Below are 72089 nucleotides of genomic sequence, written 5' to 3'. Positions count from 1 at the left end.
ATTAGACTGATTTTCCCAAATCCGTCTAACTGTAATACGTCTAATTCTCTATTCAAGCGAATGCTCTGTTCAAGCAGTACGCTTGAATTTAGCATTTCTCCTACCCACGTGCTATAGTTGTACCCTACTTCTGCTCCAATTTCCTGTGAAGATTAGTACAACAGCTATATGCATCCAATCAAGGAATGCCACGCAAGAGAATTTTCCTCACATTACCCATTTTGCAGGTACATCCCTGATGGAATATTCGGCGCACTACCAGTTCGGTACGGCCACGATCCTTGTGCTCAGAACCTGCTGTGTACAATGGAGGCTTTCCTATAGAAGGGCGCCACGTATCATTCTTGAAGATTCGACCGTTAGCTCCTGCTCAGTATTTAATCAATCCTTAGAGCAACGGACGAAGCATCGGATTTTGCCTTAACCAATCTTACGAACAAGCATTCTGATTTTGCAGAGAGAGAGACTACTCAATCATCTTGCTTACTGAAGTTATTTTGTGAAGCTTCTTTCTAATTGTACTGTGTGTGAATCGAGAGAGAAAGCTATAATCAAAACACCATTAGCTGAGTGATATTCTTCATCTTCTTGTAATTGAATAGAAAGTGTTCTGTTCAATAGTGAGCTAAGTGTGTGTGTAAACTGTATTTGATTCTCATCATATAGTGAATCCTTCCGGTGGTTGGAAGAAGGGGTGACGTAGGAGAGTTTCTCCGAACATCCATAAACAAACTGTTGTGTTCTTTATTTTCTGTCATCTTTCCATATTTCATCTTGTGCTTTAAACCCAAGTAAACAATTCCGTCTTGAATCGGTTTCAAATGTTTACACAAGTTTGCGTAGAATAGAATTAGATATTAATCCCTAACAGGATTTCTATCAAACCGTTTTTTATAAGCCTTCATCATTAGCCAGACCCCCGTCTCTATTGATAAAGCCGATCCTATCAGAACCTGACACGGAATGGATCGGGTAACGATGTCATGGAGTATTTGGATGTGGGGGCAAGGTAGGCTTTGAGACCGTTGTTCCGAACCGGATTACGATCCATGGAGAACTGTTCAACATAGTCATTAAAAGTTTCGTTCACTCGAGGAGGAAAATCTGAGAATCCTTTAGTGGGCAGGTTGAACATCTCAGCAATTGTTTCTTCTGAGATCTGAATGATAGTGTCATCGTTTATGATGGAAACTATGAGATCTTCGATCATAGAGGCATTGGCGAAAAATTCCAATACCTCAGGGAATAGGATAGGTTCGGATTCTTCCAGTAATCCGCGGAGGCTGGTATCGACTAATGATTCAAAGAGGAGTTCCTTTGTTTCAATGTCATCAGATGAGAGCACTGAATCAAAGTTAACACATAGGTAATTTCTAAGTGTGGGATGAGACATTGTTCGAAAGAGTTTTTAGAGAGATGGAAGTTATAATTTTTTCAAGATGCCAAGGTGTGTTGTGGTGTTTGAGAAAGGAATGAGAGGTCTCTTAAATAGTTTGTAAAGAGAGAGTAACCCAGAAACATTAATTGTAAGACATTGTCATTTATGATGTGTCTTGTTAATGCTTATAAGGTATGAGGAATCTTTATATTTTCAAGACAATTTTTCTTGGAAAGTGGTGATTTTATTTTGTCCGAGGTAAAGAATCTGGTTGGAAACTAACTGAATTAAATGTTTTGTAGTTTCCATACGATCAGAGTTTAATAATGCCAAAAGTAGACAGGATTTTTATTAAACCGATGTGGACCAGAGGTCAAGTAGGACATACAAAAGACAAACATAGTTAAAATATATAAATCGGTTCATGCAATAAAACGATCGGTTGTCCGACAGGGTAGTTCTTTAGCGGCTAGAGGAAGAACCGCCTCTCTGCTTCTTCTTCCAAGCTTTCTCAAAGAGGTCAAAGAATGAGTCGGCTGTGTCTCCAGTCATGATTTGAAGTGGACTTAATCCTATGCCCGGACAAAGAGGAACACCGAGATCGAAGAGGAGAGTGCTAATTTGGGGAATGAAGCCGGTGTGGCGATTGGAGATCATCCAGATTGGGTTGTCAAAAAGCAACCTTGACCAGTTAACCGGAACTTCATTGACGATGGCGGTCATGATGTCGAAGGACTTGGTACAAAAAGTGTTGGTAACATCCTTTCCAGGGATTGATTTTAGTTGAGCAGCTGATATTCAGCCCTCAACGATGATCTTTCCTCGTGATCATCAATAGGAAGAGGAGAGCGAGAAAAATGCTGAAACATTTTAGTTATCTACTCAGTCGATGGAGTCAGATCGGTGAAACCTTCTCTTGGAAGGTCATAACACCGAGCGAAATCTTTCTCGGTGAATTCGAAAACGGTATCTCTTACCTTGGACTGAATAAGAGTGCCGAAAAAGGGAGTACCACGAAAAACTCTTGCGTTACGGAAGAACTCCATAACGGTATCGGGAGATATGATATGTCGGTCATCCAGAAAGTTTCTTAGGCCGGAGTTCTCAATTGATTTGATCATTTTGTAGATCTCAAAATGATTTGTTCCTAGGGCGGAATCAAACTCAATTTGAAGGACATTTTGGAAGGGAATGTGAGACATTTTTCTCGAGTAGGATAAGAGATTTTAGAGAGGTGTTGAGTATGTTAGATGTGTGATTATGGTTGATGTACATCTAACTTATATATTAGGCAGTTGATGATGTTAACTAGTGGATAATGCACGTTGTATTCTTGTAATCGTTGGATAAAAAATATCTTTCCAAAATATGGGGTGGTTGCTACCCTATGAATGTGAGTCATAGGCCTAGACGGTGAGATATATCATATCTTCACGTCTTTTGAGGCATGACTGCTTTGTTTTGAAAAGGAATCTTTTCAGAACAGATACGTCCAAACACAATCAGTTATTCAAAAATTTGTTGGAAATCCAAATGTTCTAGAGCATAGTATATCCAAACCGGTTGGTTTCAGTTATTAGTTCCGATGTAGTTATTTGGTGAGGCAATAAATAACTGGTCAGTTTACCGCAACCGATAAGCAATGCGGTTTTTCAATAAGTACAATAGAAATTTAATTTTCCAACATTCTGAGAAGAACTGATGGTTTTGTCTGTCCGAGCCGATGTTTCTTTTTATGAAGGTAAAGTTTCGATTTTAATATATGAGCTGATTAATATCGGCAAGACCAAGGATAGTTCTGAAGAAAGAAAACTTAGCTTCCTGCAAAAGTTTTGTGAATATATCGGCTACTTGTTGATCGGTTGATACATATTCCAATCGGATGTGCTTTTGTTGAACATGTTCCTGGATGAAATGGTGTCTTATGTCAATGTGCTTAGTTTCTGAGTGTAGAACCGAATTGTATGTGATGACTATGGCACTTGTATTGTAGCAGAATATTGGAGATTCTTCGGCAGTGACACCGAAATCTCTTAGTTGCTGTTAAATCCATAGAAGTTGAGCACAACAACTTCCGGCTGCTAGATATTCAGCCTCTGCGGTTGACGTAGCAACCGATGTTTGCTTCTTGCTATACCATGAAACGAGCCGATCTCCTAAGAATTGGCATGTTCCACTGGTACTTTTTCTATCAACTTTACATCCTGCATAGTCTGCATCAGAATAGCTAGTTAGGTTAAAACTTGAGTCCTTTGGATACCACAATCCGACTTCAGGTGTTCCCTTTAGGTATTTTAGGATTCGTTTGGCGGCTGTATAGTGAGATTGTTTAGGATTGGCCTGGAATCTTCCACACACTCCTACTACAAATAATATATCCGGTCGACTTGCTGTTAGGTAGAGAAGTGAGTCGATGATTCCACGATAGGCTGTCAGGTCTACTCCTTGACCGTCATCATCTTTATCCAGCTTGATTGAGGAGTTCATTGGAGTGGAGACAGAAGAACATGTCTCCATTCCAAATTTCTTTAGTAATTCCTTTGCATATTTAGATTGGTTAATGAATGTTCTCCCTTCCAATTGTCTAACCTGAAGACCTAGGAAGAAACTTAATTCTCCCATCATAGTCATTTCAAACTTGTTAGTCATTAGTGATGAAAATTTATCACACAGCTTTGAATCAATAGAGCCGAAAATTATGTCATCCACATATATCTGAACAAGTAGGATATGTTCCTTCTTCTCGAATTTGAATAGGGTTTTATCTACTGAACTTATAGTAAAGTCATGCCTGATCAGGAAATCTATTAAGTTATCATACCAAGCTCTAAGAGCTTGTTTCAGACCGTAAAGAGCTTTGTTTAGTCGATATACATGATCGGTCAGGTCAACATTTTTAAAACCGGGTGGTTGTTCAACATATACTTCTTCACGTAAGTCACCGTTTAGGAAAGCACTTTTAACATCCATTTGAAAAACCTTAAAAAATTTTAAAGCAGCAAAGGCTAGGAAAATTCTAATGGCTTCTATTCTAGCTATGGGAGCAAATGATTCTTCAATATCAATGTCTTCTTCCTGTTTGTAACCTTGTGCCACTAATCTAGCTTTGTTCCTCGTAACCAAACCGTCTTCATTGAGTTTATTTCTGAATACCAATCTTGTTTCGATAACCGGTTGATCTTTCGGTCTGGGAACTAAGTATCAGACTTTATTACTCTCAAATTGATTCAACTCTTATTGCATTGCTAAAATCCAGTCCGGATTCACCAATGCTTCATCCACCTTTTTTGGCTCAATCTGGGATATGAAAGCGGAGTTTTCATACTGTTCTAGTATTTGTTGCCTAGTTCGGATGGGTAGTGAAGGGCTACCTATAATAAGCTCAGGAGGATGACTTTTATTCCTTTTGAAATTTCGTTGTTTAGGGATGTCTACCAAATGACCGGTTACTTGATCAAGGCTAGACATATCAGTAGGCTGAGCAATAATGTCAGACCGACCGATGTCCTCAGTTGATATTGAGGTGTCTGCTTCCTGCTATTTGGCAGCTTGATCTACTTGATCCGGCTGGGTTTCAATAATACTCGTTTGGTCCTGGACATACCGTCTAAAGACTGGAACTTCATCCTCACTATCAGAATGGATATTTTGGTTTTCTAATCTGTTGTGTAGATCAAAGGATGATGCGGTGTTACTTTCAACCGATTCATCAAATACAACATGAAGAGATTCTTCTACAGTTAAGGTTCTAGTATTGTATACTCTATATGCTTTACTTACTACTGAATATCCTAGCATTATCCCAACATCGGATTTTACATCAAAAGCATTTAAATAGGTTTTACCATTCATGTGGATGTAACACTTACAACCGAAAATTCGAAAATACCGAATGTTTGGAATTCTATCAAAATATACTTCGTATGGTGTTCTATTGCGATGCTTGTTAATCATAGATCGGTTTTGTGTATAGCATGCAGTGTTGATAGCTTCGGCCCAAAATTTTTTAGCAACACCCGAATCGGCTATCATAGACCTTGCGGCTTCCTTGAGAGTTTGATTTCTTCTCTCGGTCAGGCCATTTTGTTGAGGAGTTCTAGCATTGGACAACTCGTGTCTAATGTCGGATTCCTCAAGAAATGCATTTAAAGTGTTGTTTGTAAATTCGGTTCCTCTATCGCTTCTAATGGTTTTTATACGTGTTGATTTCTCATTTTGTAGACGTTTAATCAGGGTAATCAAATTAGATGCGGTGTCACTTTTAGATGTTAGAAATATGACCCATGTATATCTAGAATAATCATCAATAACAACCATAGTGTAGTGCATACCGCCTAAGCTAGTGACTCTAATCGGTCCAAATAAATCCATGTGAAGAAGTTCAAGACATCGGTTAGACTAAATATATCCCTTACTTTTAAAAGATGACTTGGTTTGTTTTCCCATTTGATAGGCTGAACATACTTTTTCTTTGTTGAATCTTATATCAGGAATTCCATCAACTAATTGATTAGTACGAATATAGTTTATAGTTTTGAAGTTTAGATGGTTTAATCTTTTATGCCACAACCAGGTTTGATCACCTCTAGCTACCATACAGACAGGATGTTCAATTTCATTCCTCTAGTCTACCTTGTAGATATTTCCTAACCTATTTCAGGTTAGTAGTGTGTTACCCTGAGAATTCTTAACCAAGCATGCATGTTTATGAAATTCTACCGTATATCCAGCGTCACACATTTGACTTATACTTAACAAATTAAAGTGTAGGTTTTCAACAAGAAGTACATTATTGATTGTTATGTTACCATGGACAATCTTACCCTTGCCCACAGTTTTACCTCTCGAGTTGTCACCGAAAACTATCATTGAACCGGCTTCTACTTTGATGTCAGTCAGAAGGTTGATGTTTCCAGTCATATGTCTGGAGCAACCATTGTCCAGATACCACTCAGAGTTTCCAAGCCGCTTCTTCATAACCTATAAAATATACATATTTACAACTATTTGGTACCCACATTTACTTGGGTCCGTGGTTGATTAGTCCCTTGGGTATCCATACTTTGATTATTCGCAGAATTTTCCCGGATATGGTTTTGATGGTCCTACATGCGCTCGGTTTAGTGTGTTTCTTTCTACTTAGTGTTACCTTGTGATGTTGAGGTGAGGTTTGATTGGTGTGGTATGGGCTCCTATCATAGGGTTGAGTAGTTTTCCTCTTAGTCAGAGACCATTTGACTGTATCGGGTGGACCTACATAGGTTAGCTCCTTAGCCAATTTAGAATCATGAGATGATTCGGTATAGGCTGAAGAGCTCTTGACAAAGCTTATGAATGGAAGCTTGTCTTTAGTGAGATTCAATCCTCTGGAGGATTTGTGTTGAATGGGTGTGTTAATAAAATAACCGAGACCAAATTTACACTTATAAGGTCTCTTATAACTTGCTAACTTGCTAACTACTTCACTAGATCTTTCCCATGCTGCCATCAGATACTTGGTTCCCTCATCTTCTTCTTCGGTCAACTCTTGAACTGACTCCTCGAGTTGTTCACTATCGGAGAATAGTTTAGGTGTTGCTTCGATTTCGATGATCTCATCGGATTGAGCATTATCGGTTTCAGGGTTGGGCTAGACTGATGCTACGGGGTCGGTTTTAAAGTTAAGCCGGGTTGGTACTAAGGTTGATAAGTGTTTGTACTCTACTACCATGTCATTTAATGCAGTAATTAAGTCTTCTCTAGTGAATTCATCACAGGAAAAATCAAATATATGTTCTTCTTCATTTGCCATGAGACAGGAGATTTCATCATCGCTATCACTGTGAGCCCATAGACTTCCTCCATCATCGGCTATCATTGCTTTCTGAATCTCCTTTCCTTCACCGGTTTGTGAGTAATTGTTTTGTTGGTTCTAATCATCCGGTTTCCGGTCGTCCCTTCGTGGCTTTCTGCATTCCCACCTGTAATGTCTCAAACCATCACAGTTATAACACCTAACGTTAGATTTATCACCGTAGTTGTAGTTTTGCATCCTCAGAAAATTGTTCTGCTGATTTTATCGGTGCAGTGGTTGCTGGTACTATTGATGTAACTAGTGCCTTGGTAGCGGTTGATGATGATGCTTCATTTTCAATCCTAGATTTCATTTCAAATTCATATGCCTTTAGACCTTCAAACACATCATGTAACTTCATCTTGTCTAGGCAGTTTGATTCCCTCATCACCATAGTTTTTATGTCCCATGCACTAGGAAGAGATCTTAAAACTTTGATGATTGTTTCCTTGTTATCATACTTCTTTCCAAGAACCGACAGCTCATTTACCACATTTGTAAAACGATCACTAAACTCCTTCATAGTTTCACCTGGCCTCATCTTGATGTTTTCAAACTTCTGAGTGGCCACCATTATCTTATTTTCCTTGGTTCTTTCATTTCCTTCGTGGAGTTGAATCACGGTTTCCCATGCCTCCTTTGTAGTTTTACATTCTCTGACTTTACTAAAAGTGTTTCTATCCAGAGACTTGAAGATGTGATTTCTGCAATGATAATCCAGATTATTTCTCCTTTTATCTTCGGCTGTCCATTCCTTTGTCTTTCTCAATCTTGATCGGTCCTTCAGATAGAATAAATGTCATCTCATCATCCATAGTGATCAGGTGCAAGTGCATGCATATTTTCTAGTTAGTGAAATCGTCTTCTTCTAGCATTGGAGGTTTCTCGCCGAAAGTCATGCTTGCTTGCTTCGTGTTGCTTGAGTATTGAAACAGACTTCTCTGATACCAATTGTTAGGATCTAGATCAGCGATGGCGGACCGGGGTCCAGCCGGATAGTACTTTCTGAAAACACTCAACGGTTGGTGTTAATCCGGTTAAGAATTAACACCGGTTTCAAAACTACATAAACTGTCACAAACTCTTGAACCGAGTTCAAGTGCGGAAGTGGTTTGTTTCAGGTTGAAGCAACACACACACAGGATGAATAGAGATGCGGTTTGGAGAATGTAGGTTAGGGATTAGTGAAGCGGTTGGAATAGTGGAGGTCGATTAGAAATATATGAGTCTGCTAGAAAATGGAAACGGCAAAAATTAAAGCACAAGATAGGTTTTTATGGATGTTCGGAGATAAAACTCCTACGTCACCCCTTCTTCTCAAACCACGAGAAGGATATTCACTAAGGAATACACAAACACAATACACGATCGAGTCTTATTGACTGCTCGATAATCACTTTTACAATTCTCACAGAAATTGTAACACAAACACACTCAAGCTTTGAATCTTAGAGAGATGAACACCTTGTAACTTGCTCTTTCTTAGCTCTTGTTCACTTGTTGTTCAAAGACTTGTTTTTCACACTTACTTGTTCTGAAAACTTGTATGTTTCAGCTTCCTCAGCTTCTCCTTTTATAGGTGTAAATGTGCCAACGGTCACATTTCTTCAACGGATAGCTTCAGAGGTTCAGCATAACATTAAATGCAGTTTAGGCTTTCGAGGCATGGAGCAGACCGGCTCTGATTTGTCTTTGCTTGATTATGGCAATTGTCGGTTGGACAGTTGCCTGCACCTGGGAGATTGCTCCTTTGACTTGTACCAAAATGGTAACTATTTTTTTAGGCAATCTTCTGCAGCCTGCAGCATATCATCAGACTTGTACAAAAATAGTAATGTCACAGTCTGATCATTTGATGTCATCTTCTGCATATACCCCCAAAGTGTCTGTTTGCACCAATTTGTAAACTGCTCTTTATTTGATATCTTTGACTTCTTTCTTTAAGTAGTCTTCTCGTTGGATTTGTTCTTTGGATTTGGATTGAGTACTTCATTCCAACTTATCAGGTTAGCCGGTTGTGCAATTCAACCGAACAACTTTCGGTTCTGGATTTTGTCTCTTCTGGTCGGTTTGAGATCTTTGTCGTTCATGTTGTTCTGTTCAACCGGATAGCTTTAGTTTGTTTATCTGTTTCTTTTAGCCGGTTTTGATTACTTGACCAGTTGAAAATCCTGACCGTTCCTGCACAATAAGTTTATTAAGTTAAGCTTTTTATTTAACCGATCAATTTTATCTAACACAAAAGTAGTATTATATTGAATGAATATTTGGTGATTTACAAAGGAATACCTCAAAGGTATTTATAGGGCTATCCTCAACTACTACATTAATTACATAATACCCAACTACCTCATTAATGGTGTGCTAGTCAACTACCACATTGATGGCTTACTACCCAACTACCACCTTAATAGCTTACTAACTAACCACCACATTAAATGGCCCATTAATGTAAGGAATACTTTCTTACAAGGCTTCTAGAATGTTCATTGGGTTGGGCCTTTATAGATGATTGAGCCTCTTGAGTTAGGAAGACAAGGGAGTCGTGACATACTCCCCCACTTTTGAGCGACATTCTAGCTTTCCAACCAGTTTCTTCTTTAAGAAAGGGCCTTCGTATCGCCTTGTGAACTTTGGAAAATCGTTTCCCTTGATGGAGGAGAATTTTAACTATCACTCGGTTTCCTCCGAACTCCAAGTGTCTTCTCTTCTTGTCCTCCCATTTATTCATTCTCTTGTCAGCCTTGGCAATTTCGCACTTCTCTTCCTTGAAGAGCAACTCTTCCGGTTGTCTCTTCAATTCCTCCAATTTTGTAGGTTCCATGCGATAAAGGACCGTCGCTGATGGTTTAGTGCCTTTAACTAACTCTTTTTTGTGATCCACCTCTCTCTTATGGTTGGGTTTCATTGGTAATCCAGCGGGCATTACATCCTGACCTTTCTTTAGGACAATTGTAACTTCAGGAGGTGTCTTCTCTTGGACTAGAGTTTTCTCATCTTCTTTCAAAATGACAAAAGTTGATGGGTGGGCCTTCTTCACACCTTTTGAGAGTTAGGAACTCTATGTCAAAAACCATTTTGTAGTTGTCCATGTCAATAATGGAGAAATCCAGAACGTCATTCCACTCCCCCAAGTTGACATTTACATTACGAGCAACACCATAAGTTGCATTTGGTGCCGAGTTGACTGCTTTAAGCCACTCATTCTCTTTGGTGTACCTGATACCCGGTCTTCCCTCCTCTTTTACCTATAAAAAGTTGTTGTTGGCTCCCGTATCCAACAAATATTTAGCCATGTGGTTTCTCACTTTTGTCTCACGAATAGTCATCCTTTCTTCGTAGACTTTGGATCCTCAAACATTTCTGTTAGATAAATTCAGACCGGTTCAAATAAACCTAACTTAAACAAACTTCCCATGCAGGAACAAGGAACCGGACCGGATGAACAAAAGAAAACCGACTGAAGAAACCGAACCGGTCAAGTTACCATACCGATCAAAAGCATTCTGAACGTGACCGCACAAAGGATCGGCCAAAGCATAAAACCAGAACCATCAAACAACCGATCATCCACAAGACAAGAATAACCGGAAGAAGTTCGGTTACTTCACTACCAAAAGATATTCGGCCAAGTCAAGTGGCCGACTAGTACAAGAAGACACTTTGGGTATCTGTTGAGAATGATACCAAAGGAACAGACTGAATACTTCCATATCCATGCAAGTCTGAGGAAAGACTGTAGGCTGCAGAAAACAGTACTACCGGATCCTTCTACTTCGGGATAAGCCAGAAAGGAAATCTTCAAAGTACAGACAACTGTCCAAACAGACAGTGCCTACATTGAGTAAAAGACAAACCCAGCAGGTTTGCCTTACAGACCGGCAGGTCTGAAACAGGATACCAGGTCTGAGATTGACCGTCAGGTCTGAGGAGACGACCGGCAGGTCTGAGACACTGAATCACTGCACCTCTGATCAGCCAATCAGATTCAAGGCTTTGAAATATGACCGTTGGCATATTTCACCTATAAAAGGAGGCAGTTGCAGAAGAGTAAATGCGGGACATTAAGTGACTTAAGCGAGACATCAAGCGAGACAAGTGAAGCGTTGAGAGCATCTACTACAAGTGATAACAGTGTGGTATTGTAAGAAAGCCTAAGTGCTAAATTCCAAGTGTGTGCTACAATTTCGGTGTGAATTGTAAGAGTGTTATCGAGCAGGAAATAAGTCTCGATCGAATTGTACGTGTATTCCTTAGTGAATATCCTTCTCGTGGTTTCGAGAGGAAGGGGTGACGTAGGAGTTTTATCTCCGAACATCCATAAAATCTGTTGTGTTATTTACTTTCTGTTGGCTTCATTACATAACCGACTAACTTAACCATACCGCTCCAAACCGACTCCATACCGACCATACCGAATATCCAGATAACCGAAACCGACCCACCATTCTTCAAATCTCCATCATCCGAAACCGACTCCGCCTATCATACACGTGTACCGCTTCAACTTGAAAGCAAACCTCTTCCGCGCTTGAACCTGGTTCAAGGGTTTGTGACAGGTTGTGTAGTATTGAAACCCCGGTGTTAATCTCTAACCGGATTAACCACCACCCTACGAGTGAGAACCGCTAACCGGTCCAACCCCCGGTCCACCAGCGGCGACCTAGATCCTAACAATTGGTATCAGAGTAGTTAGTTTCAATACTCAAGCAAACATGTATCAGGATAGGCCTCCAATGCTAGAAGGTGATGACTTTGTCAATTGGAAGGCACGCATGCACCTGCACCTAGTCACCTTGGATGATGAAATGGAGTTCATTCTAACCGACGGACCGATATTCATTGATAAAGATAGAAAAGAATGGACGGCTGAAGATAAGAGAAGGAACAATCTGGACAACCATGCAAGAAACCGGATCTCCAACAGCGTAGACAGAAACACATACTGCAAGATCAGAGATTGCAAAACTGCGAAGGAGACATGGAACACGGTCATCCAGATCTTTGAAGGAAATGAAAGGACAAGGGAGAACAAAATAATGATGGCTACACAGAAGTTCGAAAGCATCAAAATGAAACCAGGAGAAACTATGAAGGAATACAGTGACCGGTTCACTGGTGTGCTAGATGAACTAGCAACTCTGGGCAAAAAGTATGAGAACAAAGAGGTAGTTATGAAGGCTTTGAGATCTCTTCCAAGTGCCTGGGATATAAAGACAATGGTAATGAGGGAATCAAAGAGCCTACGTAAGATGAAATTATACGATGTATTCGAAGATCTAAAGGCATACGAGTTCGAAATGAAATCTAGAACCGAAGAGGAAGTCTCGGCCTCAACATCAACCAGAGCATTATTCACATCTACAGAACCGGTTGTACCTGCTCCTGTACCTACACCTGCACCGATACCGGTTCCTGCACCCGCACCTATCAGAACAGCCGAACAGTTTACTAAGGACGCCATGGCCATGCTCGCACAGAAGTTTGGGAGGTTCATGAAAAGGAGCCAACCGACAAACAACTACTATGGTGACAAATCCAATATAAGATGCTATAACTGTAATTGTATGGGACACTTTAAGTGGGAATGCAGGAAACCAAGGAGGGACACCCAGAAACCGGACTATCAAAATGACAGAAACAATTATCAACAAACCGGTGAAGGAAGTGAGGTACCAAAAGCACTGATAGCCGACGATGGAGGAAGTTTGTGGGCTCGCAGTGACAGTGACGATGAACTCACGTGCCTCATGGCCAATGAGGAACAGGTATTTGACTCTCCCTATGATGAATTTACTAAAGATGAGTTATATGAAGCATTAAATGACATGGTAGAAGAATATAAGAACCTATTGACCATGTTACCTAAACACCTCAACATCAAGACCGATCCCATAGTACTTATCCCAATAGAACCAGAGGTACCTATCATCACTGAACCGGAAGTCATACAACCTGATGATACCCACACCCTAGAAACCGAGTTAGATCCCAAGACCGAACAACCTAGTGAACCGACTAGAGAACTAACCGAGGAAGAAAATGCCCGATTTCAATATACGATGGCCGCCTATAAAAGATCTAGCGATATAGTAAAGGATATGAATAAACACTATAGGCATCCACGTTGTAAGCGTGGTCTAGGATACACAGGGAATAGCTCTAAAGACCGAAAATCCATAGAGAAAGCAAGACTCACAAAAGGAAACCTCCCCTTTATAAAATTCCTTAAGAGCACCTGGACAGCCGAAGAAGAGGAAACCGCATATTATAGGGAAGAGAAGCTAAAATATGATTATGTTGGCCCAACCGATTCATGGCTTGACCTTGAGAAAAGAAAAGCCGAAATCCTCAAATATAAGAAAGACTTCCCTGAACCGCGTAGGTCAAACTACAGATCACCGAACCAAAGACGACCACCATTTAGGACATCTGATGGAAAACCGAAATACACCAGACCAAGTGTCAAAAGGACAGTTAAAACCCTAGCAAAGAAAACTGTCCGGTTTATCAAGGTTTGGATACCTAAGGGACTAATCACATGTGGACCCAAGTAAACGTGGGTACCAAACAGTTGTAAATATGTACATTTTGCAGGATCCAAAGAAACGGCTAGGAAACTCCGAATGGTTCTTGGACAGCGGTTGCTCCAGGCACATGACCGGAAATAGCAATTTGCTAATCGACATCAGATCAGTAACCGGTGCGCTAATTACTTTCGGTGACAACTCAAAGGGTAAAACTGTGGGCAAGGGTAAGATTGTCCATGGTAATCTAACTATTGATAATGTACTCTTAGTTGAAAACCTACTTTTTAATCTACTTAGTATCAGTCAGATGTGTGATGCCGGATACACGGTAGAATTTCTTAAACATGCATGCTTAGTTAAGGATTCTCAAGGTATTGTATTACTAACCGGAAATAGGATAGGAAACATTTATAAGGTAGACTGGAAAACAAGAGTAGAACATCCCATATGCATGATAGCTAAGACTGATCAAACCTGGCTATGGCATAAGAGACTAAACCATCTAAACATGAAAACCTTAAACTACATTCGCGGTAAAAAGCTAGTTGAAGGTATTCCTGATATAGTGTTTAACCAGGATAAGGTCTGTTCAGCATGCCAGATGGGTAAACAAACTAGGTCATCCTTTAAGAGTAATGGAAATATTCAATCCAGCCGATGCCTAGATCTTCTTCACATGGATTTATTTGGACCGATTCAGGTCATTAGTCTAGGCGGTATGCTTTACACCATGGTAGTTATTGATGATTATTCTAGATATACATGGGTAATATTTCTACCATCTAAACGTGAAACTGTATCAAACCTGATCACACTTCTTAAGCGGTTGCAAAATGAAAAATCAACTCGTATCAACAGCATTCGAAGTGATCGAGGTACCGAATTTACTAATAGTACATTAACTGCATATCTTGATGAATCCGGCATTAGACACGAGTTGTCTAGTGCTAGGACTCCTTAACAAAATGGCCTGGCCGAGAGAAGAAACCGGACTCTCAAGGAAGCCGCACGGTCAATGATAGCCGATTCCGGCATTGCTCAGAAATTTTGGGCTGAGGCTATCAATACTGCATGCCATACACAAAACCGATCTTTGATTAACAGATTTCACAACAAAACACCGTATGAGGTTTATTTTAACAGAGTTCCTAAACTCAAGTACCTCAGAATTTTCGGTTGTAAATGTTATATTCATATAAATGGTAAAACCCAACTCACCGCTTTTGATGCAAAGACCGATACCGGCATCATGCTTGGATACTCGTTAGTGAGTAAAGCATATAGAGTATATAACAATAGAACTGCAACCATGGAGGAAACAATTCACGTTGTTTTCGATGAATCGGTTGAAAGCAATACTGCTTCATGCTTTGATCTGCACAACAGACTGGAAAATAACGACATTCATTCTGATAGTGAAGATGAGACTCCGGTCTTCAGGCGGTTTGTCCATGACCTAATGGGTAACATTGATACCCAGCCGGATCAAGCTGTTTCACAACAGGAAGCTGACACTTCGGTCCAATCCGAGGGAGTCGGTCGGTCTGACAATCTCGGTCAACCTACCGACATGTCTAGCCTTGGTCAAGTTACCGGTAATTTGGTAGACAACCCTGAACTGAATCTCAGAAGAAACAGTAAACATCCTCCTGAGCAAATTATAGGTGACCCTTCAGAACCTGTTCGAACTAGGGGTCAACTTCTGGAAGGATATTTTAACTCTGCTTTTATATCCCAGATTGAACCGAAAAGAATAGATGAAGCATTGTCATATCCGGATTGGATCTTGGGAATGCAAGAAGAGCTAAACCAGTTCGAGAGTAGTAAAGTCTGGTACTTAGTTCCCAGACCGAAAGATCAATCGGTCATAAGAACAAGATGGGTATTCAGAAACAAACTCAATGAGGACGGTTTGGTCACGAGGAACAAAGCCAGATTAGTGGCTCAAGGTTACAAACAGGAAGAAGGCATTGACTTTGAAGAGTCATTTGCTCCTATAGCCAGAATAGAAGCCATTAGGATTTTTCTAGCTTTTGCGGCTTTCAAAAACTTTAAAGTTTTTCAAATGGATGTTAAAAGTGCATTTCTGAACGGTGATTTACGTGAAGAAGTGTACGTTGAACAACCACCCGGTTTCAAAAATGCTGCATTTCCAAACCATGTATACCGGCTGAACAAAGCTTTATACGGTCTAAAGCAAGCACCTAGAGCCTGGTATGATACGCTAACCGCATTTCTATTAGAGCATGATTTCACCATCGGTTCGGTGGATAAAACTTTGTTTAAGTTTGAAAAGAAGGAACATATCCTACTTGTTCAAATTTAGGTAGATGATATTATTTTCGGCTCCACCGATCCAAAGCTCTGTGACAAGTTCTCAAAAATGATGACTGACAAATTCGAAATGAGTATGATGGGAGAATTAAGTTTCTTCCTAGGTCTTCAGGTTAAACAACTCAAGGAAGGAACATTCATCAGTCAACCGAAATATACCAAGGAGCTGCTAAAGAAATTCGGTATGGACACCTGCTCCTCGGCGGCTACTCCAATGAGCTCATCAATCAAACTGGACAGGGACGATGAAGGTCAATCGGTAGATCAGATTGCATACCGAGGCATGATCGGTTCCCTACTGTACCTGACAGCGAGTAGGCCGGACATCCTGTTTGCAGTTGGTGTGTGTGGGAGATTCCAAGCAAATCCAAAGCAATCCCACTACACAGCCGCAAAGAGGATACTAAAGTATCTGAAAGGCACTCCTGATGTCGGTCTGTGGTATCCAAAGGACTCATCCTTTAATCTAACAAGCTACTCAGACGCAGATTATGCAGGGTGCAAGATCGATAGGAAAAGCACCAGTGGAACATGTCAGTTCCTAGGTGACCGACTGGTGTCATGGCACAGCAAGAAACAGACATCGGTGGCGACATCAACCGCGGAGGCTGAATACTTGGCGGCCGGAAGCTGCTGCTCTCAACTCCTCTGGATCCAACAGCAGCTGAAGGACTTCGGTATTATAGCCGAAGAGTCCCCGATCTTCTGTGACAACACAAGTGCCATTACAATCACCTACAACCCGGTTCTCCACTCCAGAACCAAGCACATCGACATCAGACATCACTTCATCAGAGAGCATGTCACGCTGAAGCATATCCGGCTGGAGTACGTACCGACCGATCAGCAAGTAGCCGATATCTTCACGAAGCCGCTACAGGAAGCTAAGTTTTCTCAATTTAGACTTACTCTCGGCTTAACCGATGTTAGCCAAATCCTTCCAAAGGATACTTAAAGGGAAATCGGTTCAGACAGACAAACCGGTAATTCTTCCTAAGATGTTGAACTTTGAATCTTCGGGGTGTTTGTGGAAGAACCGCCCAGCTTATCAGATAGAGTAAACCGACCGGCTACTTGGTGCATGCACCATGTAACCGCATCGGGATGAACAACTGATAGCTGACCGGTTCGGAAGAAGGCTACCCCAGATTATTTGAAATTCAAACAGAAGAGGAATAGTTATCAGAGGTTAAAGGTCTCTGCTCTGCATCATTGCCTTTTCAGAATAAACCTGGTCGCGCCTAAAAAGACGTGAAGATCTTTTGATATCTTTCACAGTCCAGGCCTATGACCGACACCTAGACCTGCAAAACTGCCTATTTTATGCAAAGATTCTTATCCTGTGGTTATTATACTTCATCTTATTTAATGCCCGGATAATAGGTTAGCCCCAAAACCAGTATTTAAAGGAAGCACTCACTCACCAAAACACTCACAAAACAATACACTTTTTCCATCACTAAGGCAAAAATCTCACAAGAACATCCTCTCTCTAAGGCAACCTAACCATGTCTATCTTCACAAACATTCTCCAAGAAGACTTTGAATCTTGCTCCGATACCGATCATTATGAGCTGTATCGGATGATCAAACAGCTGGAAGATACTGGCCTCCGGTATTTTCTGGATGACAAGCAAATCATCTATCCTCAATCTGTCTTGGAATTTTACAACAACGCCAGGGTATACCGGGGGACACCCCACTTTGAGACCCACATCCAATCTAAGGTTGGGGGTATTCTCTTTGACTTCACCGAGCAGGACTTCGCTCGGTGCTTTGATCTGCCCAAACAAGGGCTGACAGACCTAAACCCTCCGGCCGATACTAAGGCTGAGGTCTCTCTCTCCCTTGCCCGGTCGGACGAGCCTGTCGCTGATCATGGCTCTAAATCTCCTTTGAGGGCTGAGTACCAGCTCCTCAATGATATAATAGGAAGGGGCATCCTTGGAAAAGATGTCACCAACACCTACTGCACGGCAACGTTCAACATGATGGCGGCCATCATCACCAGAACGCCGGTCAACTGGTCTAGAGTGATGTTCGACGTCCTTATTTGGATAATCGGCACCCGGTCAGTGGCTTTCGTTCCCCAGATAAGCCGACTTTTTGAGGAGCTTGGGGTCCCAACCTGTCCCGGCGAAGGTTTGAACCATAGTCAGGTGTTCACCCGGGAAGTCATCGACTCATTCTACGATCGAGTTGAGAGAGAGTGGAGGATGAGGAACATCAATCCCCGCGGCCACTAAATTACTCCTTCTTGCATCCGGTCATTTTGCTTCATGCACCGGATGTATTATTGTTCAACTCCAATCTGATCATTTCGGCTCTATCTATGTTTCATTTCGGCTTTGTCTGTGTTGATTTCAAGTTTTCTTTATGCCGATTTCAGCATTGTTTCTATCATCCTCAGCTTTAATATAATCTCGGTTATGTCTAAATGCATACCTAATTAAATGAGATAATCCCAAATTAATGAGATAACTCCCAACCACCCGAACATTTAATATCCAACCGAATCAGTTACTTCTCAACTAACACTTACCTTGGGTTTTGCAATTTGCTCCTTCCCCATGCATCTTGAAAAGGGAAAGATTCTCTTCCTTAATAAAACAAAACTGACCATCAATGCTCAGATTTTCCCTCCAAAACCGATCCTATATAAGGAGCCATACTCCTCTCATTTTATCACATCCAAAAGTACAAAATCACGTGTATTCTTCTTGTATCTCTCTCTCTCAATACCATAATCATGCCGAGTCGAACTTTGGGAAATTTCTTAAGCGTCGATTTCGACTCATGTCTGGCAGAATGGGACTATGACCATCCAAAGAAACACATGTTTGAAAGCCTTATCGTTACCGGTCTTCAAACCTTCCTCGAAGAATCCGGTCCCATACTAATTGAGGATGTCAAGGAATTCTTCAGAAATGCCTGTAACTGGGGCGATCGCATTGTCACCACTGTAAGGAATCATACCTTCTGGCTTGATGAAGCCGAATTTGCCACCCTCTTCAATCTGCCCAAAGAAGGGTTCTCTGATTTCCCAACCATGGAGGGACTTGATGAATACTACTATGGGTTACGCTGCTCTGCCACCCTTGATCCGGTGGAAACCCATGGGTTAAAAACCTGCCTCGGTCGTAGTACTCAGCTACTTCTTGAGATTGTCACTCGGTCCATTCTGTGCCAATCTCCAAATCAGCGGTATTCAAAGAATACCTACAACATCATGACCCACATCTACCACCAAACGCCCATCAATTGGTCAGCGGTCCTCTTTCAAAACTTGAGGAATATGGTGCTGACCAAGAAAAGTCTCGGTTATGCACCTCACATTAGCAAGTTGATTCTCAAGTACCGGCCAGATTTTGGACCGGGCACGCCGGCATCCCCCTCAAACATTCTTGATGCAGATGCGGTGGTGGAAAAGTATTCCAGAATGGTGCTTACTGCTTAAATGTCTATCTTTCGTATCATTCTATCGGTTTTCTCTATGTACTCTTTCGTATCGGTCTCTTGAATAAAATATCGTTTTAGTTTCAATGACCGTGTCTCTCTACTCTTTGCGCATTTATCTAAGTAACCGAAAATTAACTCGTTCTTATCCGGTTTCATAAAATCTGATTACAACTGTTAATCAAAATGTCTGATTAGAAACCGATCATTCATTCGGTCTCAAAGGAAAGCATGCGTCATCCATGACATAGGCTAAGGGTTTTGGAGGGAAATCTCCCGCCTAATGTTGCCGCCCACCTTTTCACACTTAACCGCCCATAGTTTGGCGCACTTTCATCTTGGAGGGAAAATTCCCGCTCTTTCATGATGGGACGGTTGGGCTTCCAAACCGTGACTATAAAAGGGGGCCTTCGGTCATTTCTTTCATTCTCACGCGAATTCACTTTATCTCTCTAACTTTTCTCTTTGAAGCCGTTTTCTCTCATTCTCAAACTCTTCAACATGGGTCGTGATTCGGCGCTGTTCAAACTCTACTCTCAAGTGGATTTCGAAGAAATCCGGCAGAATGGGACGACCGAAGCGAAGGACGTTATTGATAAGCTGATTAAAACCGGTCTGGGATATTTCCTAGACGGTCCTCACGTGATTTATAAGGAAGCGGTCGAAGAATTCTTCAACACCGCAGTCATCTCCTACGACAGGATCATCGCAACGGTTTGCGGTTCCCAAATCGAGATCACCGAAGCTTTGGTGGCCGAAAGCTTGCGTCTCCCAACAACTGGCCAGAATGCAAAGGCAGAAATAGACAATGACACCATTGAGACAGCGTGCCGCTTCTTATCGGCAACCACTGAGCCAATCACGACATCCGGAAGTAAAAATACGCTGAAGCCGGAATATATCCCGGCATGTGACGTTTTCGCCAGGGCGATACTGGCAAGGGGAGGAAACTTCAGCAACCTCACCAACGACAAAATCAAGATGATAATCGGTCTGCTGGAAGGAAAAGAGGTTAATTGGGCAAGAGTAGTTTTCGGCAACCTCATGGACATGGTGAGACCGGATTCAACCCGGTCATGGGGATATGCCGTGCCCCTCGGTAAGATCTTCATTCACTTGAACCTCAACGTCGGTCCCGGTGTTGAGCTAATAAAACGTTGCATCATTCGATCGAGGCAATTTCTTCCAAGAACGCAGTCGGCCTCCAGTTCCACAGGTGGCCGAAAGAAGAAAGCCACGAAGAAAGATGCCCCGGCAATAGCAAAGACCGGAGGTAAGAGGAAAGAAAAGATAATCTTCGCGGACCTGCCACAACAAACAGATGATGAGGAGTGGGCCCCTGAGGAAACCGAAACGGAAAGGACCGAAGATGGAACGGTCCATGACGACGATCATTCGGCTCGAAGTCCGAACGATGCCGAACAAAGCGCTAATCCTGAAACCACCGAGGGTGAAGAAGGGGTTGATACAGGAGCCAATGATGAAGGCTTCAACAAGGAAGAGGCCGACGAAGCCGAGGCCGAAAGACTAGCCCAGAATATCTTTCAAGGCATAAACAAGCGAGACGAGGACGTTATAGACCTATATTTGGAGTGGCATGAGTACCGCTTCAACACAAAATATAAAGACATCCTACCGGACCACCCGCAACAGGATTGCATCGCCAGATTGGAGGAAGTAGAGGACATGATCTTACGCCTCACAAAATCCAATACCATTCAGGAGGTACAATGCCGAACTTGCCTACTGATACCGAGAAGTCATCTTCGGAAACTAAGAAGGCGCATCCGGAAAATTAAAGAGGAATATGCCGAAGGGGGATCGGTGTCTACCATAGCGCCGCGAGTATTATCAAAGCTTGAAAAGGGCAAACTGGAAATACGTCAAGAAATAGAGCGGCTGGAAGCAATATGCAACCAAAAGCAAGTACCGGTCTATACTGCTCCGGTAATCGAAGAATTTCCAGTTGACTGCCCAACACCTTCAAGAGAGGAAGTTGAGACACCAAGGGATATTGAGGCACCGATGCCAGAAGACGTTGAGGTACCGACTTCAAAAATTGTTGAGGTACAAATTTTAGAAGATGTCGAGGTACCAATCTCAGAAATTGCGGCAACGAGCTTGGAGGATGCGGTCACATTAGAACCTCCTAATGAGAATGCTGCACTGATAGACTCCAGTGCAAGAGCCGATCCTGACCCCACCGAGCAATCAATGCCTCCTTCACCACCGGAAGCTACCGCCTCGGTCCCTCCTAAAGAACAGATTGAAGACCGGCTCCAAAAGTTTGAAGCATCTGTTTCGGGGAGGATTGATGACCAACTTAAGAAGTTTGAAATGTCCATATCAGGGCAGATTGAAGACCGGCTTCAGCAGCTTGAAACATCCATTTCAGAGCGGATCGATGACCGCGTGCGAGTACACGAAGTGTCCAAGTTTCAACCGCTCAAGGATTGTTGCAATAAAATATTTGATTCGGCCCTGCAGTTCGCCGATGTGACAAAACAGCTTCTGGATCAACATCAAGCACGCCTAGCAGAACTCAGCACCGGGCTGTGGGAAGAGGCCGGTGAGCGCGAAAATTGTGTTCAACGAACCGCAGCTCTGGAGGCTATGACTTCGGACTTAAAGAAGGATTTCGAACGGGTCGACGCGACAATCGACCGGGTCTCAGACCTCGAAAAGTCGAACGAGAGCCTCGTGGCCGAAGTAAAGGCACTTACTGCACAGATGGCCGAAATCCTAAAAGCTAAGGAGAATGCGGACGCCGCGGCTATAGAGGCTGATGCTCAGGTTGCTAAAAGGGTCCAGGAAGCGCTGGACGCCGAAGCTGGCAAAGACAAAGAGGCGCCGCGATCGTCTCAACTAACCGAAGCAGAATTAGAAGCCGAAAGAATAAGAAGAGCCGAGATCTTATATCCAGGGTATGCTGAGAAAGTGGCCAGTCAGGCTGCGGAGGATGCCGCACGACTGGAAAGGGAATCTCGAAGGCTGGCGGGCTATGCAACGGAAAACGAGAAAAAGAAGAAGGCGACCGCCTCCGCTTCAGCACCGACAAAAAGAAAGAGGCCGGCTCCTAAGAAAGTTCGGATAGTCGAGATGCTAAATGAAATATCTGACCCAGTTGCTACGGGTACTTCGCAGCAAGCCGACCTAGTCGAGGACGAAGTCGAAGAACAGTTGCGGTCCCGATCTAAAAGACCACGACCCTCCCAACAGACCAGGCAACCGCAACCGCAACCGAAGAAAAAGAAGAGCGCCTACGAATTCACGGACTTGGAATAGGTACTATCCTTCCTTTTCTTATTTGCCTTAGTATTTATGCTTTGTCTTTTCCGGTTATCTATAAATATATATAAAGTTATTTTTGAATACCGGCCTTATTTTGCATCTCTACATGATTTTGATAATTTTAAATAAAATAATCAAAAAGGGAGAAATTGTTAGATAAAAGATAAATACTCTTCCAAAACTCCTCCCTCAAAATTTTTCGAAAAATTCTCTAAGTCTTTTTCAAAAACCGGCCAAACAAAACAACCGGCCTACGGTTGCAAACTTACATGATTTTGATAATTTTAAATAAAATAATCAAAAAGGGAGAAATTGTTAGATAAATTCAGACCGGTTCAAATAAACCTAACTTAAACAAACTTCCCATGCAGGAACAATGAACCGGACCGGATGAACAAAAGAAAACCGACTGAAGAAACCGAACCGGTCAAGTCACCATACCGATCAAAAGCATTCTGAACGTGACCGCACAAAGGATCGGCCAAAGCTTAAAACCAGAACCATCAAACAACCGATCATCCACAAGACAAGAATAACCGGAAGAAGTCCGGTTACTTCACTACCAAAAGATATTCGGCCAAGTCAAGTGGCCGACTAGTACAAGAAGACACTTTGGGTATCTGTTGAGAATGATACCAAAGGAACCGACTGAATACTTCCATAGCCATGCAAGTCTGAGGAAAGACTGTAGGCTGCAGAAAACAGTACTACCGGATCCTTCTACTTCGGGATAAGCCAGAAAGGAAATCTTCAAAGTACAGACAACTGTCCAAACAGACAGTGCCTACATTGAGTAAAAGACAAACCCAGCAGGTTTGCCTTACAGACCGGCAGGTCTGAAACAGGATACCAGGTCTGAGATTGACCGTCAGGTCTGAGGAGACGACCGGCAGGTCTGAGACACTGAATCACTGCACCTCTGATCAGCCAATCAGATTCAAGGCTTTGAAATATGACCGTTGGCATATTTCACCTATAAAAGGAGGCAGTTGCAGAAGAGTAAATGCGGGACATTAAGTGACTTAAGCGAGACATCAAGCGAGACAAGTGAAGCGTTGAGAGCATCTACTACAAGTGATAACAGTGTGGTATTGTAAGAAAGCCTAAGTGCTAAATCCAAGTGTGTGCTACAATTTCGGTGTGAATTGTAAGAGTGTTATCGAGCAGGAAATAAGTCTCGATCGAATTGTACGTGTATTCCTTAGTGAATATCCTTCTCGCGGTTTCGAGAGGAAGGGGTGACGTAGGAGTTTTATCTCCGAACATCCATAAAATCTGTTGTGTTATTTACTTTCTGTTGGCTTCATTACATAACCGACTAACTTAACCATACCGCTCCAAACCGACTCCATACCGACCATACCGAATATCCAGATAACCGAAACCGACCCACCATTCTTCAAATCTCCATCATCCGAAACCGACTCCGCCTATCATACACGTGTACCGCTTCAACTTGAAAGCAAACCTCTTCCGCGCTTGAACCTGGTTCAAGGGTTTGTGACAGGTTGTGTAGTATTGAAACCCCGGTATTAATCTCTAACCGGATTAACCACCACCCTACGAGTGAGAACCGCTAACCGGTCCAACCCCCGGTCCACCAGCGGCGACCTAGATCCTAACAATTTCTTTAACGACACTAAGGAGATTTAACGACCCCAATCGAGCTTCATCAAGAAGGCGTTCTTGCTCCTTCATCAAAACGGATAGTTTGTTCTTCATAGGGCACTCTCTTGCTTTATGTGGCCCTTCACAAAAGAAACACTTTATTTGGGGTCTCTCTCCACGTTTCTCATCCCGATCTCCTCTACCATTGGGCTTCGTACACTTAGTTGGGTCTTCATTGTTGTAGAAATGGTCTCCACCATTTTCCCTCTCATCATTCCTCTCATAGGTCTACTTTGGTTTCTCTTGCCTTTTCATTTCGACAAGAAATTCACCCACGGCAATAGCGGTGTTTAGATCTTGGACACCACGCCGTTCTAACTCTAGCTTCGCCCACATTTGTAGACGATCGAAGAATGCAAACAAATCTTCTTCGTCCGAGTAGTTAGGGATCTCAAAGAGAGTGGCAATGAATTCCTTGACATACTCTTTGATACTCCCCCTATGTGAGAGAAACCACAACTTGGCTCTTGCTTCTCGAATAGCATTTTCAGGATAGAACTGCCTCTTAATTTCCTCCTTGAATTCTCCCCAAGTATTAATAGAACACGTACATCTTTCTATGCTGCTACTCCTTCGCCTCCACCATAGCATTGCGGTGTCTTCTAGGTATGTTGTAGTAGTATCTATCTTTCTCGTCTCTTCTACTATGCCGAGTGCTTTAAAGTACTGGTCCAGACCCCATAAAAAGTTGTCAATCTCCTTCGCATTCCTCTCGCTTTAGACCTTGGAACGTTTATCCTTGTCATATTAGGGACTCTTATAGGCGCACGTCCGCACTCTTGCACAACCGCCTTCTTGAGTAACGCCACATCCTCTTCGGTGGCTTGTAATTTAGATGTCATTACCTTAAGTTTCTCGGTCAAGGTACTGATTTCACCAAGGAGGGTCTGCTCCACGATCTGGGTCTGCTCTTGACATTTGGACAAGCCCTCGTTCAAGGCACCTTGCATTCCTTCTCGGAGCTCGTCTCTCTCCTTCTCAAGCATGGCAATGTGTTCCTCTAGGTCCCCGGCATTATCTTATCTGTACTCCATGGTGAGTTCTACCTTCTCCAACTTGACAATAATATCAACGATAACGTCTTTTGATCTCTCTCTCTTTCTTTGGTAACTTTGGATCCACCCGCTTGAACTTTGTGAGAGGTCCTACTATCTTCTCCGGTCCCGTGGGAAAGATTCTATACTTCATCCACAACCTTTGAACTTTCATCCAATCTCTTCGTCATTTCTACTCTGATACCAATTGTCACGGGCTTCGTCTTTCTCCTAACGATCCGTGCGACACTAGTTACAATCTTCGTCTCAAAGTAAATATTCAATGTTTGATTGAATGGACACAAGAATTCTAGAGAGAGAAAGTATCTCTTATAAAAAGTAGTATTATATTGAATGAATACTTGGTGATTTACAAAGGAATACCTCAATGTAGTGTTTGGTATGTAATATTAAGTATATGGTATAAATCGTAGAGGGGTATAAATTGTAATAGGTATTAGAAGGTATAAATTATATAAATTATTAGTGTTTTGTTGAAAATGTAAAATAGGTATAAATTATATATGTTTTATTATTGTGTGTTTGGTTGGTGATATAAAAAATTAGTAAAAAGTATACAAGATTATTTTATCTTTAAATTTATATAAATTATTTTTAATTATTATTTTAATATTTATCTTATAATTAGTTTGTATTATTAATTATATTAAAATTAATAAAAAAAATATTATATATAATTATGCGTATAAATGTATTTTAAAATACATAATATTATTACATGGTTTACCATATTTTATATATAATTTAACTTATATAATTATAAAATATTAATAATAATAATTTCATAAAATAATATTTGAAATTAAAATGTATAATTATAATTAATTTTAAAAATAAATTATATATGTTGTATTAATTAATAATAATAATAATATTTAGTTATAATTTATTATTATTATTATTATTATATTTTAAAATATAATAAAGAAATTAAAATTTTAATAATTTTATATTTTTTATTAACGTTATTAATTATGTAAAATTATCATTTTTATATTTTAATTAAAATTATTAATTATTATATTTAATTATGTAAAATTATAACTTTTAAATTTTTATACTTAAAAATAATATAATTTTTCTATCATATATATATATATATAAATTAAAAAAAATTAAAAAATATGTAATTACATATTTATTATTATTATTTAAATTAAAAAAATGATATACAATTAAATATAAATAAATATATACTTATACATTATTATTATTATTATTATTATTATATTTTAAAATATAATAAAAAGATTAAAATTTTATAAATGTAAAACGAAGAAAAAGAATATTAATTTTTTTTAAAAAAAATTATACTGTCTTTATAATAGGTACTATTTTGTACCATATTCAATGTACAAATAATACTTGAATAATACTGTACATATAAATATTAATAATTCAAACAACTTTTATAATTTTCTGTAAATATAGTTATGTTATATCTATAATTTTCTATATCATAACAAATGTAGTCCAAAAGTATTTATAGAGTTATCCCCAACTACTATATTAATTACATAACACTCAATTATCTCATCAATAATGTGTTAGCCAACTACCACATTAATGACTTATTAATCAACCACCACATTAAATGCCCCATTAATGTAAGGCATGTTTTCTTGCAAGGCTTTTAGAATGTTCTTTGGGTTGGGCCTTCATGGATGATTGAGTTTCTTGAGTTAGGAAGACGAGGGAGTTGTGACATAGGGAACGTGAATCTGTCTTCTAGAATGTTCCTTGAGTTGGGCCTTCATGGATGATTGAGTTTCTTGAGTTAGGAAAACAAAGGAGCCGTGACATAGGGAACGCGAATCTGTGGTCGCGCAAAAATAAAATATTCTCTTTAAACACAGAATATTCTCTCATCTTACTAATTAATTTCTCCATACCTCTACCAATTAATTTATCCTTATTCTCACAATTAATTATTTTATATCTACCAATTAATTTATCCATATTCTTAAAATAACTCACATTAAATATTTTAATAATAAGTTTAAATAAAATATAATATATTGTATTTATTAATTAATTTTTTTGGCTAAATTCTAAACCCTAATTAATACGTTGAATTATGAATTTATCTCTTTTATTTTATTATATTTTTAGCATATTATTTTTTCTGTTGATTTATTTGTCATTTATCATTTAATTATCAAATATTTTTTATTTATTCTTTATGTTTTCTTTTTTCTTTTTCTTATTATTTTTTTCTGTTGATTTATTTGTCATTTATCATTTATTTATCAAATATTTTTTATTTATTCTTTATGTCTTTTTTTTCTTTTTCTTATTATTTTTTTTTGTTGATTTATTTGTCATTTATCATTTATTTATCAAATATTTTTTATTTATTCTTTATGTCTTTTTTTTCTTTTTCTTATTATTTTTTTTGTTGATTTATTTTTTAATTGATGATTGTAAGTATGAATATTTGTTGGTGATCAAATATTGAAAAGGATAACATTCATCATAATTTTGTGTTCATTATTATTTTGTTATTTTTGTATTAGATTACTGATAATTTTATTATATCACATTAATTTTTATTTTAAAAAATATTATTATGATATTTCAATAATAAGATATTATTTTTAAATTTTGAGTTAAATGTAAAATTTTGTTTTTAATTTTTTAGTTAATTTTATTGAAAAGAAAAATGAGTAATAAAAAAGAAAAAAAATACAAAATATAATTAATTAATTAATTAATAAAGAAGAAAGAATATTCGATGTTTTAAAAGGAATATTCTATTATTTGATTTATTCATTTTCTATTATTATTTTGAAAATATATAAATTAATTAATTAATTTAATTAAATGTATAAATATATATTCACAAGTTAATTGAGAAAATTTATTTAGGAGAAGAATTGAGATAAATTATTAATAAAAAAAAATTAATTTTATTGTTAATTAAGTCATAATCTGTCTTCTATATCATTTACTTTGTTTTTATTTTATTTTATTTTAGCTCCCCGATTATTATTCTTAAAATATATGTATAAATTAAATATGTAATTATAATATTCACTATTTAATTTTTTTTATAATATATATAAAAAAATATTAATATAAATGAGAAAAAAAATATTAATTAAATAATTAAAATAATACTATATTTTAAAAAAAAAATAGAAATTTTGGCCCTTAAAAAAGGAGAAATTTGACGAAAACTTAAAATAGGTAGGATAATTTTTGTAAATTAACCTTTTGGTAATGGAAAAAGACACTTATACCCCTCAAATAAAAATTCTCTCTCTTCTCTTCTCTTCACTTCTCTTCTCTTCTCTTCTCTTCTCTTCTCTTCTCTTCTCTTCTCTTCTCTTCTCTTCTCCTTCCCCCTTCATTCCTCTCTTCTCTACGGCCACTCAACCACCCCTCTCTTCCTTCATTCTCCGAACTTCGAGCTCCCGACGCTGAGACGTCCAAGCAAACGCCGTTGAGGCGTCCCCTTCTTCTGCCTCGACTGTAGCATCCCGCCGATGGTTAAGTTTATATTTTTCGTAGGCGACAATTGTATTTTTGTATGCGACAAATACATTTTTCGTCTGCAAAAAAAATAATTCAGACAAAAAATGCATTTGTCGCATACAAAAAATGCATTTGTCGCCTGCAAAAAATGCATTTTCTCCTGTGAGGTCATTTAACTTTCTTAACATTGTTTCACTTGGCTAATCTTGCAGAGATTGTTGGTTAAGTATGTGTCTTCGATTTTGTTGATCTGTTTTGTGGGTTTATCTTTTTTTTCTGTTTGTGTTGTGTTTAGACATTTTGTATGTGTTTTGGTTAAAACTTTTGTTACAACTAGTTACTAAAGAAACACAATTTTACTCATTTTAGATTATTATAACTTACATGATTATGATTACTTTTTTTCGTCATTATAGTTTTATTTCTAGCACAATTGTACAACCGATCGTTCTTTGATTAAGTCATTTGTGCCACTCTAAAGAGATGCATACTTGAATGTAAATGATGAGTACTTGGACTACAAAAGGCATAGAGCATTTTTAGTTTCAAATGAGTTAAGTTTACTTTTACTAAAGGGTTACTAATTTTATAATGGTCGGGGGAGAAACTGAAAGGAACAAGGAGAGGAGAAACTGAAAGGGAACGAGGAGATGGAGGAAAAAAAATGAAAATAACCAAAAATTTTAATTAAGGATAGAAGTATTTTCGCCCATGACAAAAGATTACTTTTACAAAATTTATGATGCCTATGCTAAATTTAGAAATAACCCTAGTCAAAATTTCCTTTAAAAAATTGGGTCATATACAATTACATAGTCTGTCTTAACTTATGATCAGCTGGAGTAGATTCAGGAAGAAAAGGATAGAAGTATTTTCGCCCATGACAAAAGATTACTTTTACAAAATTTATGATGCCTATGCTAAATTTATAAATAACCCTAGTCAAAATTTCCTTTAAAAAATTGGGTCATATACAATTACATAGTCTGTCTTAACTTATGATCAGCTGGAGTAGATTCAGGAAGAAATTGAGAGAATCGTCCAGATAGCGATATATCTTTTCTGGAATTTTGGTCTGATGATTCCATTTCTTGAACTGGCTAGAGTTTAAAACCAGATTTGCCTCAATCAAAATTTATTTCATTTCATATTTGACTTTAGTGATATTATACTTTAAACATAATTATATCAAATGTAATTAATCGAATAATACTTAATTTTAAATCGTAATCAAATTGTTTGATGAAATTATTTGTTTGCATATTTTAGTGAAGAACAATTTTAGAAATGTATGGGAATATTTGTTGCACTACATAGATTAATTAGTTTTCTAAAAGTATTTCAAAAAGTCTGAAATTATTTATAGTGGTCAAGAATATTTTTAAGAGCTTGTAGACATTTATTTTGTGTTTTTAGAGTTATAAAACTCAAGTGAGGAGATCACAAAGTTAGAGAAGAATTTTCCAAACAATTCCTATCTATTGTGGAAAATATTTATTTATGAAGAAAATATTATTTCTACCGAACTGTATTTTGTTTGAAAATTTTTTGAATTAGTTTAGAGGAGTAAATTAATTAGATAAGTCATTTATAAAAATGTGAAACCAAATAGACTTAGAAAAATTAAAATAATTTGATTTTGAGACTTTAAAGGCAAAATTGGATGAATTTGGATTTGAGAGGTTAAAATGCACAAGGCTGGAAGCTAGGAGGATGTGATTGGGCTCTGGAACTCCTTGGACACACGTCACGATGGTCAACATGACATGATTCTCCACTCCTCCTTCGACGCCAAAGACGAGTTAGCCTAGTGGTCAAGGGTTCAGAAGAGCTGACTCGGGTACAAGGATCGTTAGATAATAAGTGTATTATGATAGTTTTATTCATACGATATATAACCTACAAAATCCACCGAAATGTTTTAATTAGTGAAATATGATCAATCATTTTTCTATCTAATCTTAGGCTAGAAGAAGATAAGGGTTAAACAAGCATAATCAAACGTCTAAACACAAATGATCAATAGATATGATATTATAGCAACAAAACAAAAATCAAACCGAGAATCAACTTTCAATCGGTGAATTCTATTTAATATAGATTTGGAAGGCTTACATCTTCTGATAGCCTTATAGTTAAGCTAGAAAGCTAATAGAAGTAGTAGAGAATGAAGGAAGGCGATGTTCTTAGATTTTAAAGAGCACTTACGGTAAGAAATTAGAGAGTTTCTCTTTCTCGATTTCTAGTAATTGGCGACCCGTCCTTTGTTTTGAACTGAAATGCCTAATTTATGTCAATTGGAAGGGTATATTCGTCATTCAAAGTTCTAACAGGCTTTTCGATTTTTTAACGATTTGGCCTCATTTCTTAACCATTTTGGCTGTTCTCGAGCTTTTTGAAAAGCCCGTGATATGGATCATTACTTTTAATTTGTAAACTTCTTGAGTTAGCGAGCACAGCTCATATCATTTATTGATGAAGAAAATTGGTTCAGTTTTGTCTCCTTCATTTCGGCTGAATGGGTAATGACCTTGTTCAGGCTCTCTTGATCGACTTGGGTCGAGTCAGAGGCTGAGGCCAGCTGGATTCGTTCGGTATGAATTTGGGCTACAATTTCGGTAACAAATTCATAGATTAAGGTGGCTTGTAGCTTAACGAATCATCAAATAACCATAGATGACTCTAAAGTGAAACATCGGTTTACAGGCGACCTAAAGTAGGTTGTAAGTTGAATCGCGTGTCATGTTTGGTGTCAAATGAAAGCTAAGACCAAGAACCTTCGATTGGTAAGTCATAGGCTCAGAATGGTCCCGTGTAGCCAAAGTTATGGCCAAGGGAGGAGGAGCTTAGCTTTTGTTGGCATCTAGGACAAATGACTGTCCATGCATCAACTTGTGTCAACATGAAGGGTCCTCTAAATATCTAATGACGACTTGAGATCGGTGCATTTTGTTCGGGATGCGTCTTATCTTGATGCATAAGGTCGAATCATCATGTTTGAAGAACTACAACGTTCAAAAAGAATTTTTGAGTGAGCAAAGGTCACTTTCAAACTTCAAAGTGATAGGTTTGTCTTCTTTCAGAATGTCGTGGAGCACTAGATCATGAATAAAAAATCGGGCTAAGAGGAACCTCTTAGCTTTTCAACCCAACTCAAATCACTAAAAAAATGTTGAGAAATGAGTTCTGGGCAATTTTTGGAAGAAAATGTCGTTAGGCTAAATTTCTTCAAAAAATTGGATAACCAAATGAGGAACACTTTCATGTGTTCTTTGCCAAGCCTAGATCCCGGTTGAAGACATATGAAGACCCACGAATGGAGTTTGACGTCGACGATGACGTAGCCTCCCTCCAAAATTTGAATTTCTTGCCAACCTTGTGTCTTTGACCGAGCAGGCGGGTTGAGCCATGGTTGACCCGCGTTAACTAGGGGCATAACTCGTCTGCTTCGACTCACTTCTAGGGATGCAATGAGACGGTTTGAAACGGGGAATGCACTTATCATTCCTGTTTCATTTTTATTTCGAGGATTTTTTTATTACCATCCTTGTCCCGTTTGGTTTTGGAAAATCCCCGCGGGTAACCGTTTATAAAAAAAATTTAAAAAAAATAATACAATAAAATTATATAAATAGAGTTTTAATATAATATATATTGTAATATATTGAAATTTTATATTAGGATAAAGAAATAAACTTACCACTCTTATAAAATATAATAAATAAATAAATATATTTACGATTTTATATATTGTATTGTGTTTATAGTGTTCAGGGCAGAATTGGGGTGAGATCGGGGCGAGAGCACAAATATCATCATCGCCCCATTCCCATTCGGTTTCGGGGGAAGATACTCCAACTTGTTTGACGTTGTCATTGACCGTTGTTTCTCCTAGTGCGTGAGCACTACTCTCCGATATTGATCGGCCGCGCGTCGTTGTGTATGGTGGTTCTCCAGCCGTCCTTTGGGTGAAAAATATCTTTTTTATTTTCTTTTGGCCTTTAGAGCATTTTCCTAAATAAAATATGCAAAGAGCAAAATTATACTCAAATTCACGATTTACCGAGTAAGTCGTCGTGAAAGTGTCAAATTGTTCAGATTTTGAGTATTTATGAAAAGTCGTGTTTGAATTCGAAGAATAGGCTCAGAAATGTCTTTTTCTTGAAAACGCAAAAAGCAATATTATACCTAAACTACACGATTTTTCGAGTTGGTCGTCGTAGAGGTGTCGGATGGTTCAAATTTTTAGTATTTTTAAAAAGTTGTATTTGGATTAACTTTGGAGAGGTAAAAATGTGTCAGTTTGCGAATTAATTATTTATTTTAAGTCTTCAAGTCTTTCAATCAAGTATGATCTGTTGAAATAAAGAGAGAAAAGCTAGAGTTTTCTTATTAACAAACGTAAAATAAACTGAATGTAATGAAAGAGTTTATATAGTTAGTGATTACAATAGACTGAAATACCCTTAGGTTAAAATACCCTTAAGTGCTAATAAAGATAATAAAACTAATATATCTAACATCCCCTCTCAAACTCACGATGCAACAGTAATATGCATTGAGAGTTTGTCAGTCAGAAAACGAAAGTGCGAAGTCGAATGTCGAATGCGCTTTTGTAAATATATCAGCAATCTGCAAGGAGGAAGGAACGAATGGCAAAGTGATGGTATGAGTCTGTAGACGATGACGAGTGACATGACAATCAATCTTGATATGTTTGGTTCGCTCATGAAAGACAAAATTTCGTGCAATTTGGATAGCACTTTGATTATCGCAATGTAGCGAAGTAGGTTGAGAAAGAAAAATACTCATATCAGTAAGTAATCTGCGTAACCAAATAATTTCACAGGTAGTCGAGGCCATGGCACGATACTCGGCTTCTATAGAAAACCGAGAGATGACATCTTATTTCTTGATCTTCCATGAAATAAGAGAGTCACCAAGGAAAATACAATATATAGTGGTCGACTTGCGGTCCGTAGGATCACCAGCCCAATCCGCATCAGAGTAGGCACGCAACTCTAATGAAGACGTGGAAGGAAATATGAGACTATGAAATTGAGTGCCCCGAAGATACCTGAGAATACAAAGAACAACAGCCCAATGAACTGTAGTAGGGGCAGTGACAAACTGACTAACCACATGAACTGCATGCGCAATGTATGTGCGAGTTATAGTAAGATAAACCGAGATGCCAACAATGGTACGATAAAGACCATAATCCTCCAAAGAAGTGTCATCAGACGGAGAGTATCTAACATTGATCTCAAGGGGTGTATCAACAATTCGGTTGTCAGCTAGTCGAGCACGCTCAAACAAATTAGTAATATACTTAGATTGAGATAAGAGATAACCTTTTGGAGAATAAGTTATCTCAATTCCCAAAAAATAACGTAGCATGCCCAAATCTTTCATAGCGAATGAGTGTGCTAACTCAGACTTCAATGATTCAATACCATCATTATCATCACCTGTAATAATCATATCAACAATATACAAGGATAGAAGAATGCATCTTGCTGTTGTACGCTTGAAAAATAAAGTCGAATCATGGTGACTAGGAAGAATGCCAAGCGAAGTGATCACCATAGAGAATTTTTCAAACCAGGCACGTGGTGCTTATTTAAGACCATAAAGAGCTTTGTGAAGCTTGCGAACTTCACCAAGTTGATGAGGAACACCCAAAGGAGGCATCATGTAAACCTCTTCATGAAGGTCACCATTCAATAAAGCATTTTTCACATCCATTTGATCGATTTTCCATTGACAAACCGAAGCAATGATAATCAAAGTGCGAATAGTTGTCATTTTCGCAACAGGAGCAAATGTTTCCTCATAATTCATGCCATATTTTTATAATAGCCTTTAGCAACAAGTCGAGGCTTGTATCGCTCAATAGAACCATCTGATTTTGTTTTAATCTTGTAGACCCAACGAGAGCCAATGGCATGTTTTCCAGACGGTAATGAAAGCAAATCCCATGTATGAGTCTGATGTAAAGTAGTAAGTTCCTTAGCCATAGTAATCTACCAAAGGGGATCACGAACTGCCTCTTAATAGGATGAAGGCTCAGAAAAACGATAAACAGAAGTGACAAAGGAAGCAAATGAAATAGAATAAGAGGAGTACTTAAAATCGGGAAGTTTAGTAAACTTACGAATACGAGTGGAGTGATGGGGAGGAGGATCTGAAATCTCATCCGGCAATTGGGTGATCGTAGGAGCAGGGACATGGGAGGTGGATCTATCATGAACCAAAATATCAGATAGACTAGGAAGAGGATCCGCAATCTCATCCGGAATTCGGGTGGTCGTAGGAGCACGGACATGGGAAGTGGATGTATTGTGAACCAAAGTATCGTGAACTAAAGTATCAGATATATATTCATCAGGCTCAGTGTCAAAGGAATCAATACGAACTAGATCTTCTTGGGTCATATGATTTGAACTAGTAGGAACAGAGAAGAATGAAATGTGCTCTAAAACACAACATGACGTGAAACATATAATTTTTGACTAACTAGATCAAAACAACGATACCCCTTTTGACCAACACCATAACCTAGAAAGACACATAAAGCAGACCGGGGAGACAACTTATTACGTTCAACATGTGGTCGAAGGACAAAACAAATACAACCGAAAACACACAATGAGAAATAATCAGGTGAATGACCATATAATTTTTCAAAAAGGGGACAAACCTGAATTTTGAGATATTGAAATTCTATTGATTACATGAGCAGCGGTAAGAACTGTTTCCCCCCATAACACACTAGGAATCTCGGTTGATAGCATAAAAGAACGAGCTATTTCAACAAGATGACGATGTTTTCTTTCAGCCACACTATTTTGTTGAGTAGTGTCAGTACATGAGGTTTGGTGAATTGTACCATTAGAGGCAAGTAATAGAGAGAAATCATTAGAAGTGTATTCACCTCCCAAATCATATATAAAACATTCAATGACTGAAGAATGTTGTGTTCTCACAAGAGCTCAAAAATTGGTGACTATAGTAAAAACTCAGACATGTGTTTCATTAGATGAACCCAAGTATCATAGAATTTGTTTCAGGAGATGAAGTTGATTCTTTTACGCTCCGTCTGATCCTCTAAGCCCTCAAGAAATTAAAATAGTTAAGGTCATTATTTTTTTCCACCCCAGTGGACTCAACTATGTTCATTGGCCCTCTTGGTAGGTTCAGCACGGACTTGACAAGGTCTTCATCGATAAGGATCTCATCACCGTTGGCCAATACCAGAGAACTCTTCTCGAGGTCGAAACTTCTGACTATGTGTTTCAAAAAATGAACATGGAAATTGGAGATATCCAATGTAAGTAGAGAACCAAACCCAATTTCCTTCATAGTTTCCTTCTGTTCTACACTCAATTTTGGAATCATGTTAAAAAGGCCATGAGGGGATGATCTTGTTTGAAATACTACTTTACTTTTATTGATGATTTTTGGGGGAAAGTGGTAATTCTTCATTGACAAGTGTAGCTGTAGCAGTAACAGTAGCTTCTACAGCAACAATAGAAACTGATTCATCAGTCGACAACTTCGTCTTCGTCTTCGTATTCCTCTTCCTCTTCCTTTCATATAGATTTGAAATAACCCTACAACACATAATTTTAAGTGAGAAAACAAAAATCAGCATTTTACACGAAATGGAATAAACGTGTGTAATAGTAATGAAAAAACTAGAAACACGATATGAATCAAAATAACCCACCTCACCGATTTATCACCAGCGTTGTCGTTGGATACAGGATTGAGGACGATTTGGTTTATATTGTTACAAACCGCCAAGACGATCTCTCAGGAGTTAGAAGTATCCACTTGCATGTTGTTGCCTTCGTTTTCTGACATTTTTATAATAAATCTTTGTAGAATAGAAGAATACTCTAAGGTTTCAAAGTTCAAAGAAAGTTGATCGCTGAGAGAGAGAGAGTGAGAGAGAGAATGTGAAAAGTTTCTTGAGAAAATGAATAGTGGGATTGTAGCGGGAAAATTTTGTTTTAATCCTTCATTAAGTGATTTTAACTTCATAAAAATTAAAACATAAACGAAGATAGCTTCACTATGTAGCGTTTTTAAATTCATAAACAAAGATAGCTTCACTAGGTTGCGTTTTTAAATTCATAAACAAAGATAGCTTCACTAGGTTGCGTTTTCAAATTCATAATCGAAGACAGCTTCACTAGGTTTCATTTTTAAATTAATAAACGAAGATAGCTCCACTAGGTAGCGTTTTTAAATTCATAATCAAAGACAGCTTCATTAGGTTGTGTTTTTAAATTAATAAACGAAGATAGCTTTACTAGGTTGCGTTTTTAAATTCATAATCGAAGACAGCTTCACTAGGTTGCGCTTGCAAAATTACAAACGAAGATAGCTTCACTAGGTAGCGCGCTTATTTTAATTCCCCAATAGGTTTACATACATGAATGAATACTTTTTTTACATGAACGCTAAAATGTTTTTACATGGATGTGTTGGAGGTTTTACATGAACTGATAGGCATATAAACTAATTGAAGCGAAGTATGTTTCACTGAAAAACGTCTCTATATTCCGTTTTACATACATAAATGAATAAATGTTTTTACATTAACGTTAAAAGGTCTTTACATGGATGTGTTGGAGGTTTTACATGAACCTCTGGGCATATAAATTAATTGAAATGAAGTATGTTTCACTAAAAAGCGTCTCTACATTTCGTTTTACATACATGAATGAATAAATGTGTTTACATGAACGTTAAAAGGTCTGTACATGAATGTGTTGAAGGTTTTACATGAACTTCTAGGCATATAAATTAATTGAAACAAAGTATGCTTCACTGAAAAATATCTCTACATTCTGTTTTACATGACGCCTGGGCGAAGCCGCGAAGGAAACTTTGCTCGATATCGTATCTCTACATTCCGTTTAACATAACGCCTGAGCGAAGGAAGCTTCACTCGATACTGTATCTCTTCATTTCGTTTTACATGGCGCCTGGGAGAAGGAAGTTTCGCTCCATAGCACCTCTCTACATTCCATTTTACATGGCGCCTGGGGGAAGGAAGCTTCGCTCCATACCGCTTCTCTACATTCCGTTTTACATGGCTCCTGGGCGAAGGATGTTTCGCTCGATACTGTATCTTTTCATTTTTTTATATGGCGCATTGTCGAAGGAAGTTTCGCTCGATACCATATCTCTTCATTCCGTTTTACATGGCGTCTGGGCGAAAGAAGCTTCGCTCGATAACGCCTCTCTACATTCCGTTTTACATGGCGTCTAGGGAAAGGAATTGAAGTTTTGCTCCATACTGTATTTCTACATTTCGTTTGACGGCATTTGGGGTGAACCCGGAATGAAATCCGGGTTCCGGATTCTCTCTCTCTTACTTTCAACCCAGTTTTAATTTATTAATATAATAATACTTCTCAATTGTGATTGGTCTGCAATATGGAAACACCTTATTTGGTAGCAGAAGATCTAAATTGCATTAATGTACGAGGGATGTATTGTGCCACGACCTATATATTGTGATTGAGGCATATATATCTTGAGTAACCAGAACGAGGGAGAAGGAAAAGAAATTGAAAAAAAAAAGAGAATAGATCAAGATAGGGAGAGAAGAAAAACGTTTCGGATAATGCCTTGAATTCACTAAGAGAAAGAAACATAGAATTTGGGTGGCTAATATAGCTTCAACCCAACCTCTTCATAACCACCTTATTCTGAACTCCTTTATTACTTAAGATTAAGTACCCAAAAGTTATGTACCCTACTTCTTTTTCTATCATATTATCGGATCCCCTCATATGATTGGGTCACTACATAATATTCGTCTACATATTATTTCTAAAAGAATTCAATGTATATAAGTAAAAGAATGCTAAAACAAAAAAAATACTCATCTTGGGTATCTGTCTTTCAAGCATTGATAACTCACAAGGTATCTTTTTGTTTTGACCCTGTACAAGGTATAAATGTTTTTAGTCAGGTAAATAACAAAACTGAGAACTTAAGATAAGTACAAATAATAATAATGTAATTTAATATTAAATACCTCATAATAAAATATAGTATAAATGATTATAGTTTTTAAATGATTTTATTTATATTATAACTAGTTTTACCATATATATATATATATATATATATATATATATATATATATATATATAATATATATATATATAATAATATTTAAATTTGAAAACAAAAGAGTTTTTGAGAAATTCTCAATATATAAATATAATTGAATAAATAATAGAATATGGTTGATCTAACTAATATTTAATAAATAATGGAATTTATTGGTGGTTGGGGAAGATAAGGTTTAACTGCATAATTAATTGGACTTCTCAGAAAATATGGTTAGAAACATTTGATCAATTAAAGTGTGCTTATATTATGAAGTCAAAATAACTTTATTTTTCAAATTTTAATAAATGGATCAACATTCAAAAATGAATTTAAGAATCTATTTTATTTTTATGAATCTAATATTTATTTGATGGGCTGAACATGTTTTTTTCTAGACCAACTTATTTTCATTAAGGGATGCTAACAAACAATCTTACATATATGAAGACATTTGTTGAACATGTCATTTGAATATTATTTATTTAATAACTCAAGTTAAATTAATTATTTTATAAATATTAAAATTAATGATATTTTTAATTATTTTTGTTTTATTTATTATTTAATATATTTATTGTGGGTTCTATAATTTGTATTATAATAATAATTTTATTATGATAATAATAAAAATGGTAATTATTAATAGTTGTAATAAAATAAAATCTAAATAATTATATTGTTATAATAATAAATATATCTTAGATAATATAATTATGGTTGTCATTGACTATATAATATAATAATTGATAGTCTAAATTTAATTATTGCGATTTATTGTTAAAAAAAATATTTTATTTATAATATATTACATTATAGTAATAAATCATATGTTATTAAATATCAATCTAAATAATTATTAAAGATTAGTATGTGATAATGATTATGATTAAATATGACTTAATAAATAAATTATCGATTGAAGAACACTTATCCTGATAAAAATTCTATATAAATATATTTTTTTTAATATTATTAGTCTAAAAAATATATTATATTAAAAAAAATTTAAATACCAAATATTACATATTTAATTAAAATTTAAAACACCTTTAAGTTGGAGTGGTTGAATCTTGACAATTTGAAGGGATTACAATTTTCAACCATATTTTAGTTTTTTTCTTATTTTTTTTAATATGAGAATCGCAATAATTGAGAAGTCCTCCACTTTTGCCAGAATATCAACAGGAAGAAAAGGAGGGAACGTTTCAGTTGGTGGGAGCAACTCTCGGACGAATTTTCAACTTGCTTGGAAAGCTTATTCCCCTCGTTCTTTTTCTCTTAGGCATCTCCCTTGGAATGCAAAAACATGATTTGAAATCGTGTACTAAAACCCTAACTCCATCTCTGTAATAAAAATAACAAAAGTCTGCTAGTAAAAAGATGAAAAATTTGGTCAGAACTTAATCCGGCTGATTTAAGGGCGGAAATTGTTAATATCTTACGTTAAAAACAAAAAAAAATACTCGATTAAAGTAGAATTTTTAAAAATTAAATAATAATACATTTAAAAATGTTTGTGGGTTAGCAAGACACATATTTATACTTTACCTTTAAAAGATAATATTGTATGATGTAGATTATTTAAATATTTTTGTAACAAAATCATATATCTAAAATTATTGTCATTTCATTTATTCTCTCCTACCAAAATAAAAATAAGAAAAAACTCAAAAGGTTATCAAAATATTCTAAAAAAAACAAATATAATAAGTTAATTAGATCGATAACTTGACATGAAGTATTGTTGATTCAATACCTCCATAGGGCTACACAAATCGAGAATGAATGTATGTTAAATCATTTTACTATAAAAGAAGATAAATATAATACATAAACGACAAAATTATCCTATTACAAGGGTAGAGACCAAACAAATAACATTTAATACAAATGATTAGTCGTAGCTAATGAATGAAATAAAATTCAAAATGAATGAATGAAAAAAAAAATCTAATTCGAACCTCCATTTCAAATTTTTAGGCATTAACAAACTTTTTATTATCAAGATAATATGGTGACGACCATCACATCTTAGTAATATGAAATGAAGCAATATGTCAATATCATACTATTTTTTATTTGTATTTATTTGTTTATATATTTTATTCAAATTTAATTTTTAACCCTCATTACCGTTATCAAAATGTCACCAACACAAACTCGAAACGACAAATTAACCATTTAGAGAAATTACAATGTTTTGATAAACATTTGAGCTATTTTAAGTATTTTTTCTCTTCTATCTATATTTTGGTTGTGGAAATTTAAATCTAAACCCAAAATTATATGTTTGTCCTTGTATGAATGGTCTAATATATAAATAAACTCATATTTTAATAATAATAATAATAAAAAAAGATAAACTTGAATTACTTGTACGGAAGGAAATGATTTGATTACAGCATTTTGATGAGGAAATTTTTGATTCAATGGATTTTCCAATTCAGTCGGTGCCCTAGACTCTATTCTTGAATTTGTCTTCTTCTTTGAAATGAAGATGTTTAAGGTTTTAAGAGTTATAGATTGATTATTGAGTTGGCAAATGGGTTTAAGAAGACGACGCCGTATATACGCTTTTCTTTCTTGTCGGCTTCTTACAGCAACAGTGTACTCGTCCATCCTCTATTTAAACCCCAGACGGAACTCTCCAGGCATTTACTTTCATTTGATCTCTTCACAGTTCGCTCCCTTTGAGCCGCGGCGGAGACCGAAGAGGACAGATACAAAGGTTTGGCCTTTTTCTTCTTGCTTTACTGGGAAACATATACATAAAACAAAACCCATTGATTTGGATACCTCCTGAACCGACCATAGATAAGGACCCTTCTTTATTTCTCTTTGATTTAACCATCCATCCCTCAACATATGTACGTACATTCATTTTTCGCCTCATTTAACGATTTTGAGAACCCTTTTCTTCATCCAAGGAGGCAGATACGGGCAGTTTCCATCGACTCTTTCCCGAGCCGTAACGCCTTTGCTTTTCCTTTCGGTCCATTTTAAAACCTTACTTTCTCTGCTTAATCTTCTCATTTTCTGTTGTCCAGTTTAACCATGGAAGTGTCTATAGCTGACGAAACCATCGAGGAGCTGTTACGATGCATTCGGCCAACTATGGACTCAGAAGAAAAGAGGAGAGACGTCTTTGAGTACATACAAAAACTGGTTAAAACCTCGCTTGGGCACGAGGTGAATTCAATTGGGTCTCTATCAATTTCCAATTCTCCTTTTAGCTTTCCATTTCATATCTGTTCAATCGAATAGATAGAAGAAGGAATAGTATTCAGGATAACCCAAAAGAAGAGAGAATAAAGCTCCAATTCCATTTTCTCTCTCTATATACAGTCTGGGTGCAGAACACATTTCTTTTTCTGGGTTGTTTATGAATAAATTAGCTTGCTTTCATGTCTGTTGAATCGGTGTTTTATGTGATTACTATATTTAGCTTTGTCAAAGGTTAAATCGTTGATTGAATTCATACTGTCTATACTGAGTGTTGAATTAATTTACAAATCCATTAGCAATCAGTATATTTCCTTAAATTATTTTCTTTCTCTGATTTCTTTGAAGGTATTTCCTTATGGCTCTGGGCCTTTGAAAACTTATCTGCCAGATGGGGACATTGACCTGACTGTGGTTTCCAATCCTGATCGTAAAAACACATTGCCAGATGATGTGCATGCGCTTCTTCTAGCTGAAGAAGCGAAGGAGAATTCTGAGTTCAAAGTGAAGTCGATACTCTTCATCGATGCTGAGGTCTGATCTCTTGTTCTTAAAAATGTAATTTGGAATAATTTTCTATAACAGTGATCAAGAATGAATCACCTTAAAACCCTTATTGAACAGTTTTGATGTGTATTTCTTCATTTCTGATAATTTATGTTGTGATGGCAGGTAAAGATTGTGAAATGCATTGTGCAGGACATTTTGGTGGACATTTCTTTCAACCAATTAGGCGGTCTTTCTACACTATGTTTTCTTGAGGAGGTAAGGTGTTCTGGAAAAGACATAAAATGTTATTTTAATTACTGTTTCACGTATTTATCTGAATTACTATTTTGCTCGTCATGCAAAATCTAAGAATTGGAAATTCTTTCAAATTATTAGGTGGATAGTGTTATTGGGAAGGACCACCTCTTCAAACGTAGTATCATTCTCATAAAAGCTTGGTGTCAACATGAGAGCCGTGTTCTTGGTGCAAACTATGGACTAATTTCTACGTATGCTTTAGAGACATTGGTGTTATACATTTTTCACGTGTCCAATCGTTCCTTGAACCAGCCTCTGGAGGTAATTCATCTTGTTTTGTACTGAATACATTTTGAAATTCTTGCATGCATTCGACTTACAACTCTGTAAACCGTTTAGGTGCTTTATCGGTTCTTGGACTACTTCAGCAAATTTAACTGGGATCGTTATGGAGTTAGTTTGGAAGGGCCTATATTAAAAGCAACATTGCCTAGTATAGTTGGTAAGCTTGCTCTTTTTAATCAATTATGATGCAATATATAATTCAGGAAAAGTAAAATGTTAGTTCTTTTTCTTTTTGGCACACAGCTGAGAAACCAGTGGATTGGGGAAATGATTTTTTGTTCCAAGAGGATTTCTTTAAGGATTGTGCGGATTACTTCACATTCACATCAAGTTCACTTGATGTGAATTTGAAAGAATTTCCCCGGAGGTTCCTTAACATTGTTGATCCACTTAAGGAAAGCAACAATATTGGACGCAGCATTAGTAAAGGTTGCCTCTCTAATTCTCGATATAATTTCAATAGTACAATTAGATATTTTATCAAACTGTTTTCTGATTAAGGATATACTATATTTATGTTTCTATAGGCAATTCTCATCGCATACGTAGTGCGTTCATGTTGGGCGCGCAGACGCTCGAAAAGATCCTTGAATTGCCGAGTGACAAAGTTGCACAAAAGTTGAAGAAGTTCTTCTCCACCACATTTCGGAGACATGGGCACAGATTATGCCCATTCTCTACTAGTTCAATCAGTGAGGATATCGATTGGATGGAAGATTTTGATTCAGATGAAGAAGTAATGGAAGTTACATATTTACCTGTACATATGAGTTGCAGGATTTCTAGTGTGCAATACTCTTCTCCATCTGCTGAAAATTCAAAGTCGGAGAGCAGTGCACTATCTGAAGGACAGTCTTCTTCCACTTCTAATGAGAATCTGGGATCAACCCTGTTGATAGAAGATCCATGCGAGGAACAAAGTGACGATGACTTAAGCTCTACAGATTCAGTATTGTCGGACTTGAGCTCTACATATTCAGTAATGTCGGACTTGAGCTCCGCATTATCAGAGACCTACTTAGAAAGTTTGAATCCACTGGTGGACCTAGCTGGAGAATTTGACACCCAAATTAGGAATTTATTGTGTGGTAAGAATCGTCTCGAAAATGGAATGAATCGTCTCGAAAATGGAATGAATCGTCTCGAAAATAGAATCAATCGTCTCGAAAATGGAATGAATCGTCTCGAAAATGGAATGAATCCTCTCGGGTGGGTTCTTCCTCCTTATCCTCTTCAACTACCATTTCAGCAGAATTTCATACCAATGAATTCTGTCTACGGTTTTGAAGGAAGAGTTGGTACTCAGCCTTTCTTCCCTCGTCAGGTATGTCTCAACAAAAAATTCCTTTTCTATTGTTTCTTTATTATATAATAGTGAAATAATCAAGGTTCAAGTCACATGTTTAACACTCTATTCGTATTCATAAAAACGTTTTTGAATACTGAAATAATCAATTCCATTAACATCACATTCCATATTTGCAGAACGTGTCTTCGTACAACAGGTCAGTACATTCTCGATGGAGGAATAGAAAACATAATAACCATTCCCTTGAAACTCCAAGGAAGTTAAAGAATGACAACAACTTTGCTTCAGTACGCCCCCCTGAGAGGCGATATGGGAGTGGGTTTTATCATTCGGAAGGAACAAGCTCCAACACTACTTTCCCCACTGCACCACCCCTTACAAACATAGTATTTGGTTCGCTTGGAAATCCACCAGTGATAAATACTACCAGGAGACCTCCGCCAGCGAAAATAGAAAAGAGGAATCCAAGAGTGCCATTGTCTAGTAATGATCCAAGAAGGTATCTCCAATCTTATTAATTTTTGCAACTGTCTTTATCTATTTGTGTGATTTACTTGAGGTTTGATTCAATGTGCAGGGAAATGGAGAGACCAGCCTTGCTGAACAAAGAAGACTTCCCCCCACTGACCAACTAAAAGAGGATCTTGAGGAGATGCTGGTGAGTTGAAGTGTTGTAGGGGAGATTAGATCCAATCACAAAAGTATTATGATGATCATATTAGGCTAATTGGTAGGGAAGAGGAAGAATGATAAAACTTCATTTCTTTTTTCTGTTTTAAAAAGTTTGGTTTTTTTTTTTTGGAGGCTTTTAGTTTTAACTTGGTTCATTCATATCTCCATAGCAAAAAATTTTAACAAAAAAAAGTTATCAAATGAGTTGCTAATGTAAAGTTGTCAATTCAGTTACAGAATTAGCAATGTTCTATTTGACATCTGAAAAGTTATCAAATGAGAGTTGCTAATGTAAAGTTGTTATTTGACTTATTTCAGTTACAAAATTAGCATTATTCTATTCCATGTGGGCAGGTCTGAAGCTTGTCTAAAGTATCCTTTAATTAATGTTACATTTCTATTAGTTAAAATAGTTGATTTTCAAGCCCAAGTTATTAAAATGGACATCCCAAAAATAAGGAATTTTCCTAATTTGATTTATCATTTTTTATAACATCTGATTTAGGGAATGTTAAATTTGGAACTTGCAAATAAAAGTGGTTTCCTTTGTTGTTGTGACGTCTACAATCCCAATATATACCTGTGGTGGTACAATCTTGTACTTGGTCAGATTATCACAAAAATCTAGACATTGAAAGTGATGTTATATACAAAATTACTATTTTTTTTTATAAATTTGAATCTACATTTGTTAACTTATTCAATAGGACATTATAATTATGGATACATAATAGACAAACTATAATATTTTATATAACATAATATCTCCTTTAAATAATTTTGTTTTTGTTAAAACAAATCTTTTATATGTTTATAGTATTTTAGGATTATTGATAGGATGATAATTCAGTAAATAATGAAGGATATTTAAAACTTGTGATAACTTATTTAGGTCAATAAAAAATGTAATATTCTCAAACTCTATGAGGTTGAGAGTTTGAGCCCGTCAGACGGTAAATTCTGCGCATAATTAAGTGTATTTGCGGGACAAATACTTAACTCGTTGTTCCATTTTCATCTCCTCTTTTAGTCAAACGTCAAAAGGAGGTGGATACCCCAGGTCCTCAGTCTCTCTGAGGTCCTGAGTTTCGCTCGTCAGACGACAAATTCCGCTCATCTGGTTGAATACATTTGCGGGCTCCCGTGGGGATTAGTCACACTCTAAAAGAGTTGTAGAACCCAGCGTTTTAAAAAAAAATTGTGATAACTATGATTTTTGTGATTAGGATAAAACAAATATTATTTATAATAGGATCATTATACCATTATCTCTTATATTTTAAGAAATCATTCATTTAAATTAAATTTTAATTCATTCTGAGATGATATCTAATATTTAAACTATTGTATAGAATGATTTAGAGCTAAAAATTGAAATCATTTGTTATTGTATTCAACTCATGTAATTTTTTTAAGCATTTCACATAACGAAAAATAAATTAACGATAATAACACTATTCATTACAAAAGTTAAATTATAAAAGAGAGGTGTAATAACTTATTTCTACTAACCATTGTAAAAGTTGATTCATTTGACAAATAATACTATTAATGACAAAAGTAAATACCATAATATTTAGCAAAAATGTGAAAGTTCTAAAATAGGCATTATTAGCTTACATAAGACATTAAAAAAAAAATACCAAACTCATTAAAGTCCACCCAACATGCTTTGGATAAGCTTAAATTCCCTTTGCTTAAGGCTCAAAATTAAAGAAAGATTATTATGGTGTCCACCAATAACTCATCAACACTTACTTTCTCTTCTTTAGATCTTATAGTTGTAATGAAGACTTTATCTTTAACATTTAGTATTATCTCCTCTAATGTGACATGTTTGTTATCATTTTTACTTATATGGTACTCAATATCTTTTATATACCACACATATTTAATGTAAATTATAAATCATATCCGAATAATATTATCTCTGTTTATTCTCAATCTTTACTCTCAAGACTCAATATTCTATATTGTAGAGCTTTCTTGGAGCTCTTTCTTAACAGTTTCGTCATTTTAAAAACTGCACTTTATATTACGGTCGATTTGTCCGTCTTATTATCTTGACAAATTTTTTTCGACATAATCTGTCCAAAAATTATTACTTTCGATTTTGTTCAGCGATATTCCGGCGATTCAAAAGCACTCACTGAAGCGAAGTAATGTCATCAACATTTCATTCCCTCGATAACATCCTCTTTGCTCTCATATTTGCCCAATGCTCTTCTTCTTACCCTGTCGTCGCTCCTTCCTTATTGCTGCTCCTGCGACTGATGCTGCAACCATCCCTACTTCCGGCTGACAGCCTGCCTTGTCCAATGTATAGCTAAAAGTGCAACGACAAATTCTCGCCGGTAACCCCAAGCTGCAATGTGCCTCTAAAATTGGCAGTATTAGCCACATTACCGTAACTCACTTGGGTGGCACAATCAACTTCATCTGCTTCAAAGTGTTAAAACGCTCATTTATGTACATCTAACCTAAAAGATTTGATTGTTGATTTAAGTGCATCGGAGTACATGACAGAGAATCTATCTCTATTACATGATTTTCATATATACAAAATCATTTGTCCACCGTTTGCGTAGCTAACGCCGCATCTGTTAGTGTTCTAGAAACCGAATCGACCTACGTAATAACTAATATTTGTTTAAAAAATGTTCTCTTTATTTTAAATTTTGATCGCAATCAATTGTCAATTAGAAAAGTTTGTCGTGATTTAAAATGTTTTACCAAATTCTATTAAAATGGTTGTGAATTTCAGGATATGAGAACGGGGAGGACGAATGAAAATGCTAAGTTGTGTTCGAGACTCTACATCTTGCAACATAATCCACTAAGGTTATTCAACTTCTTTTTCAAACAAACGTGAAAAAATAATGTTCTGGCATCATAAGCTTGGACATCTCAATTTTTTGTATTTTGCTAAACTAATTCCGAACTTATTTATCAATAAAACCACAACTTTTCATTGTGACATTTGTCAATTTGTCAAACACACTCGATCATCTTACCCAAACGTTGCATACAAACCGTCTAAATTATTCTCATTAATTCATAGTGACGTGTGGGGATTCGTCCGAAGTAACACTTGAAATGGTAAACGATGGTTTGTGATATTTATCAACGATCACACTCGCCTCCCTTGGCTCTTTCTAATTAAGGACAAATCTGAAATTTGTCAATTTGTCGAATTTTCAAAGACTTCTTAATCTTAATCTAAAACTAGTTTCAATCTTCCGTCAAAGCCTCCAAAACCGATTACGAACATAATTTTTTTCCTTCCAAAAAAGAATTACCTCTTATATTTTAAAAAAAAAAACCATTCTTTTAAACTAAGTTTCAAATTTATTATATCCGATATACTAACATTCATATGGAATGATTTAGAGCTAAATTTTGAAATTATTCATTATTGTATTCAACTCATGTGAAAATTTTTAAACATTTTACATAACCAAAAATAAATTAGTGACAATAACACTGTTCATCCCGAAAGTTAAATTATGAAATAGAAATATAATAACTCTTTCTACTATTCATTGCAAAAGTTGATACATTTCGCAAATGATACTAGAAATAACAAAAGTAAATACCATGATATTTAGCTAAAATATGTATAGAAATTCTAAAATAGGCATTAATAGCTTACCTAAGACATTCAAAAAAATACCGAAGTTCTTCAAAGTCCACCCAACAACGTTTTGACTAGGCTTAAATTCCCTTTCCGCTCAAGGCGCAAAAACAAAGAATGTTTATTATGGTTGTACACTAATAACTCAGCAACACTTACTTTCTCTTTTTCAGTTAGATCTCCTTTTCAGTTAGATTTGATAGCTCTTTCAAGGTAATTAACACTTTATCTTCAACATTTGGTGTCTTCTCCTCTGATGCGAGGTGATCATATCCATTTTTACTCCAACTAGGTTGCTGATGGCGACAAATATAGTATCATGATATCATCTTCATTCATCGTATCCTTCTTTACTCCAACTAGGTTGCCGATGGCGACAGTTTTAGTATCATGATCATCATCTTCATTCACACACTTTAGTTGCTTATCTTTCGAGTTATCACCTACCCTTGGTTTAGAGGACAGTGTGCGTAACAGTAATTGATTCGACATTCCCTTACACACCCTGAGATGTATAATTACCTCCATCTCCCATGTCTTGCATGACTTCATAATCAAAATTAAAAACATCTTGAACAGCTGTTGCAAATGTCTCTGCATGTTCACCAGTTGCCGGTCACCGAAGTACAATGTGTTAATGTTACAATAGTACGATGTGTTTTCTTCCACACATGCGAGTCATTGTGTTCTACGTCATTTTTGCAACTAATCTCTTCCAATGGTGTATTAAAACACACAACAGTTGATGCAACATCACAAAAGGTAGAACTGTTTAACACCTAACATCTATCTTGCAACGATGCTCAACATATGACAACAAAATCAATTTTAGTACAATAAATAAGACTGTATGCATCAAACCATCACAATTGAACAAAACTAAAGAGAAAAGGACACTAACTCAACTAAAAAGAAGTCAATGAAACTAAAAGAATAAATTATGAACATATGAAAATGAATAGTAATGAGTAATAAATATTTTGGTTTACGTTAGGTGTAAGTGAGAATAATAAATTATATATATTTATTGTAATAATTATAATGAATAAGAATTTGAAAAAACACCTTTTAAAAAAATAAAATAAAATAATATATATATATATATATATAGCAGGGTATCGGGTTTGGCACACTCCCCAACCCGGACCTCAATCGGTAACCTTCTACCCTTCTCATCCCCTACATAAAATACCCGACTCCGACCGTCGGGTACCCACAGGTATCAGGTACCAATTGCCATCCTATTTCGTCTAGTAGTATAACTTTTATTTTGAATGCAGAGTTCCTGAATTCAATTCTACAAATTGTTATCACCATATACAAAAAAAAAGAAAACACTTTTAACAACCCTTCAATTTGCAACTGAGATAAAAAAAAACATTTAACAACATTTACAACACAAACACAAAGTTCCTAAATCAGATGTTAAACTGACCTATGCTAATTCTGTAACTGAGATTGACAACTTTAGATTAACAACTTTTGTGAACTTTGTTAAAAGTTGAACTCTCAAGAATGAAAGAACTAAGTTAAATCTGAAAGCACCGAAAAAACCCAAACTTTTAAAACAGAAAAAGAAATAAAGTTTCATCCTTCTTCCTCCCTACCAATTAGCATAATATGATCATCATAATACTTTTGTTATTGAATCTAATCTCCCCTACAACACTTCTATTCACCATTATCTTCTCAAGACATTTTTAGTTGGTCAGTGGGGACAAGTCTTCTTTTTTAAGCAAGTTTGGTATCTCTATTTCTCTGCACATTGAATCAGATCTCATGTAAATCACACAAATAGATATAGACAGTTGCAAGAATTAGTAAGATTGGACATACCTTCTTGGATCATTACTAGACAATGGCACTCTTCAATGCCTCCTTTCTGTTTTAGCTGGCGGAGGTCTCCTGGTAGTATTCAACACTGATGGATTTCCAAGCGAACCAAATACTATGTTTGTAAGGGGCGGTGCAGTGGGGAAAGTAGTGTTGGAGCTTGATCCTTCCGAATGATAAAACCCACTCCCATATCGCCTCTCAGGCCATACTGAAGCAAAGTTATTGGCATTCCATAACTTCCCTTGAATTTCATGGGAATGGTTGTTCTGCCTTCTATTCCTCCCCCGAGAATGTACAGCCCTGTTGTATGAAGACACATTCTGCAAATTTGGAATGTGATGTTAATGGAATTGATTATTTCAGTACGAAAGTAAAGGATATTTTTGTTGGAACATGCCTGACGAGGAAAGAAAGGCTGAGTACCACCTCTTCCTTCAAAACCATATACAGAATTCATTGGTATGATATTGTTCACTGCCATATTGAAATTCTGCAGGGATGGTACTTGAAGATGATAAGGAGGAGGATTCATTCCATTTTCAAGAAGATTCTTACCCCACAATATATTCCTTATTTGGGTGTCCAATTCTCCAGCTAGGTCTACCAGTGGATTCAAACCTTCTATGTAGGTCTCTGATAATGCGGAACTTAAGTCTGACATTACTGAATCTGTAGAGCTCAAGTCATCGTCACTTTCTTCCTCGCACGGATCTTCTATCAATAGGGTTGATCCCAGATTCTCATTAGAACTGGAAGAAGACTGTCCTTCAGATAGTGCACTGCTCTCCGACTTTGAATTTTCAGCAGATGGAGAAGAATATTGCACACTCGAAATCCTGCACCTCATATTTACAGGTAAATATGTAACTTCCATTACTTCTTCATCTGAATCGAAATCTTCCATCCAATATATATCATCACTGATTGAACTAGTGGAGAATGGGCATAATCTGTGCCCATGTCTCCGAAATGTGGTGGAGAAGAACTTCTTCATTTTTTGTGCAACTTTGTCACTCGGCAATTCAAGGATCTTTTCGAGCGTCTGCGCACCCAACATGAACGCACTACGTATGCGATGAGAATTGCCTATAGAAACATAAATATAATATATCCTTAATCAGAAAACAGTTAGAAAAAAAAATCTAATTGTACTAACTAAATTATATCGAAAATTAGAGTGGCAAACCTTTACTAATGCTGCGTCAAATATTGTTGCTTTCCTTAAGAGGATCAACAATGTTAAGGAATCTCCGGGGAAATTCTTTCAAATTCGCATCAAGTGAACTCGATGGGAAAGTGAAGTAATCCGCACAATCCTTAAAGAAATCTTCTTGGAACAATAAATTATTGCCCCAATCCACCGGTTTCTCAACTGTGTGCCAAAAAAGAAAAAGAACAAACATTTTACTTTTCCTAAATTATATATTGCATCAATAATTGATTAAAAGATCAAGCTAACCAACTATACTAGGCAATGTTGCTTTTAATATAGGCCCTTCCAAACTAACTCCATAACGATCCCAGTTGAATTTGCTTAAGTAGTCCAAGAACCGATAAAGCACCTAAACAGTTTAAGGAGTTGTAAGTCGAATGCATGCAAGAACTTCAAAGTGTATCAGTAAAAAACAAGATTAATTACCTCCAGAGGCTGGTTCAAGGAGAGATTGGACACGTGAAAAATGTATAACACCAATGTCTCTAAAGCATACGTAGAAATTAGTCCATAGTTTGCACCAAGAACACAGCTCTCATGTTGACACCAAGCTTTTATGAGAATAATACTACGTTTGAAGAGGTGGTCCTTCCCAATAACACGATCCACCTAATAATTTGAAAGAATTTCCAATTCTTAGATTTTGCACGACGAGCAAAATAATAATTAAGATACATACGTGAAACAGTAACTAAAATTACAATTTATGTCTTTTCAACAACACCTTACCTTTTCGAGAAAACATAGTGTAGAAAGACCGCCTAATTGGTTAAAAGAAATGTCCACCAAAACTTCCTGCACAATGCATTTCACGATCTTTACCTGCCATCACGAATATAAATTATCAGAAATGAAGAAATACACATCAAAACTGTTCAATAAGGGTTTTAAGGTGATTCATTCTTGATCACTGTTATAGAAAATTATTCCAAATACATTTTTAAGAACACGAGATCAGACCTCAGCATCGATGAAGAGTATCGACTTCACTTTGAACTCAGCATTCTCGTTCGCTTCTTCAACTAGAAGAAGCGCATGCACATCATCTGGCAATCAGGATTGGAAACCACAGTCAGGTCAATGTCCCCGTCTGGCAGATAGGTTTTCAAAGGCCCAGAGCCATATGGAAATACCTTCAAAGAAATCAGAGAAAGAAAATAATTTAAGGAAATATACTGATTGCTAATGGATTTGTAAATTAATTCAACACTCAGTATAGACAGTATGAATTCAATCAACGATTTAACCTTTGACAAGCTAAATATAGTAATCACATAAAACAGCGATTCAACAGACATGAAAGCAAGCTAATTTATGCATAAACAACCCAGAAAAAGAAATGTGTTCTGCACCCAGAATGTATATATAGAGAAAATGGAATTCGAGCTTTATTCTCTCTTCTTTTGGGTTACCCTGAATACTATTCCTTCTTCTATTTATTCGATTGAACAGATATGAAATGGAAAGCTAAAAGGAGAATTATAAATTGATAGAGACACAATTGAATCACCTCGTGTCCAAGCGAGGTTTTAATCAGTTTTTGTATGTACTCAAAGACACATGTCCTCTTTTCTTCTGAGTCCATAGTTGGCCGAATGCATCGTAACAGCTCCTCGATGGTTTCGTCAGCTATAGACACTTCCATAGTTAAACTGGACAACAGAAAATGAGAATATTAAGCAGAGAAAGTAAGGTTTTTTAAATGGACCGAAAGGAAAAACATACCTGTTCAGAGATGTTAAAATCAAAGAGAAAGAAAGAAGGGTTTTTACTAGGTTCAGGAGGTATCCAAATCTAAAGGCAACCCTTTTCTCTGTCCGTCTTCTTCGTCTGTTTCTCCAAAGCTCCCCCTGGACGCGGCGCAAATGGAGCGAACTGTAAGGAGTTTTTAAAAAAAAAAAGAGTGTTCCTGTTGAATTCTGTAAAGGGTTGACGTAGAGGATGGACGAGCCGATAATAAATAAATGCATATATACGGCGTCGTGTTCTTCCTAAACCCATTTGCCAACTCAATCTCTATTTGAAAAGAACACAAATTGAAGAATAGTATTTAGGGCAATTGAATGGATAATCAATTGAATGAAAAATGTATTTACTATTCAGGAGTCCGGAGTAAGTGAGTACCTTCCATCACCCTTTCTTTTTAGGAAAGCAAGAAAATCCCCTAATTAAAAGTTTCACAAGTAAATCCCCAAAACAACTTGATTGTTAAAATATTGTCCTTTCATTACAACTAATGAAGTCCATGAAATCTAAAGGCTGCTCCAGGTCTCAATCACTATATGCATTGTGATCCTACTAGATGGTAATGTGTGACAATGTCTCAAATTTGTAAGTAAGACAAACGTAAATAGAATATACAAATATAGAAGAAATTAATTACGTCCAATAGGACTTAATTAATATTTATCAAAATTTTGATATTATCTATCAGTGAGTTATTTTAAAAATAAGGAACCTTCAGTATTTTCAATAATGATATTGGATAGATATATATCATTCATAACGTTATTATTATTAAACTATTGAGATTCGTTCTAAAAAATGCGTAAAATGAGTTTGAGATTTCATCGTCTTTCTTAAATACATTCATAATAAAATAAAATAAATAATGTCGTGAATATGCCATTTTTAATGTTGTAAATTTGAAAGGTTAGATTAAGAGACAATACCAAAATTTACCTAATTATAGAAACACACTAATATAGAAAAATTGACAATAGTGCAAGATTCAAATTCAAGAAGTATCTCAATATTTAATTGTTAAAATTGAATATGACTTTCAAATTGATAGTGTTAAAAAATATCTAATTTAAACACACAATAACAAAAGATATAAAAATATAGTGGTAAAAAATAATAATAAAGAACAAAAGATATAACGAGGTTTGGCCAACAATGCCTACATTCTCGGTGAGTCGTCTATTCTATTGATATTCCATGGAATAATGGTCCAAGTAACCCTAAGTTACAATGTCTCTATTTATAGGAGTATATCAAAATCCTAAAAGACTAAACTACTACTCCTATGCCCAATAAAGGCTTAAAACCCAATTACAATATATAAACTCTAATAAAATATGAGCCAAAAACCTAACAATCTCCACTTTGGACAAATACCGCGCTTATTGAGATGTGATGAATAAATTACAATTTAACAATCTTCACCTTGACGAATTTCACGTCCATTAGGAAATACATGAGCCGTACCCATCAATCTACACTTTGACAAAAGTCAAGCATCATGAAATAAGTGGGTTCAACACCTCAATCTTCACCTTTGCTCGAACCATTCATGAGATAATTTCATGTGCTCCACTTCCACTCAAGAGCCCTTAGAAGAATAACAATCTCCACCATCTAGTATATCGCGCCATCAAAAAGTTATGAGCCACACATCAATCTTCACTGCTCGAGCCATTCACGAGATAAATCATTATACCTCCACTTCCGCTCAAAAGCCCTTAGAAGAATAACAATCTCACCATCTAGTATATCGCGCCATCAAAAAGTTATGAGCCACACATCAATCTTCACTGCTCGAGCCATTCACGAGATAAATCATTATACCTCCACTTCCGCTCAAAAGCCCCTTAGAAAATAAAATCATAGAGTTTATAACACCAAATAAATTTGGGTGACCACGTTATTTCAACGATGAGAGACATTCAACAACTCTTCCCAATCTTTGTTCATACCCGTTGATATATGCGGAAACTAGAATTAATAATTCTTTATTATGTCAAAATAACCTTTACCTTTGTTTGCCACAAAACGAGTGTCTTATTTTTCAAGTCCAACAACTGACTGAAACCAAAAAACGAGAAGACCCAAGACGAACTTTATCGTCTACTTCATAACAAATAAATTAGGCTATCACGACATCTCTTTTCTCTAGCTCAAGATTTGACAAAGTATTTGTCACCCATCTTGCCTTGAACGTTGCATAATCAACCAACTTGAACCTCATACTTCTCCTTGAACACATTAACTTGCAATCTGCTAGTTTCTTGAATCCAAAAACGCATAGCAATCCAAGAATATTATTTCAAGATTCACTATCTCTCTTCAATTATCTTCACTAATACTTCAAATGATCATCTATAGTTTCTTTGAAAGAAATCGAATATCCTTTCATTTGAATTGATCGAACCTCTTATCTAGCCCCCTTTTCATGACTAGAAATCTCATTCAAGGTCTCAATCATTTAATCTATGATCCACAATGTACAAACAATTAAGATAGAATAAAAGAAGTAACAAAATCATTACCTTCAAATTACCGAGTCTCCCATCTAGCCCCTTTTTCATTACTAAGAATCCCACTCAAAGTTTTTATTTATCTTCTCACATTAGAAGATAATGCAATGATTTCTTCTTATTCGTTTGAGAGTTGCTCTCAAGATGTCTCTACCTCAATTTATAAGTGTCTTTAATTAGTCTTCATCTTCCTCTTCCTGATCTTTCATTCATAATATGTGCTACCTGGAATTGTTTCAATCATTAATCACCCGCCAAATCAACGCAATCTTGCAATTTGGCCCGAAGGATTTCCCTATCAACATGTCGACAATGTTGTCATCGGTAAACACTATTTTGATAACAACTTTCCATACTCGATCATGTTTTTGTCAAGTATAAAGCACATAATCTCACCACTGTCTTCATCTTGATTAACTTTTCCAATAAGATAAGGTCTTAACCAAAAATATACAAACTTGTTGGTCCCAAATACGTCAAATAAAACTAAAATTAGGCAGACACTTTAAGCCTCAGAATAACAAACTTCGAGACGTCCAAACCTTGATCCGTTTGAATATATATGGAGATATATATTTTTTTCCTTTCTATATTTTAATAGACCATATGTCCCAAATTAAAATATGTTTAAAAGAATATACATCATCTTCTTCATTCTGGTGTCGCTGCCTACACGACGACTTTTCGTCACCTGCACCCATTGGTGCCTTGGAGAAGAACAAAAAACCCATTGTCTTTTTCTCTCTTCTTCTCAAGACATCGTCACCCAAAACTAAGAAATATTTTAACGATCGTTGACATCTCCTTAGCAATTGAAGATTTCGACTCAAATCTTCACAGCGACTAAATCTTCTACAACCAATGTCGTTTTCTCAAATAATCAACAATCTTTAACAAAAACACAAATATCCAACAACTTCTTCAATGGTGGTTATAGTTTCCGTCATATCTTCACAAATAGATTAGGTTAAACATTCTTAAAACATGCTTGAATACCACTTTTTGAGAAACAATCTAATCTAAACACGCAATAAAAGAAAATATAAAGATAACGTGGTAAAGAATAATAAAGAACACAAGATATAACGAGGTTCGGCCAACAATGCCTACATCCTTGGGGAGTCGTCCATTCTATTGATATTCCATGTAATAATGGTCCAAATAACTCTAGGTTAGAATGTCTCTATTTATAGGAGTACATTAAAAGCCTAAAAGCCTAAACTACTACTTCTAAGCCCAATAAAGGCTTAAAGCTCAATTACAATATATAAACTCTAATAAAATATGAGCCCCAAACCCAACAGATAGATCATCATGATGAGTGATTATGTTCATGGTAACATTTTTTATTTGCATTGATCAAATTTAAAATTTTATTGTGTAATTGTTTACCTTTATTCTTTTATGTTAAATGAGCAATCTATTAGTTTGTTTTGATTTTTAATTATGTAACATATTTTTATTGGTTTATGTATTACATTTATCTTATATATATAATACAATGATTAATTAGAGTTCACGACAAATTAACTAAATAGATTTTAAACTACTTGATGTTAATGTTAAGTTGTCAAATTTTTTTAAAATAAATGTATTTCTAAAATGTTATTACGAAATCAACTGATTTAAAGGTGTAGGAAAAACAAAGACAAATGATAATGAAAAAAAATAATCTCGACAATAGTGTGATATCCAATCTACGGGTTAGTTGGCATTGCGTGAGACAAACCGAAGTTTGAAAGATTGATGACAGTGTAATAAACCCTTAATATTTTGAATGATTAGATCATGACTCCAATGACTTCCAATTCAAGAGTCAAGAATAGATAATACGACCCCTTTAATATCAGATTCAAAAATCACATTTTGTCATTAATTGTCAATGACAAAGCACATTGCATATCGAATGGCCATTGCCTCCGCTGTCGCAGAAGAGATGCTTTTAAAATTGTGTGCATGGACGTGAATGTTGGAATTTTAAACTAATTTCGTTAATTAAATGAAAATGAAAATTTAGATAAATAAATTAAATGTAATTTAATCCAAATAAATAAATATAAATTCATACCAAATTAATTTTTGCTGAAATTTATTGTTAATGGATAAGATCAAATGACAAAAGTCTAGAGATGTCAAGAGTCTAGGAATGTCAGTCACATTGGATGAATTATCAACTGTTGGATTGATAAATAAATTTATTGTGATGGTTTAATTTCTAATTATAAATATCCCTCATTGGAACATTTTATTACATCTTTTGAATTCGAAAGGTTTTTTTCTTTATTTTTTCCAGTGTTCTTCGAGTTATTGACTTGTCGTATTTCTCTTGAAGCCTGGTCATCAATTCAGATATTTTGTTAAGTTCGCTGCGTAGTGATTTCAGTACTGAATCACTACTAGATTCGTTGTACCCTAGAGACAGTCATCTACGATAAGTTTCAGCGCAAGGGGAGACAATGTAACTGTTTTAAAGGAAACTAGGTTTAGTTCATCCATATTCTCTAGTCAAGCAAACAGAGAAGAAGAAAATGATATCCCCTATTTATAGATCTTGCTCTAAATTTGAGAGGCGTGAAGGTAACAATGTAAGGTACAAAATAGTTGTTTGTTTCTTAATTGAATTTTTTTTCATAGTTATCAACTAAATGCAATGTATATAGATTTAAAAACATTGTTCTTTGATTGAAATTACATTTAAAATGTTTGCGGATTTACTTTGGTAATCTTTATGAATATTTTAGATTGGCTTAACTTTTATCGGGTGATGATCGTATTAATTTTATTGATTTTTGGCAGGGATTACATTGATACGATGAATTACAATAGTAAAAAGAGATTTTGGGAACCAGATTGAATGCAACATGTTAAAAGAGTTCAAATTTAATTTTTAAACAAAATTTGTACTATAAAAATATTATGTTTGCTTGGGTAATATAAATATTTAATTTTAGTTTTAGAAAATTTTATTTCAAGATAGTTTTAACATTTATTTTTGTTCATTATAGATATAGACATTTGACAAGAGGTTTTAAATTTCTGTATTTAACATTTTAGCGAGAGTAATTTATTTCAATTGCCATCCCTTTAGCGATAGTAATTTACTCCCGTAGCTACTCTAGCGACAATAGTTATTCCTGTAGCCATATTTTAGCTACAAAATTAATAGCGTCAAGCCAACCATAGCGACAATGTTTCCCGTCGCTATTACCTTCTTTTTCACTAGTGATAATAATATTTATTATTAGTTAATTTTATTTTCATTAATTAGTTATAAATTAGAATGAAACTGAATGATTTATTTTATGGATGAAAGGTTATAATAATATTCATTATCCTATAGTGAACATATTCAATGTAAGTATATTTTTTTATAATTTAAATCTTTTAAATAGTTTTCATAATTAATATTAATATTTAATACAAATCTCAATAATTATAGATGACTTTTTAGATGAGAAGAGTTTATTTTAGTTGAATTTATTTATAAATAATCAAATTATTTAGATAAAATATTTAATAAAAAATATTAATATATATGGATGGTAGGTTATATTTATTGATTTATTTTTACTAATATTTTTTCTTTAAAAATAGGAGTATAAAAAACAAAAGTATACCATAAAAATAGAAGTTGCACAATAAAATTAAATTCATAAAGCACATTATTATTTCAATAAAATTAGGAGTATTAAACAAAATACTTGATCTTCAATTATTCCAAGTTAATGTATACATATGGAATATACAAATCTAGAGTTAAACACAATTATCTCAAAATTATAGTATTTTAAGTGAACAAACATTCAGAGGTACAATAGCTTACATCCATAAGTATAATAGTCTACAATGACTGAAAGTACTTGAAACAAATCAAACAAAATTAGGAATTAATACAATAGAAAAATCAGAAAATCTTTTTAAATTTTTTGATAAAATTTCAAAATTTCATTGACTGATAATTTTTTTATTTATAATTAATATAATATGATAACTGAAACTCTTATGATTATGTAGTTTTTTATAATTAATATATATAATATTTTAGATGAGAATTATTAGATTTACTTTTAAAATAATTAATAAAAAATATTAATATATATATATATATATATATATATATATATATATATATAAAAAATAGTAACAGACATAGAATAATTAATGATGAAACTTCGTTAAAAATTGATGAAAATAAATATATGATGAAGGAAAGAAAAACAATGAATTAATAAAGATAAATGAAGAGAGAAATATATATATATATATATATATATATATATATATATATATATATATATATATATATAAAAGAAAGAGAAAATATTTATGATGATGATCATTTTAAAGAGAGTTAGGGTCGTGGTGATGTACACCTCCTACATTTATATACATATAATTAAAATATTAATATTATTTATTAAAATATAATTACTTATAATTTTATTATAAAATATCTTATTATACTGTGTTATAAAATAATAAAAAATTAATTAAATAAAAAAATTATTTTTTAAAAAACTTTTCTAAATTCACGGAGGCAAAGAATCTTCGTCTTTCTCTTGATTTCAAATCCTTGTCTTTTTTCGCTTCCCATTTTTCTTTAAATCAAGTTCGAATAAAATTTAATTTAGTATATAAAACACGTTTCAAAAACCTAAATAAATGATGATAGAATTAATAACCATCCGATGATTATATTCAGACTAAATCACATTATTAGTAATATAATATGAATATATTAAATAGAATAACTAAGACAAATATTATAAAATAATGTGAATATTAAATAAATTAATTAAACGTTATAATAAATAATAATAATATTTAAAAAAATTGGAGAATAGTAAAAAATATTAGGCTAAGAATATAGAGATCATATATATGCATTTAAAAAATTAATTTAATTTTATTAATTTGTCATAAAATTTAATCATTACTCATACTTTGAGCATACCTGATTCAAAAGAAGATCGATGAAATGCGTAGGATGTTGTTGTAGCTGCCTAAATCGATCAGATTCATTAAAAGATCGATAAAATGCGTATGATGTTGTTGCAGCTGCCTGAAACAATCAAATTCATGAGAAAAATTGCAAAACAGTGAACAGATTGTTGAAATATAACATAATACAAATTTAATTATTGATAGAGAAATTGAGAAAATTACGAGTCGATACAGAGATAACACTTGGAGACCGAGGATTTTGTTATAATTGCCTGAAACGATCAAATTTCTAGAAAAAATGCAAAACAGTGAACAACGAATTGTTAAAACATAACATAATGCAAATTCAATTATTGAAAGCATAATATTGATATAGAAATATTATGAGTCGATATGGAGATATCACTATTCTCTCTTTAATAGAAACTTGTTGATCTAAAATTATTTATAGGAGAAAATATTTGGGTAAAGAAGAAGATGAAAAGTTGGGTTGATTTAATATATTGGTTTAATTGTAGTTATATACGTTGTATAATTAATAGATAATTATAATATGATAACTGAAATTTTTTTTATTCTTGCATATTTTTATATTTAATATTTAATATTAAACTGAATTAATATAGATATTTTTTTTATAATTAATATAATATGATAACTGAAACTCTTATTATTTTTGCAGTTTTTTATAATTAATATTTAATGTTAAATTCAATTAATATATATAATATTTTAGATGTGAATTATTAGATTTACTTTTAAAATAATTAATAAAAAATATTAATATATATATATATATATATATATATATATATATATATATATATATATATATATATATATATATATATATATATATAAAAGAGTAACTGACATAGAATAATTAATTATGAAATTTCGTTAATAGTATTCATATATATATATATGAGATAGTGAGGAAAAAAAACAATTAATTAATAAAAATAAATTAAGAGAGATGATGAGGATCATTTTGGAGAGAGTGTGATATACACCTTCAACATTTTAAATTAAGCGTCATTAGATATATATAGATGTGCTCAGCACGTACCTCAAATTAATATTGTATTATGGTGATTTTTTTGTAACATTGTATTTAATTAATTTTTTTTGTAGATGCTACAAAGAAATTAATTAAATACAATATTAATTTTTTTTTTTATCAGAAAACAAGGTTAATTTGAGGTATGTGCTTAATATATATATATATATATATATATATATATATATATATATATATATATATATATATATATATATATATATATATTTTGTTATTTTAAGATAAAATATCTAACAGTGAATTGGCCTTCCCAAGTGATCTCGAATAATGATTTCAGCTGAAGTTTTCGTTCCATCAACAAGGTAAGAGACATCTTTGTTAATTTTTGTCCATCCTGGTTCGGAAGGAATTCAAACTTCTCTAACTCCCAAGTTGGTCGTATTAGAGGAAAATCAAAATTTTTACAATTGAAAAAATCTCAAACCTCTTTAATGCTCACATTGTAGAAATAATTTTTTATTTTGATCAAATAATGAGTAATTTCTATTCTTCCACAATAGACGGTAGCAAAAGACTATTATTGAAAATTTAATGCAAAAGATTATTATTGAAAATTTAATGTAGGGTTTTAGATAATTATTAAGCATTTCAAAAAATCACGTATCAAATCTTCCATAGATATCTTAAAATAACAATACCAAACATGAATCATATACTATGATTTTCTTGACATAATAGTCAATTAGACTATTATTAAATATATATATATATATATATATTATTTTTGCTTGAATATTTTAATGACCTTATAAATTTAGTATTTTTATTTTAGTGTTAGAAGAGGAACTAGTAGAAATGGCAATAATCTTCTAATATTAGAAATTATTTAATAAATATTTTGACAAGTTTTGCTTGGAAAATGAAAACTAGGATGGAGCAAAAACTAGGAAAATAAGAAAGAACAAGTAGCTATAAATAGGAATGTCCAAAGCAGAAAAAGTGTCTCTTTGGAAAAAACATATCAATAAAGTTAGAATGTGGTAAGCAATCTTCATATATGCTTTTAAAGTCTAATCCGAAATAGGATTATTAATAATAAATTAAGTGTAATAATATTATTTTTAAACAAAAGATTATAAGTACACCATGTCATAATCATTTAAGTTTAATTTAAAGACTATTTTAATAAAAATTAAACATGAAAGTTTTAATCTCTTATTCAAAGATATTTTTTACTTATCTATTCCAATCTAATTATATATAATTATATATATATAATGTTAAAAACTAGTGTAACTAAAGGGTACAAACGAACCCCTATAATAATGTTTTTTGATATTTGAGTTCTCAATCGAAAAATATGACGGTATTCGAATTAGAAACTTGAAAATTCAATTAAATATAGCTCGAACTCGATTAGAAGTAAAATTCGAACTTAATTTGAAGAATATTAAACCATATCTCAAAATTCAATTATCACTTCTGTGGATATATATATATATATTAGTGAGAACTGATAAGATAATGATTCGGAAGAGATGTAAAACGCATTCAAAATATTAGGTTTAGAAAAAAAGTGTAATATTCTTTTAAATATATTTTATCAGTTTTAGAAAATAAGTATATATATATATATATAATAAAATATATAATATGTAATATACTAAAAACAAAAATATTATATAAAAGTTTGAGAGCAAACAAAATATTTTGAAGCTTTTCCCAAAAAAATTATATTTTGAAGCTTGCATGCCTACAAGATATATTGCACACTAACATAAATCCTCACCATCATGATCTTATTTAAATTCAAAACGTTTTAAATAAAAATTAAATTTTGAATATTTAATTTCTTAAAAATTATTCTTTTCTCTTAAACTATCTTTAATAAGTTTCATATTACTTTTTAAATTATTAAAAAAATATATTTTAATAATTATATTTATAGACCAATCATAATAATACAATATTATTTATATTCTAACACTTGTTTCATCTATAACTTATTCGGGTATTTGATCATATAATAATAATAATAATTATATATTTAATTGAAGCAATTATTTGCTTTGATAGTTAATAATTAATTGTATGTTTTTATTAATATAATATAATATATTATTAATAATTGTAAGGGTATCCCGATCTTTGTCTCGTTCTATAGCTTATCACGTGTTTGTGAGACACATAACAATATGGAAGAACTACCGCGAGGAAGCTCGAGATTCGATGCATTTGAACCCTAGTTTACTCGCCAAACATCTTTTAAAATGAAACGATTAGTTTTTAAAAGATTTGAAAATACCTGAAGCGGTAATTAATTATGTAAAAATAATTAATTTTATGTTCATACTTTAATAATCTGAGAGGCTAAATAACAATTTAACCTGAACCCGATTTAAATTAATTAAATATGATCAATTTAAAGATTATTTATTTGAAAATTAAAGTCGCCAAGAGATTTTACGAAAATCAATAAAATGATACGTGTACAAACGTATTTATACCAGAGTTTTTAAACAAAAGGTGGTTCGTTGTCTGTTTACACTCGGGAAAGGGCTTTCGCACTATGTCCTCTATATCCGCCTAATGATGATTTTCAAAATTCTTCTAAAATAAACAAAGTCTGGTTTTCATAAATCTAATTATAACATTCCTTATCTTTAATCAGTAGTATAAGGATCCTAAATGAGAATAACCTTTAAATAATTGTACAAAATTATTTAAAGGAGGTGTGCACCTGTCGTATTGATGTTCAGATTTAACAAAACTTAAAAATACCAGAAAAATGTATTAGAGAGTATATCAAATAAGGCATTAACAAGAACATTTGCTTTGGGAAACATCCCGAAAATTTTTGAGAATTATTTTCTGACCTTGATAATACCATTTTTAGAAAATGGGGTTTGGTTCCAAAAATAATTTTGGATTTTTGAAAGTTGGAACCCAACTGGCCTAAGAATTCAAGTTCTAGGCTTGAGTCCGATTTTATCAATTTGGGCTCATTATGGTTTGGGAGGTTCGGTCCTGAGTGAGTGAGGGTTTGAACTTAAGTCTAGGGTTAGGGTTAGGTGTACCTATCCTAGGCTAAGTGGGAGCTCGATCCTAGGCGAGGGCTAGGGTGTGGCTTCATGGTCCTAAGCTTAAGTAAGGCTAGATTTATTCACCGGTCCTAGACTAGGGTTCGGTTGCATCGGTCCTAGACTTAAGTGGGGCTAGGTCGTAATCATTAGTCCTAGGCTAGGCTAGGGTTCGATTGCGTCGGTCCTAGGATTAAGTGGGGCTAGGTTCTAATCATCGGTCCTAGGCTAGGCTAGGGTTCAGTTGCATCGATATTGGGTTAAGAGTCAAGGTTAGGTTTACCGATCCTAGTTTAAGTGTCTAGGTTAGTTTCACTAGTCCTAAGTTAAGTGTCTAGGTTAGTTTCACCGATCCTAGGTCAATTTTGTCGATCCTAGCTCCACGATCCTAGGTGAATTCTACCGGTCCTAGCTCCACGGTCATAGGTGAATTCCGCCGGTCATAGCTCCATGGTCCTGGATGAATTCTGTCGGTCCTAGGTGAATTTTGTCGATCGTAGCTCCACGGTCCTAGGTCAGTTTCCTCGGTCCTAGGCTAAAGCCTTACGAACATGTGTTCTTATTTTGGTCCAAAACTTCAGAAGTCCATAACTTTTGATTGGGATGATGAAATCAAGATCCGTAAGCTATAGTAGGTTCATATGAACATGAAGAAATAAAGCCCTAACATAAATAATGATTTTGAAGCTCCTACAAGGATCAATTTCAAATAGCCATTTCTAGGTCAAATTTTAGGATATTTTAATTTAGACCATTTCAAGGCCTGATTTTTATTCCATTAGCTTTAAAATGATGAATATAGTTAATATAAACCAAAACAAGAGCATCATAACATCATTCAAACATGTTTGTAGATTGAATCAAAATTCAAAATTTTTTAAAAACAAGATTTGATCAAATATGATCAAATTGATGAAACAACCACTTAGGATTTATCCAAACATGTTTATAAACATGTATTACAACTAAATGAATCAACAAATTCAGATTATAAGCAAGAACATGAAATTTTAAAAATACAGTTTTTTACTTTATTTTCAAAATTTCAGTTTTTTAGCTTTATTTTCAAAATTTTAGTTTGATCAAACATGATCAAAACGTGATTACAATTACTTGGAAATCATCCCAACATGTTTATAAACATGTATTATAACTAATTGAATTAATAAATCCAGATTATAAGAAAAAAACACGAAAATTTAAAAATCTAGTTTTTGAACTTTATTTTCAAATTTTCTGTTTGATCAAACATGATCAAAACGTGATTACAGTTATTTGGAAATCATCCAAAAATATTTATAAACATGTATAGCAACTATCTGGATCAAAAAAATCTAGGTTTAAACCAAGAACACAAACATTTAAAAAAACCAATTTTCAAACAAAAATTTTCAAAATTTTGTTTCAGGTTGAATTGATCGATTCTTTTTTATCTAGAAATCTCATACATGATTCATATAATAATTCTCAACAAAAAATTACACAATTAAGCATAAGAACACGACAAAATTGACCAAACAAGAAAAGTTGAAAAAAAAAAATTTCAATCACAAATTGTGATACAAACGATATGGATGCATACCAACAGTGGGAGAACACTCCTAAGGTGTGTTAGCAACATTTAATAGCCTGTATTGAAGCTTGGATCGTCAGAACAGGTTTTGACAAAAAATAGTTTGCCGAAATCTTCAAACTTGATTTCAGGTGATGAAATCTTGTGATTGATGAGTTAGTTTGATGATTTATTAATGGAAGGGTAGGGGGTATTTATAGTAGGGGAATGTCCGTTAAGGAGGGTTAATTTGAGACAATTTTAACCTTTGGTGAGCTTATCCCTAAAATCCCATCTGATTTGAGCTCCCACTAAAAATTGAAGAAAAATGCGTAAAGGCATGAGAGTTTGTCATAGTTGGTCACTTTATGGGAAACATGAAGGCATCATTTGCTGAGGTTAAAAGAACGATGATGGGTTAGTGGGAATCCTCTGGACTGGAGAAGATCACAATCAATGATCACGTATTCTACTTTCTATCCTTCAGGAATGGAAGCAAAATAAAGACAATCATAGAGAGCGAATATACCTTTATCAAAGGAAAAAGATTCAAGCTGTACAAGTGGAGCGAGAAACTTAATACTAATCATAGACCGCCTGAACTTGAACAAATATGGGTGAATCTCAAGAATGTTCCACCACACCTGTGCAACCCAATGGGTCTGGCCTATATTTCAAACATTATAGGCAAACCACTTATGACTGACCCAACAATGGAAGGCTACGAGTGTGCATCTGTGGACAGAGTTAGTGTCAAAATCCATCCAAGTAGCTCTCTTCTAATCAAGCTTGATCTTAAAGATAGACTGGGAAATTTATTTGACATTGGAGTACAATACGAATGGAAACCAAATCAATGTATATGGTGTAGCACTTTCACACACGCTACGCATAAATGTCCAGTCAATAATAATCTAAAATCGAAGGCCAATAACAATGCTCAAGAAGGTGGTATCAATGACTCTAACCAGGCTCAGGTTGAGAGATATGTGAACATGTCTCAACTTAACAGCAATGAACGCACTGATAATGATAGAATGGGAAACCAAAAGCAAGAACAGATAATGGTAAGGAAGAAGATAGGAAAAAGAATGAAGTGGGTAAGGGTACCAGTTGGCCTTGCTAACGCTGATCCTATTGGCCATGTTCAGGGAACCAGTCCTATGGATTCTGTTTTCTCAAGAATAGGTCCTGTTCAAAATGTCGGTCCTGATAAAGCTGAACATAGCCACACCGGTCCTAGAGCTTCTTATAATGCTACTGCACCTAGCCATATTAACCATGTTAAGCTTGGTCCTGGACTTGCTGATCCTGATACTACTCAAGTTACCAGACTTGCTACTACTAGTCCTTATGAAAAAGGTGCAACCATTGCTGGTCCCGACTATATTGGTCATGATACTAGCACAAGTCCTATTATTGTGGATGATACTAATGCTGTTCCTAACTCTACCGGTCCTAATACTGATCAAAGAACTAGTCCTGATGCAACTACAAGTTTTGGTTCTAAAGTTTATGGAATTCAAAGATCTATAGGACGGGGAATACTTGGCCCATATGAAACAAGCAAAATTGGGTCTGATGGCACTCCCATAGGTCGTGAGTTCACTCTTCACAATTCTAGGAATACAAGCAAGAACTGAAAAAGCAATGTCATCAGAATTCGAAATGACCAGATCCATGGGCTCAGACCCACCTTTCAAGATAATGAACATGAGAATCCAGGACAAAAAAACATTGAAAACTAACAAGCAATAAGTAAGCTCTTGAGAATGGACTGGGAAATCTTGGGTTTTGTGAAATCAAAAGATCAAGTGTAGAAGAAGACAATTTGGTCTTGAATAAGGCAGTGAGACTTGGTTTTGAAGTAGGGCGAATTAAAATAACATACATGAATCCAGTAGTGAAGAGGTTTAAATTCAGAAAAGACCTACTAAAGAAGAACAAGCTGAAAATCAAAGACAAAGTAGAAAGATCCTAATCTAGAAGCCACTGACTCTATAACGAGAGAAAATGAAATCTATGTGAGGTAACCCCCACTCAATGGCAATAGTATTCCATGTAATCAAATTGTATCCATTGAGGATAACGAAGAAAGTGATGCTTACAATTTCTCTGATGAAGAGGTCCAGGACAGACTAGAAAGTCAGGAACCCAACACTTATATCCATTCATGAATATAGTGACATGGAACATAAGGAGACTCAATGACCCTCTAAAATGCAAAGAAATCAGGAGGATAATTGAGAACCAGAATATCACTATTATGGGTATTCTTGAGACAAAAGTCAAAAGCCAGAACGTTGAGAAGGTTAGTAAGCTGTGTATTGATAGCAGCTGGGAAATCATTCATAACTCAAATGACAAAACAAACATAATTTGGGTTATATGGGATAACAAAGTTGCTGAGGTCAGGGCTCTCTTTTCGAATGATTAAGCAATCCTGGTGGAGGTCAAAGACAAAATCACAGGAATCGTGTTTAATCTTGCTATTGTCTATGGTAACAACTCAAGCACTAACAGAAGACTCCTCTAGAATTGTCTTAGAAACAAGATCGGTAGTGATAAATCTTGGGCTGTCCTCGGTGATTATAACGTAACCAGAAACGAATCTAATCATAGCCCAGAATCTGAAATAACTCGGGATATTATTGACTTTAATGACTACATCATAGATATGGGTTGTATCGAGCCTACCAATTATGGGAATTTCTTCACTTAGTCTTCTACGAGAGGGAATGAGCAAATTAGAAGAAGTAGAATTGACAGATGTGTGGTAAATAAGAACTAGATTAACCAATTTCTGTGAAATTAACTTCACGTTTTGAATCCGGGTATATCTGATCACTGCCCGATTAAATTGTTCTAGGAAAAGGAAGAAAGGTTCAAAAGGCCCTTTAAAATTTTTCAATTTCTGGATGGAAAACAGCAAATTCAAGGGTATTCTCGAAAGCGTATGGTCTACAGATGTTAGGGGATCTAACATGTATAGGGTTTCTGAGAAGCTTAAGCTCTTGAAGAATCATCTTCAAACCTTTGACAATAAGAAGTTTAACAATATCTCCAATAGAGTTCTGGATGCTAGAGAAGAATTGGAAGAAGTTCAGAAAATGTTATTAAGGGATGATAGTGATGTACAACTCAATGAAACATAAATAAATGCGCTTGAAAACTTCAGGAAGCTGAGTCAGCTTGAAGAGAATTTTGTTAGACAGAAATCAAGACAGAGTTGGCTCTCGTTGGGTGACAAAAATACAGCTTTCTTCTACAGAAATGCAAGGCTAAAAACATGAGAAACAATGTATACAGACTGAAGAATGATGATGGTGAATATGTTCAAGGTCAAAAGGGTGTACAAGATTTGTCTATCGATTTCTATAAGCAACTTATGGGTACAAGAAAGAAGCATCAAAGTCACTTGAATACCTTTTATCAAATTATTGTCAGGAAAATCTCTATAGAAGATAGTCGCGAGCTGATAAGGGTGGTCACGAGGGTTGATGTTAAAGAAGCTTTGTAAAGAAGCTCTGTTTAGTATTGATGGGAAGAAAAACCCGAGTCCTGATGGGTTTAATGCACAGTTCTTCAAAGACAATTGGTCGGTTGTGGGTAAAGACGTTACTGATGGGGTTCTGGAGTTTTTTAAGAATAAGAAGATGTTAAAGCAATGAAATACAACAGTCCTAACCTTAATCCCCAAAACTACGGTACCCGAGAAAGTACAAAATTTCAGACCAATTTCCTGCTACAATGTCATTTATAAAATAATTTCAAAAATCATTTCTAAACGATTTAAAAATGTCATATGAAAAAGTATAAATCTTAACCAATCTTCATTAATCCCCGGTAGGACAATCTTTCATAATATTCTTCTCATGTAGAGCCTTTTAAAAGGTTATGGAAAAAATAAAATATCCCCGAGAGTAGTTTTCAAAATAGATATCAAGAAAGCTTTCGACTCTATTAGATGAGAATCCATTCAGGACTTTCTAATTGTTTATGCTTTTCCTATGATTTTTATTGATTGGATTATGTAGTGTGTTTCATCATCCTACTTTGTTGTTAGCGTCAATGGAGTCCACAGAGGCTATTTCAAGGGGGAAAACGGGGTAAGGCAAGGGGACCCCTCTCTTCTTACCTTTTCGTAGCTATCATGGCGATCTTTGAGAGCATCTTCGTGATGTTACGAAATAATTGTCCATACATCTTTTACCCATTCTGTGAGGTAGAGGAGGTAACCCATTTATGCTTTGCTGACGATTTGTTCATTCTAGCACACACAGACATTGATTCCATTAAAACTATTAGGGCTACACTAACGTTCTTTTCTAAGGTTACAAGTTTAACTATTAATGAAAACAAAAGTGTGACATTTTATGGAGGCGTGAAGGACAAAACAAAGCAGGACATCTTCAACATCATGGGCATCAAGGAAAGCACTTTCCCGTAAGGTACTTAGGAATTCCGTTAACCGCAAAGAAGATCGAGATCTCACACTATAAGCCGCTAATTAAAAAGGTAAAAAACACGATATCTGGCTGGGCAGCGAAAAAACTTTCTTATGTAGGGAGGATCGAACTTATCAAAACAATGGTCATGGGAATAGTTGGCTACTGGGCGCAGTAGATGATCATTCTGAAGAAGGTAATGAAGGAGCTTGACACGCTGATGAGGAACTTTATCTGGGGCAGTAGCGGAAGAGGAGGAAATAAAGTCAAATAGACCGCTCTCTGCAAACCGAAGGATGAGGGAGGCACCGACTTGAAGAACTGTATAGAGTGGAACAAAGCTCTCACCTTCAAGCATCTGTGGGCTTTGAAGCGCAATTAGAAGTCGCTATGGATCATATGGGTGCATACAAGGTTTATGAAATACAAAACCAACATCTGGACCTGCAAAATTCATGAAGGTATGAGCTGGTCTCTGAAAAAGATTCTTAAACTAAGAAGTAATATTGTATATCTTTATGACATCTAACTAGGGGATGAGAAATGCACTCTATTTTGGCACGACCCCTGGTTCGAAAACCAGCCTATCATCCATAAGGAGGAGTTTCAAATTACCCGTATCAGAAGGGACTGCGTAGAAGCAAA

The 72089-nt window shown here is 35.2% G+C and overlaps 2 protein-coding genes and 1 long non-coding RNA gene across 6 annotated transcripts; 1 reads left to right on the top strand and 2 right to left on the bottom strand.

Annotated features, from left to right (window-relative positions):
• Positions 1 to 41835: 41835 nt before the first annotated feature.
• Positions 41836 to 45835, top strand: LOC124936345. The gene is made up of 10 exons (XM_047476839.1): positions 41836 to 41890; positions 42210 to 42351; positions 42733 to 42918; positions 43057 to 43149; positions 43270 to 43452; positions 43531 to 43633; positions 43720 to 43905; positions 44004 to 44800; positions 44962 to 45284; positions 45363 to 45835. The coding sequence occupies exons 2-10, from the start codon at positions 42217 to 42219 to the stop codon at positions 45418 to 45420; spliced, it is 2064 nt and encodes a 687-aa protein (XP_047332795.1). The 5' UTR covers positions 41836 to 41890; positions 42210 to 42216; the 3' UTR covers positions 45421 to 45835.
• A 4250-nt stretch (positions 45836 to 50085) lies between these two features.
• Positions 50086 to 53194, bottom strand: LOC124936604. 4 transcript variants are annotated; one of them, XM_047477119.1, is made up of 8 exons: positions 53101 to 53194; positions 52870 to 52962; positions 52567 to 52749; positions 52387 to 52489; positions 52114 to 52299; positions 51325 to 52013; positions 50928 to 51247; positions 50086 to 50376 (listed from the first exon to the last, which is right to left on the bottom strand). In XM_047477119.1, the coding sequence occupies exons 6-7, from the start codon at positions 51982 to 51984 to the stop codon at positions 50960 to 50962; spliced, it is 948 nt and encodes a 315-aa protein (XP_047333075.1). In that variant the 5' UTR covers positions 51985 to 52013; positions 52114 to 52299; positions 52387 to 52489; positions 52567 to 52749; positions 52870 to 52962; positions 53101 to 53194; the 3' UTR covers positions 50086 to 50376; positions 50928 to 50959. The 4 variants fall into 4 exon arrangements, with proteins under 4 accessions (XP_047333075.1, XP_047333074.1, XP_047333077.1 ...); XM_047477118.1 differs by lacking the exon at positions 50086 to 50376 and adding an exon at positions 50463 to 50849; XM_047477121.1 differs by lacking the exon at positions 50086 to 50376 and adding an exon at positions 50463 to 50849 and having other exon boundaries at positions 52396 to 52489.
• LOC124936605 lies at positions 53191 to 53975 on the bottom strand. Its single transcript, XR_007099136.1, has 3 exons — positions 53913 to 53975; positions 53651 to 53792; positions 53191 to 53273 (listed from the first exon to the last, which is right to left on the bottom strand). It is a non-coding gene; the product is annotated as an uncharacterized LOC124936605 (long non-coding RNA).
• Between the last annotated feature and the right edge of the window lie 18114 nt (positions 53976 to 72089).

The sequence above is a fragment of the Impatiens glandulifera genome, chromosome 4 (genome assembly GCF_907164915.1).
Source record: "Impatiens glandulifera chromosome 4, dImpGla2.1, whole genome shotgun sequence".
NCBI lineage: Eukaryota > Viridiplantae > Streptophyta > Magnoliopsida > Ericales > Balsaminaceae > Impatiens > Impatiens glandulifera.
Note: the sequence above shows the minus strand (reverse complement) of the source record. Positions and strands in the feature narration are given on the sequence as shown.

What these genes read in the sequence shown, in the direction of transcription:
- LOC124936604 (XM_047477119.1), bottom strand. Translation starts at nt 51,984, where the DNA reads ATGTTGGGTGCGCAGACGCTCGAAAAGATCCTTGAATTGCCGAGTGAC. An exon ending in AGCCTTTCTTTCCTCGTCAG is followed by an intron (nt 51,248 to 51,324) that starts GCATGTTCCAAC and finishes CCAAATTTGCAG; the next exon opens with AATGTGTCTTCATACAACAG.
- LOC124936345 (XM_047476839.1), top strand. Translation starts at nt 42,217, where the DNA reads ATGGAAGTGTCTATAGCTGACGAAACCATCGAGGAGCTGTTACGATGC. An exon ending in CCTTGAACCAGCCTCTGGAG is followed by an intron (nt 43,453 to 43,530) that starts GTAATTCATCTT and finishes TAAACCGTTTAG; the next exon opens with GTGCTTTATCGGTTCTTGGA. An exon ending in AGCCTTTCTTCCCTCGTCAG is followed by an intron (nt 44,801 to 44,961) that starts GTATGTCTCAAC and finishes CCATATTTGCAG; the next exon opens with AACGTGTCTTCGTACAACAG.